Here is a 72089-nt window from a genome sequence, read left to right as displayed (position 1 = left end):
ATATTTGACTAGATATTTTTCAAGACACTTCTATACAGCTTAAAGTGACATTTAAAGGCTTGACTAGGTTAATTAGGTTAACAAAAAATATATAGCTTAAAGGGGCTAATAATTTTGTCCTTAAAATGGTTCTTAAAAATTAAAAACTGCTTTTATTCTAGCCGAATTAAAACAAATAAGAAAAAATCTATCTCCAGAAGAAAAAATTATTATCAGACATACTGTGAAAATTTCCTTGCTCTGTTGAACATAATTTGAGAAATATTTAAAAAGAAAAAAATTCAAAATTCAAAAGGGGCTAATAATTCTGACTTCAACTATATGCACTGAACTTCATGCTGGTCAGCTAAATTATGTCTGCTGTTAGCCACTGGCTAATAAAAACTGTTACATTTCACTTGCCTGTGATTGAGTAAGCTATAGGCTTAAATAAGTTTTAGTACATATTGATTCACTATTAAACAAAGTCCCTTGAAAACTACATATTTAAAAGTCAACATTATATCCTATAACATTATATTAAATTCCTTATTCCATTATTCCAAAACACAGAAAACACTCATAGGATGGAATAATACACATTAAATTGCATTCATTGGCTCTACATGTTCATATATTGCCATCTGTATTTTGATTTTAAAACATTATATTTATTTTGATTTAATTTATTTTTGCTTTCTTTCTACACTGTAAAACCCAATAAGTTAAGGTAACTAACCATTTGAGAAAACCGATTGCAACAAACCATTTAATTTCAAAAACAAATCCTAATAATGAGTACTGTGAACTATATCCATTTGAGTAAACGAAGCAATTTGAGCACAGTAAAACTCAATAGATAAAGAGAACTCAAACCAACTGAGTCTGTAAAACCCAATAAGTTAAAGCAACTTAAAATGTTTGAGGAAACCGATTGCTGCAAACCATTTGATTTAAAAACGAATCTATTGGAATACTGTGAACTTACTCCTAAGCTGAAGTAAGGAGGTATTTAATTAACTCATTACCTTCAACACTAAGTTCAAAACTATTTTCAAATGAGTAGAATTAACTTTCAGTAAATTTTGAGTTAACTACACTTATTTAATTTGATATAGTTGACTGTTTTACAGTGTATATATAATTAAAGACTATGTTTAGACACATTAAACATAGTACATTAAAATGGTAGGGCAAATCTAAAAGTCAATTATCTTTCGTTTTTGCATATATTAAGTTCCAAATAAAAGAAAAAAGCTTAAATATGATGAAATACTTTTGATATCTAATGTATTAACGTACATATGATGTATAAAGCCCATTTTGCAGGATTTATTAAATGGACAGTTCATCCAAGAATGAAACATTTCCTCACATTACAAGTGGTTATAAACTTTATGAATTTCTCTCTTCTTTTAGGCACAAAACAAAATATTGGAAGGATGCTGAAATCATTAGCCACTGACGTCCGTAAAAGAAACTAAAAACACTATGAAAATCAGTGTCTCTTTTTTCCAACATTTATCAGAAAATCCTACTTTCTATTCAACACCTAATATTTCAGGAGGGCAAATAATTCTAACTTCAACCATATATTGTTACCATGAAATACTCAGTTACTCAAACCATGACAGAAAATTACTCAAAGATTACTTAAAGCATGACAGATATTTGATCATATCGCTCACCCCTAGCCTCGGGTATCTTTGAAGTTTCAGCTGAAAATTCCCCACAAATCATTACTTACCAATATACCAAACTGTAAATGCCTTTTTGCTCCTTTCGTGTCTCTTTAAATTGAAGTCAACATGTGCCCTCAGCCTCCTTTCCAAAAGTGGGTGAAGCCTCAGAGATTTTGGCCAAAATCAAACATCTGTTTGGTGTTATTGTGCCCATCACACTCACGTGAAATTGCAGTTCTTCATCATCATGAAAGTTTATTTTCTTCATGCGTTTTGAAGCCCTGTCAGTGTAAACTCTGATGTATGGTTTTTAATGTCTATTCTGCCAATTGTCAAATGCACACAAGATTGTATAAAAGCATACAAAGATCACATTCAATTTCTCTTATGTGAAAATTATGTGCAGTCATGTAAATCAAAAAGTTACAAATTGCCATGAAATTAAATTATACGATCACACTGGTGTGATTAGTGCATCACGTGATCAGCTGCTAAATTCAAATTTGCTTTCCCTCCATGACTCTGATAAAGACAAGCAGTGCTTGTCATAAATCAATTTATCAGTGTTTTAAACAGGCAATGTTTATTTTAGGTTTCAATACATTTGAATACACATAAGTACTAGCAAAGTATAATATTTATGGTTTGTAAAATACATGCTGATATTTATGGAGATGCAATATTAACTATTTTTAAACCTAAATGGACAATATATTTTATTTGCATAATTTTAATGCTTAATACACACTGTTTAGGGAACTATAATATTTACCTCCCCCAGTTAAACAGCCACTTACTTTCATATATTCTTGGAGAAAATAATAAAGTAACATGTAGTAAATCCACAGACTAACATGACATCACCCATCACACAGATCAAATATGATCATTATAAGCAGTTTAAATTATGCAATACTATATATGCTTAAATATTGGGTACATTTAAAAGGGTTAAAGGGTTGCGTCATTTAACTCATCACTCCTCTGGTTTTATATATATATATATATATATATATATATATATATATATATATATATATATATATATATATATATATATATATATATATATATATATATATATATATATACACTGTTTTATAAATGCAATATCGCACTTATAGCATATCGTCATCCATTGGGACACTAAGGTAACACACTCCTCCCACCAGTGCCATAATACAGCCATATCACACTGCTACTCGTGTGATATTGCTTATTGCATGTACAATGTAACTGATTTAACTGGGATTTTACACTCAATGCATTTACATGAGAACAAGGAAACAATGGTGTTTGAGGCTCACAGTATGGTCATTTCCATGTACTGAACTCTACCTAGCTATATCCAGATTTTTATTATACAGCACGTTTAACATATTGAATCAATGCACCTTAAAGTGAATGCAAGACTGATATGTCCATCCCTTATTGTATACTTAATAAAAAAGTCTATCTATCTATCTATCTATCTATCTATCTATCTATCTATCTATCTATCTATCTATCTATCTATCTATCTATCTATCTATCTATCTATCTATCTATCTATCTATCTATCTATCTATCTATATATATATATATATATATATATAGTTATTATTTGTTTTTCACAGTGCCCATTGTCTCTTTTTGACATTAGATATTTTATTGTTTCCTTCCAGATATAAATTCTTAGTTATAATTCCTAATATTTTATTTATCTGTCTTTATTTTATTTTAATTATATTATAAAGGGCAAATTCTCATAGGTTACAGTGCATTTCTAAAATAAATGGCTTGGTTTAGCATCCTAATTAAAATATACAGCCTGTGGTTTTATATGCTTTACATGCACGTCAACATTGCACTGTGCTTGTGCCCCAGAGACGTCTGAATGTGATTGAGAAAGTAGTAGGTTTCAAGCTTTTACACAGAGTACACAATTTTGTGTTTAATAGACGTCTAATAGACATCTAAAGACAGTGTGGCTAAAATAAAGCTAATCTTGGGCTATCAGTGAAAATCAAATAGACATCTAAGAATAGCCCAAAACCAGACTAGTCGTCAAATAGACAGATTAGACAGACTTTATACTGTATGTGTAGTCGTTCATTTCTGTTTATTTGAGGAATAGTCTATTTTGGCCTATTCTTAGACGTCTATTAGATTTTCACTGAGAGCCCAAATTTAGCCTTGTTTTAGCCAAGACGACTATCTATTAGACATCTATTAGACATCTATTAAAAACAAAAAAATGCTTGCTGGTCATGGTCATTATTTTTGCTGTTGGGTCAGATTAGAAAACAAATAAACTAACACTTTCACACTGATGAAAATTTAGTTCAGATCGAGCTGTTTTATACTTGCTATGTATGTTGGAGTCTTATTCTGAAAACAATACATCCTTTAATAAAGAGGAAAGAAGCAATTTTGTGAGTGTGAAGCAAGCGGCCATGATCAGAATGCATAATTCAGGAAAGACGGTTTTTACATTTATTCAGCAAAGACACATAAGATCTGTTTAATTGTTTATATTTATATATTGTGAAATTGTGCAGCATGTGTTTGTAAGGAGGCAACAAACACATGTAAACTGTATTACACTGCCAGTTAAATGTGACCCAACTCCGATTTTTTTGCTCATATGTGACAGATCTGATCTGTTCTATGACTGTGTAAACACGAAAAAAAAAATCCATGCATTCGGATATTCAGAGATCAGTTTCAGGCCTCCTTCATATGTGGAAATAAATCAGATATAAATCATATATATATATATATATATATATATATATATATATATATATATATATATATATTATAATATATTAATATATATATTAATATAATATATATATATTAACTCTTCATTAATAAATTACACTACTTAATGCAGTATCATTAGTAACTAAACACACGCACACGCACACACACACACACACACACACACACACACACACAATATAATGCTTATTCCTAAATATTTCTATTTACTATAGATTACTATATTACTATATAATATACTATATTTTAAAAGTAAAACACCTGGTTTTATTGGATTTTTTGTTTTTGCTGTTATATAATATTTTTTTCTGTTTAGTCCAGCATATTATTTACAGTAAATAATTCAACTGAACAATTATGCCTCATATGTTTCATTGGCAGTTTTATTGATCACTAAGATATGATTGACTTGGATTTAAGTTGATTCGATTTAAAAATGAAAATTGCAAAAATAGCTTAGAGGTATTTTTTATTGAAAATGCTGCAATAATCACCCTGCACAACTAACTAAAATTAGTTTTTTAGCGACAGTAAACATGTTTTTGTTAAAAGGTCTGGTTTTGTAGTGGCTGTAATCATAAAAGTTAAAGGTGGTTTAAATGCCTGAAAATGATTTAGTTGAAAATGTCCATTAGAAACTTAAAAGTAACCAAAGGGCATTGATTGGGCATTAAGACCTGACAATGTATACGTGGCCTAAGAGTTAAATGCAGGTTTATGCATCATGTCATATCATGCAGCTCTTACTGTGGTTTTTCTGGAGTGAAAGGATGCCAATAATCTTCACAATCAGCTCGATTAAGGTGTTTACATGAACATTTTTAAATCTGATTGAACTTTTAATCCCATACAAACAGATTATTTGGGCTCATGCAAATGTAGCCAGTGTGCTACTAATAATGAGACATCTGAATTCAATAGAAGTGAATTTTGCACATGGTGTTGGTCATGATATTAAATTGACTTATTGAACGAAGAAGTGTTTCCAACCAATCACATCCCAGAGTTCCGTTATTTGTTTTCTTTTTGTAATTTTGACCCTGGTGGGCTCTGTCATTATATGACTGATTGTTAACCGACTCGACGCATCTCCAAGCCTGTACATGTTGACCACAGTGGATGGATAATGCGCAGCAGATGTGAACCTCTCCGTTTATAAAATCATCTGCTCGTTCTCTACATGGACCATTATCTATAAAAACCAATCTGCCATCCCTTCAAAGCAAAGTAAAGCTCGGGGGATGTCTTGTACTTCATCTGTGGATCAGCGGAATCCTTCAGCACACAGAGAAAGGATTACCTGTATGGATCCAGCCGCGAGCGGGTACATTTCGCCCCTTCATCTCTCTTTGGGAGAAATGTGAAGCAAACACAAAGTTCGTCCTTGTTCCGTGGCGGCAGTCCAGAGTCCTCGGCAGAGATCTTCCCTAAGCATTGTTGGATTGGAGGAGGAATGTTGGCGTGGAGGGTAATTGTCTCTGAGTGGGACGGTAGTGTTTGGCCAGGATATGGCGTGCAGTTTTTATCCTGACAGCTCAGCCCCAAATAGGGCAAGATCCCAGCAGGAATGAACTTCTCATGCTGTCCTGTCCAGGTTTGAGGTTGTGGTTTTGGGTGCTTTGGTCAGGGAAAATGTGAGAAAAACAACCTGCTTGTCCTCTGGAGTTCAATTTTCTGCTTAGGAATATCGAATCAACCTCCAAATGCTCCTGTGAAGGATTTTTCCATTACTACTGCAGTGTTATCAAACACTATGGCTCCAGACTCTGGTATGTGTGGCCAAAACCATCCGACCAGACTTAATGCAATTGGACTCTTTGTCTTTGGTGGTTGGATGGGACATCTCCAGGTTTGGAGCCAGGCTTTCTCCTTGAGACAGAAACACTTTCCAACTAATAATCAAAATGAACTTACGAGCAGCAATGTTTAGCAGTGTGAATGTTGAACGTGCATACTGTTGTTTTGTATTTAGATTAATGCACAACTGACCCTTTGAAGATCAGTTTGGTCATCAGTCACAAGAGGTTTTGTCTGGAGTGGTTTCCATAACCGGAACCAGTCTGACCAACAAAAAAAGGTCTTTGCTTTCTTAATACTATGGTTGGGTAAATTTCATAATTGAAGAACTGGCTCTCTTTTGATTTATAATAATCAATTTGAATTTCAATATATATAAATAATCAATATATTTAAGAATACATTAAGAATGCAATATATAAAATGTACATTTGAATAAAATAAAAAAAGAAATGAATTAACTAAAAAAAAGAAATATATAATATATTGTAGATACTTTTCTTTTTTTTTTTTTTTTTAGGAATGCTGATATTTTTAATTTTCCATTGATGAAAGAATCCTGAAAATATCACAGATTCCACAATAATGGCCATGTTCAAAACTGCTTTTGGAAACAAACTTCTTCTAGTGAAAAGTTTACTATGCTCTCAAAATAATAATAATAAAAACAAAATATTTTTGTTTTGTTTTATATATTAGTATTTTGGTGCCTTTTCACAGAGATGTATAAAGTACTAGAGACCCAGACTTATGTAGAAGTACAAATATTCTATCAAAAAAAGTGACTTCAGTAGAAGTTGAAGTGCTCTTTAAGCACCATACTTAAGTGGAAGTACTAAAGTATTCAACATATTTTGTACTTAAGCATTGCAAGTAGTTTATTCTAAAATTGACTTCTCTCCTTATTAAAAAAGCAGTCAAAACACATCATATTGTTTTGTTTATCTTAAATATCTTTTTTGGGGCATGTGATTAAGTAGAATGAAAAGAACCATGGTTTACAATTTATAATATATATATATATTGGACACCAACAGGACACCAACAATAGTCATAATAATGCCCTCTTCAAGAGCAAGCTCCTGATTGATTAATGCAGCGCGAATGTCTGCTGAATTTCAGATTTTCCAACGTGAGCAATTAGCGCAAAATGCTCAACTCGCGCCGATTCATTCGCGCAAATTATCCTTTCCCGCCTTATTCGCCCATAACGCGCCACAGGATGCCTATTCACATCTATGCATTGTTTTAACATGTAAATCACACGCGTTTGATGCTTCTTCCACGTCTGGTGTGCACGCAGCATTATAGAACATAATTCGATTAACGTCATTGTGTCAGCACGCTATCCACATTTCCTCTGCAGTTTTATGTAACTTCTGGTGTTTCATTTTTAATTTGTTGACTTTAACTGCAGTTTGGCACTTTCAGTTTCACAACATTTTATGCACATCCCCATGACAAACAAGATATTAGCGTGTATGGACTGCTGGAAGAGCACGCCGTATGAGGAAAACCTCCGCATTTTGCGATGCAGGTGTCTGTGGTCCTTCACTGACTCTGACTGTAGGTGCAGAGAATAGTGTCAATCAGCCGTGTGTGTATAGACTATCCTGTTGCAAAATGTGGCGAAAATCCTTCACGGTAATAGTTTACAGTTTTATTTAATAGTTATATGTCTGTACTGCACTTCAATAAAACGACTAAATCGGCATACTCCACATGTCTTAATATGATTTCTTTTTAGTTAGATTATGACCTTAATCAGAATAAATAAATTTTAAAAAGTTGCTGTTTACATGGTAGACTATTAATGTCACGGATTGGCCAGGCTCTTCCACCAACATCACGCATCGAGCACCTTCACCTGAGTATTAACCACGCACAGCTGCACCCAATCACTCCCATTCACTATATAAGCACACACCTCACTTCACTCATTGTCCGGTCTCGTTCCTACGAAGCGGACTCTGAGTGAACCACTTCCTAGGTTTCACTCCCCTGCGATCTCAGCATATGTACTTACCTTACTCTGTTTTCATTCCAGTCTGTCCAGTGTTCCAGTTGTCCTGTCAAGCGTTGTGTGTCTCGTCAGTCTGTCTTCCACTCAAGTCCTCTGGTGTGTGCATTCGGTCATCCTTCTGTGTCTGTCATCCCACCTGGCAAAGAGGATCATCAGTTCATCCAAACTCCATTTCAACTCTCAATCATTATCCACATTGCTCTACTGTTGTAATAAACCTCATTTATACTTACTCCCCTTGTTTGTCCGTCTGCTTCCGTAACAGAAGACCGGACCATCAACTATCAACAGCATGAGCACTCACGATCCCCTTCAGGAGTTGGTGGATGCTTTGAAGAGAGTGCTACTACCATCTGCTCCACTTCCCGAAGCACCACCAGCACCGAGCACTTCTTCACCGTCCACCCACTCATCCAGTCCCATGGCTCGACCAGCGCCCTACTCTGGCGGGGCGGAGGAGTGCAATGGATTTCTCTTACAATGTTCTCTGGTATTCACTATGCAACCCGAGTTATACCCTACAGATCGGTCCAAAATTGCTTTCATCATTTCCCTTCTCTCTGGATCGGCTCTTCGGTGGGCTGAAACCATCTGGCAACAGTCTGGGCCGGTAACAAATTCCATTCAGTCATTCACCCAGTATTTCAAGGAGGTTTTTGGTCGCGCGGATGCTGAAGTAGCAGCCGGAGAAAAGTTATACCATCTCAAACAGGGAGCCATGTCCACTCAGGAGTATGCTCTCAGATTCCGAACTCTGGCTGCTGCGAGCGGATGGAATGAGCGATCCCTCCTCACAACCTACCGGCTCGGACTAGAGCCCAGCCTCCGGTTACAGTTGGCCGCCCTAGACGACACGATGGGGTTGGAGAAGTTCATCCAACACTCTCTGCGCTGTTCCGATCGTCTGAGGGTCTACCAGCATGATACTCCACCAGTATCCCAAGCACTCCTCCGTTCGCCAGAGCCAGCCGTCCCTCCAGAACCAGAACCAATGATCATAGAATCTGGTAGACTCACGATCACTGAGCGACAGAGGAGGCTGACCCGGGGTCTGTGCATGTACTGTGGTGCCGAAGGACATGTCAGGCTGGACTGTCCCATTCGTCCAGCACGCTCTGTGGTGAGTTTGTTCAGTTCTCCCATTGAAAAGATGCATCCTCTCACCACTAATGTCCAGTTAACTACCCCTTCTGTCTCAGTTTCAGTCACGGCCCTCATCGACTCCGGGTCAGCTGGAAATTTCATCTCGCACGCCCTCTGTCGCCGACTCCAGCTTAACACCGAAGCCTCAACGCACGTCTACCAGATTCAACCCATAACCAACGATATCCATTCTCAGGCACGTATCCATCGAAAATGTGAATCCGTCAATCTCCAAGTAGGACTGCTCCACAAAGAGGAGATTCAATTTCTGGTTCTGGAGGGTGCATCGATGGACATCATCTTAGGGCGCCCGTGGCTGGTGAAGCACGATCCCATCCTCTCTTGGGGCACAGGAGAAATAAGGAGATGGGGTGAAGAATGCAGATCCAGCTGTTTTCCCGATCTACCCTTACAAATTCAAAGACCCCTTACTGTCTACGTCACGTCTGTCGAAAGTCCAGTCGAGAAACGATCCATTCAGATCCCGAAGATCTACTCCTCATACGAGGACGTATTTTGCCCCAAGAGAGCTTCCCAGCTACCTCCACATCGGCCATGGGACTGCGCCATTGACCTGCTTCCAGATGCTCCTATGCCCAGAGGTAGGATCTACCCGTTGTCCCTTCCGGAAACAAAGGCCATGGAGGAGTACATTCAGGAGGCTCTGAGTCAGGGGTATATCCGCCCTTCCACGTCACCCGCTGCCTCAAGTTTCTTCTTCGTGGCTAAGAAGGATGGAGGGCTGCGGCCATGTATCGACTACCGAATCCTAAACCAAGGTACCGTCAAATTCCGCTATCCCCTTCCTCTCGTCCCGGCGGCCCTGGAACAGCTCAGATCCGCCAAAATTTTCACCAAGTTGGACCTCCGCAGCGCCTACAACCTGGTGAGAATACGTGAGGGGGACGAGTGGAAGACTGGGTTTGTGACCCCTACTGGACACTACGAGTATCTGGTCATGCCCTATGGTCTGGTTAACGCCCCCTCCGTATTCCAAAATTTCATCCACGAAGTCCTCCGGGAGTTCCTCCATCTCTTCGTCATAGTCTACATCGATGATATCCTGATTTACTCCCGGAGTGAGGCCGAACATCGCCACCACGTTGCGGAGGTCCTGAAAACCCTCAGGAGACATCATTTGTATCTCAAGGCTGAAAAATGCTCCTTCCACTTACCATCTGTTCAGTTCTTGGGGTACATCATAGATCAGAGAGGGGTTCGTATGGACGAGGGGAAGGTTACCTCTGTCATCTCCTGGCCAGAACCCAAAACCATAAAGGAACTCCAACGTTTCCTAGGATTTGCCAATTTCTATCGACGTTTCATCCATAATTACAGTCTCATCACCGCTCCGCTCACCACTCTGTTAAAAAACAAACCCAAAACACTACCCTGGCCTCCCGAAGCCGCCGCAGCCTTCCAAAACCTCAAAGACTCCTTCACTCAAGCTCCACTCCTGACTCATCCTGATCCTGACTTGCCTTTTGTGGTCGAAGTAGATGCATCGACCACCGGAGTGGGAGCCATCCTATCCCAGTACCACGGTACTCCCTCATTACTCCATCCGTGTGCCTATTTCTCCCGGAAGCTCAGCCCGGCGGAAAGGAACTATGACATCGGAAATCGAGAACTTCTTGCCATCAAGCTCGCCCTGGAGGAGTGGCGACACTGGTTGGAGGGGGCCAAACATTCGTTCCAGGTAATCACAGATCATAAAAACCTACAGTACTTAAAAGATGCTAAAAGACTCTGTCCTCGTCAGGCCCGTTGGTCATTGTTCTTCTCCAGATTCCAGTTCTCTATATCATATCGACCAGGATCAAAAAATATCCGAGCAGACGCACTTTCTAGAATTCACGACCAGCATGAAACCATTGAGACACCGGCCAAGATCCTTCCCGATCAGATCACTATCTGTCCCATCCAATGGTCCGCTCCAACAGTAGTTGCCACTCCAGAATCCAGAACTCCGCCGGGCTGTCCCCCCAATCGACGCTTCATCCCTGAAAATCAACGGGTAGATCTCATTCATTCCAGCCATACATCTCTGGGCACAGGGCATCCTGGGGCCAACAACACCCTCTCGCTGCTATCCCAACGCTTTTGGTGGCCGAACATGGCGAGGGATGTGAGGAGATTCGTCCAAGGCTGCAGAGAATGCGCTATGTCGAAGAGTCCCCGACATCTACCTGCTGGTAAACTCCATCCCTTGCCCATCCCAAACCGCCCCTGGTCACACCTAGGAGTTGACTTCATGACAGACCTCCCATTGTCTGAAGGTAACACCTGCATTCTAGTCATCGTAGATCGATTCTCAAAATTCTGTCGATTGATTCCTTTGAAAGGTCTACCCACAGCCCTAGAGACCGCCGAAAACCTGTTCAACCACGTCTTTCGAAATTTTGGGTTACCAGAAGATATAGTCTCGGACCGAGGACCCCAATTTATCTCCAGACTATGGAAAGCATTCTTCAGACTCCTAGGTGTGACCGTAAGCCTCTCGTCTGGCTATCACCCTCAAACCAACGGCCAGACAGAGAGGAAAATTCAGGAAGTGGGGCGGTTCCTCAGGACCTTCTGTCACGGTCACCAAAACTCCTGGAGCCAGTTTCTGGGCTGGGCGGAATACGCCCAGAATTCCCTGCGGCAACCTACCACCGGACTTACGCCATTCCAATGTATCCTAGGGTTCCAACCTCCACTCTTTCCATGGGATGGCGCACCATCTGATGTCCCCGCAGTGGATTACTGGTTCCGGGAGAGCGAGAGAGTCTGGGACGATGCTCATCACCATCTTCAGAGGGCAGTACGCAGAACAAAGGAGGTATCCGATAAGAGGAGGATTCCAGGTCCCATCTATACTCCAGGGCAGAAGGTCTGGCTTTCCACTCGAGATATCCGTTTGCGACTGCCCTCCCGAAAACTAAGTCCCAGATTTGTTGGTCCCTTCACCATCCTGGAACAGGTCAACCCCGTCACATATAAGTTACAGTTACCTCCACAGTACAGAATCCACCCCACATTCCACGTGTCCCTTCTAAAACCCTTTCACGATCCTCTGATTCCCTCCACAGAGCCTGGTCATGAAGAGGAACCTCCTCCCCCACTGATGTTAGAAGAAGGGGCCATCTACCAAGTCAAGGACATCCTACGGTCCCGGCGTCGTGGTGGTCAGCTTGAATACCTCGTCGACTGGGAAGGATACGGTCCCGAAGAAAGGTCATGGGTCCCCAGATCCGATATATTAGATCCCGCACTTATGGAAGAGTTCCACTCCAATCACCCAGAATTTCCAGCACCTCGAGGACGAGGTAGACCACCACGACGTCGGAGGTTCAGGCCCTCAGGAGCGGGCCCTGGGGAGGGGGGTAATGTCACGGATTGGCCAGGCTCTTCCACCAACATCACGCATCGAGCACCTTCACCTGAGTATTAACCACGCACAGCTGCACCCAATCACTCCCATTCACTATATAAGCACACACCTCACTTCACTCATTGTCCGGTCTCGTTCCTACGAAGCGGACTCTGAGTGAACCACTTCCTAGGTTTCACTCCCCTGCGATCTCAGCATATGTACTTACCTTACTCTGTTTTCATTCCAGTCTGTCCAGTGTTCCAGTTGTCCTGTCAAGCGTTGTGTGTCTCGTCAGTCTGTCTTCCACTCAAGTCCTCTGGTGTGTGCATTCGGTCATCCTTCTGTGTCTGTCATCCCACCTGGCAAAGAGGATCATCAGTTCATCCAAACTCCATTTCAACTCTCAATCATTATCCACATTGCTCTACTGTTGTAATAAACCTCATTTATACTTACTCCCCTTGTTTGTCCGTCTGCTTCCGTAACAATTAATCAGTGATGAATTTAGGCATGGGCAATATGGGCGATCGCCTAGGGCGGCATCTTGCTGGGGTCGGCACAAGGAGAAGGTAAAAAAAGTGGCCCAGTAAAAGCTTTGAGATACGATTTACTTTATGCAAATGTTTTAATTTAGAGTGGTAATCCCAGAATAAAGACGTAAGGGGTTATTCACATTTGGTGTCTTTTGCACACGCAACATTGTTATTCTATACGCAACTGAAACAACGCTGGTCAAAACAAATTGATGCACGAGGGATTGCGAGCAGAATACCATTCCTGTGCGCCTCACACGTGCTGCTCCTACTCTTGGTGTAAATCCTGGTTGTTTACATTCGCGTCGATAAAATACACGCCGCTCATGCGCTGTGAAACTGGAGTAAAAGCTTTTTATGTTGAGGTGTCGGCGCGCATCGAGTTTTGCAAGTCGACAAAACTAAAGTTTTTATAATATTATGACGATCTTATATTGAGCATGGCTATGAAGCAGAAAGGAGAGATGATGAGTCAGAGAGGTAAAGACTTAATAACATTAATTCTTGGCCAGAGTCGGCTCTAAGACAACAGATAATGCAATAAATTTTTTTTTTTTTATTCTATAGAACTGTCATAATTAATCTTCATGCAGAATATTTCTGAAGTGATCCGAGCATATCACTCCAGTTGTGTCTGTACATTGTTTTCCAGTTACATTTAGGATTGATTTCTGTTATTTATTTAGAATAATAATTGTATAATACTAATAATAATGATAATTGTATTTATTTATAATAATATAAATAAATTGTTACATTTATTATATTTAAGTATTTAAATAAATGTATATATTTTAAATTCATTCATTCATTCATTTTCGGCGTAGTCCCTTTATTAATCTGGGGTCGCCACAGCGGAATGAACCGCCAACTTATCCAGCATATGTTTTTACGTAGCGGATGCCCTACCAGCTGCAACCCATCTCTGGGAAATATTTAAAATTTATATATATACATTATATATATATATATATATATATATATATAAAATGTATATAAAGTTAACCACATAGTGTCTTTAATTCTCCAGTGATGGGGGAGGGGGGTGCCATTTAAACTAGAACTGCCACTGCTCTTGCTCAGAGTATTGTCTTAATCATTTTAAATTGGATAATTGGTGTTCATGTTGTTATGGGAAGCAGACGGACAAGGAAGGTGAGTGAATTATTAACAATGTTTATTTTCAACACATGAGCACATAAGGAGAACGGAGGAGAAGTGAGTGTAGTCCGGTTGTGTGGATGATCCTTGGTGGCAGGCTGGATGACTGATACTGAGGGAGACCGAATGCACACACCAGAGGGCTTGCGGGGAAGACAGACTGATGACAAACACAAGGCAGACAGGACACCGGGAACACTGGACAAACTAGGAGAGACAGAGAGCAGATAAGTACAATATACTGAGATTTGAAATGCTAGTGATTACCAGGAGGTGTTCACTCAGAGTCCGCTTCGTAGGAACGAGACCGGACAATGAGTGAAGTGAGGTGTGTGCTTATATAGTGAATGGGAGTGATTGGGTGCAGCTGTGCGTGGTTAATACTCAGGTGATGGTGATCTTTGCGTGATGCTGGTGGAAGAGCCTGGCCAATCCGTGACATTACCCCCCTCCCCAGGGCCCGCTCCTGAGGGCCTATACCTCCGACGCCGTGGTGGTCTACCACGTCCACGAGGTGCTGGAAACTCGGGGTGATTGGAGTGGAACTCTTCCATAAGTGCAGGATCTAATATATCTGATCTGGGGACCCAAGATCTCTCCTCCGGACCGTATCCCTCCCAGTCGACAAGATATTCCAGCTGACCACCACGACGTCGGGACCCTAGAAGGTCCTTGATCTTGTAGATGGATCCGACTTCCGACATCAGTGGGGGAGGAGGTTCCTCTTCATGGCCAGGCTCTGTGGAGGGAATCAAAGGGTCGTGAAAGGGTTTGAGGAGTGAAACGTGGAATGTGGGGTGGATCCTATATTGTGGTGGTAACTGTAATTTAAACGTGACGGGGTTGACCTGCTCCAGGATGGTGAAGGGACCAACAAATCTGGGACTAAGTTTTCGGGAGGGCAGTCGCAAGCGGATGTCTCTGGTGGAGAGCCAAACTTTCTGCCCCGGCGCATAGCTTGGACCTGGGATCCTCCTCTTGTCGGAGACCTCCTTGGCTCTGCGAACTGCCCTCTGGAGATGGTGATGAGCATCGTCCCAGACCCTCTCGCTCTCCCGGAACCAGTAATCCACTGCGGGGACATCAGAAGGTTCGCCATCCCAGGGAAATAGTGGAGGTTGGAAGCCCAGAATACACTGGAATGGCGTAAGTCCGGTGGTAGGTTGCCGCAGGGAATTCTGGGCGTATTCCGCCCAGCCCAGAAACTGGCTCCAGGAGTTTTGATGACCGTGACAGAATGTTCTGAGGAACCGCCCCACTTCTTGGATCTTCCTCTCTGTCTGGCCGTTGGTCTGTGGATGATAGCCAGACGAGAGGCTGACGGTCACACCTAGGAGTCTGAAGAAGGCTTTCCATAGTCTGGAGATGAACTGGGGTCCTCGGTCCGAGACTATGTCTTCAGGTAACCCAAAGCATCGGAAGACATGGTTGAATAGGGTTTCGGCGGTTTCTAGGGCTGTGGGCAGACCCTTCAAGGGAATCAGACGGCAGAATTTGGAAAAACGGTCGACAATGACTAAAATGCAGGTATTACCTTCAGATGATGGTAGATCTGTCATGAAGTCAACTCCTAGGTGTGACCAGGGGCGGTTTGGGATGGGCAAGGGATGGAGTTTACCTGCAGGTAGATGGCGAGGACTCTTTGACATAGCGCACTCTCTACAGCCTTTAACGTATCTCCTCACATCCCTCGCCATGTGCGGCCACCAAAAGCGTTGGGATAGCAACGAGAGGGTGTTGTTGGTCCCGGGATGCCCTGTGCCCAAAGATGTATGGGTGGAATGAATCAGATCTACCCGTTGGTTTTCAGGAATGAAGCGACGATTGGGGGGACAGCCCGGCGGAGTCCTGGATTCGGGAGTGGCGATGACTGTAGGAGCGGACCAGGTGATTGGACAGACCGTGATCTGTTCTGGGAGGATTCTGGCTGGGGTCTCCATGATTTCCGGCTGATCATATATACGGGAAAGTGCGTCCGCTCGGATGTTCTTTGACCCAGGTCGGTAAGATATGGAGAATTGGAATCGGGAGAAGAACAGGGACCATCGGGCCTGACGAGGACAGAGTCTTTTGGCTTCCTTGAGGTACTGGAGATTCTTATGGTCTGTAGTCACCTGGAAAGGATGTTTGGCTCCCTCCAGCCAGTGTCGCCATTCTTCCAGGGCAAGCTTGATAGCCAATAGCTCTCGGTTTCCGATGTCATAGTTTCTCTCCGCCGGGCTGAGCTTCCTCGAGAAATAGGCGCATGGATGGAGTAATGATGGTGTACCTTGATGTTGAGACAGGATGGCTCCCACTCCAGTTGTCGAGGCATCTACCTCGACCACGAACGGGATTTCAGGATCGGGGTGAGTCAGGAGTGGAGCTTGAGTGAAGGATTGTTTGAGGGTTTGGAAGGCTGCATCGGCTTCGGGAGGCCAGGAGAGTTTCTTGGGGTGGTTTTTGAGTAGGTTGGTCAGCGGAGCGGTAATGAGACTGTAGTTGTGGATGAATCGTCTATAGAAATTGGCAAATCCTAGAAATCGCTGGAGTTCTTTAATGGTTGTTGGTTTTGGCCAGGAGACAACGGCAGTCACCTTCCCCTCGTCCATGCGAACCCCTTTCTGATCAATAATGTACCCCAAGAACTGAACAGACGGTAGGTGGAAGGAGCATTTTTCAGCCTTGAGGTACAATTGATGGTCTCTGAGGGTTTGTAGGACCTCCGCAACGTGGTGGCAGTGTTCGGCCTCACTCCGGGAGTAAATCAGGATGTCATCAATATAGACTATGACGGAGATATGGAGGAACTCCCGGAGGACTTCGTGAATGAAGTTCTGGAATACGGAGGGGGCGTTGACCAGACCATAGGGCATGACCAGGTATTCGTAGTGTCCTGTAGGGGTCACAAACGCCGTCTTCCACTCGTCCCCCTCACGTATTCTGACCAGATTGTAGGCGCTGCGGAGGTCCAACTTCGTGAAAATCTTGGCGGATCGTAGTTGTTCCAGGGCCGCAGGGACGAGAGGAAGGGGATACCGGAACTTAATTGTTCCTTGATTCAGAACTCGGTAATCGATGCAAGGACGCAGCCCTCCATCCTTCTTGGCCACAAAGAAAACGCTTGAGGCAGCGGGTGACGTGGACTGGCGGATATACCCCTGACTCAGTGCTTCCTGAATATACTCCTCCATGGCCTTATTTTCCGGAAGGGACAACGGGTAGATCCTACCTTTGGGCATAGGAGCGTCTGGCAGCAGGTCTATGGCGCAGTCCCATGGCCGATGTGGAGGTAGCTGGGAAGCTCTCTTGGGGCAAAAAACGTCTTCAAATGCGGAGTAGATCTTCGGGATTTGAATGGATCGTTTATTGACTGGGCTTTCGACAGACGTGACATAGATGGTAAGTGGTTTCTGAAGTTGAACAGGTAGGTCGGGAAAACATCTGGTTTTGCAGTCTTCACCCCATTTCTTTATTTCTCCTGTGCCCCAAGAGAGGATGGGATCGTGCTTCACCAGCCACGGGCGCCCTAAAATGATGTCCATGGATGCACCCTCCAGAACCAGAAATTGGATCTCCTCCTTGTGGAGCAATCCCACTTGGAGATAGATAGGCTCACATTTGCGATGGATACGTGCCTGGGAATGGATTGCGTTGGTTATGGGTTGGATCTGGTAGACGTGCGTCGAGGCTTCGGTGTTAAGATGGAGCTGGCGACAGAGGGCGTACGAGATGAAATTTCCAGCTGACCCGGAGTCGATGAGGGCCGTGACTGAAACAGATATAGAAGGGGTAGTTAACTGGACATTGGTGGTGAGAGGATGCATTTTTTCAATGGGAGAACTGAATACACTCACCAAAGGACGTGCTGGACGAATGGGACAGTCCAGCCTGACATGTCCTTCGGCACCACAGTACATACATAGACCCCGGGTCAGCCTCCTCTGTCGCTCAGTGATGGTGAGTCTACCAGATTCCACGATCATTGGTTCAGGTTCTGGAGGGACTGCTGGCTCTGGCGAACGGAGGAGTGCTTGGGGAACAGGTGGAAGATCGTGCTGGTAGGCCCTCAGACGATCGGAACAGCGGAGGGATTGTTGGATGAATTTCTCCAACCCCAAGGTATCGTTGAGGGCTGCTAGCTGTAGTCGGAGGCTGGGCTCCAGTCCGAGCCGGTAGGTGGTGAGGAGAGATCGCTCATTCCATCCGCTAGCAGCAGCCAGAGTACGGAACCGGAGCGCATAATCCTGAGTGGACATGGCTCCCTGTTTGAGATGGTATAACTGTTCTCCAGCTGCTACTTCTGCATCTGCGCGACCAAAAACCTCCTTAAAGTACTTGGTGAAAGCTTGAATGGAGCTGGTTACCGGCCCAGACTGTTGCCAAATGGTTTCTGCCCACCGAAGAGCTGATCCAGAGAGAAGGGAGATGATGAATGCTATTTTGGACCGATCTGTGGGATATAACTCAGGTTGCATGGTGAATATGAGAGAACATTGCAAAAGAAATCCATTGCACTCCTCCGCCCCGCCAGAGTAGGGCGCTGGTCGAGCCATGGGACTGGATGAGTGGGTGGACTGTGAAGTGCTCGGTGCTGGTGGTGCTTCGGGAAGTGGAGTAGATGACAATAACACTCTCTTCAGTGAGTCCACCAACTCTTGAATGGGATCGTGAGTGCTCATGCTGTTGATTGTAGTGGTCCGGTCTTCTGTTATGGGAAGCAGACGGACAAGGAAGGTGAGTGAATTATTAACAATGTTTATTTTCAACACATGAGCACATAAGGAGAACGGAGGAGAAGTGAGTGTAGTCCGGTTGTGCGGATGATCCTTGGTGGCAGGCTGGATGACTGATACTGAGGGAGACCGAATGCACACACCAGAGGGCTTGCGGGGAAGACAGACTGATGACAAACACAAGGCAGACAGGACACCGGGAACACTGGACAAACTAGGAGAGACAGAGAGCAGATAAGTACAATATACTGAGATTTGAAATGCTAGTGATTACCAGGAGGTGTTCACTCAGAGTCCGCTTCGTAGGAACGAGACCGGACAATGAGTGAAGTGAGGTGTGTGCTTATATAGTGAATGGGAGTGATTGGGTGCAGCTGTGCGTGGTTAATACTCAGGTGATGGTGATCTTTGCGTGATGCTGGTGGAAGAGCCTGGCCAATCCGTGACACATGTAAAGGTGCTTATTATTTTGCCTCATAATGTACCTGCACATCAATTGACTCCATTATGGTGCATAACATCTATTTCTCAAATCAAATCAGACTCTGTCCTACAGTACATTTGCCATCTTTAAACCTGTTTCCCACATTAATACATCACATACTGACGTTTAATGGTAGCAAATATTGTTTTACTTTAACACAGTGATCTCTGGTTAGCACCAGAGGGAACAATAATTCATTACTGTCACATCTCACTTCAGTTTCTCACAGTAAACATATTGTTTACACCATTAACACTGCAGTGCATATAGATTATGGCTGCATAATCCACACCTCAGCATCATATACTGCGTTTAAGAATGTCTCATTAAACAAAGATTATCAATCATATAAAAGCTTGCAGATGCATCTGAGCACCGGAGACTTGTTATGAAATTGCTCCAGTCAGCTGCTTCTGGAACAAATAGAAGAAGCTTCTGCCGTAGAAGCTGTCGATCATCAAGACAACATGCTTAATTGTCTGTGAAACATTGCACAAGGGGATCAAAAACTCCCTTTATGCCTAAAAAGCAATTATGTTGGCCTTGTTTTTAAAATGCTCCACTTGTGCACCAGCGCATGGATGAAAATAAGCCTCATGCTGCGTACAGGCAGCTGCAAGATGACTGTGATTGAGCTCTGTTCAACAAATCAATATATTATTGTCCACTTCCTGTACGTGAAACATTGGCACATGGTTGATAAGTTTATGCAAATGACTACAGGTGTGGTGTTTTTCTTAGATATGGTATTATAACTGGATCCAGTTTATAGGGAAAGTTAGATGCCAAAGAATTAAAATCTGGATATACTCATAGGCATAGCTGAATAATAAGAGCTCAGTATATGGAAATGTTATGTAGTCTCATACACCATTACACAAGTGAGTGTAAAATCCTGGTCAATCAGAACAAAACAGATCCTGATGATCAACATGGGACCATTAGGATGCACAAGCTGCATTTGATTGGCCACAACATTTGCTAGTGAGATTACAACAATTATATTTTCCCCTTATTTTTAAGTTTGTCTTAGATTGTGTTATACAGACTATAGTAAGTATAATACAAGCTAAGAAGTACCAGTAGTGATTTCAAAATAAGAGTCAACCATACATACATGTGTGTTGGACTCTTATTTTGAAATCGTTACCAAGGTTATAATAGTTTTGGATTTTTCATTAGTTTTATTTTTTTTTTCATTTTGACTTTTTGTTTTCAAATTCAGTTCGTTTTATTTAGTTTTAGAGGTAGATTTACTGTTTTTTAATACTTTCTATATTTTGAAGTTGCTTTATTTTTTATTTTTTATTAGTTTCAGTATCAGTTTTATCTTATTTTTTTTATAAATTAGGATATTTGTTAAGTGCAAGATTCAAACTTATCAGAATAAATATTGTATAATAAAAAGATGGGCTACATTTTTTTTTTGACACATAAACACTACCATCTGCCACTACCATCTACCCATCCTCAAATTCAAATACAACAGCCCATATGACAGCAGCCTTAAGTAAAATATGAGTGCAGGGCTGCTTCTGAGGTTAAACACACAGTAGTGATGGGAAATTCGGATATTTAACGCGAACCGGATCTTTTGTGTCTGCAATCATAATTTCAGTCAATGAAAACATCACCATGATCTGAAAAGTTTCCTACAATTACGTTTTGCAACCCAACTGAAGCACTTATTTAAATTCCATTACGATTTTCTGTTTCAGTAACAGTAGTTTCAGTTAGTCTTGCATGTATATAATACAGTTTCAGTTAGTTCCAGTTTTAAAAAAAAATTATTTTTATTTTTATTTCAGTTAATGTTTTTCAATTATAGTTTAGCTTTTTTCGCTCATTTTTGTTAACTATAATAACCTGGATCGGTACTGGTTTTAAGAAACAGTAAAAGAGCAATTTTGTGAATGTGAAGCAAGCAGCCATGCATGATCACATCAGAATGTAAAATTTGGGAAAGACGAATTATACATTTATTTAGCGCCACCCCAAATAGGCATGAGGTCTGTTTAATTGTATCACTTGCTTAATGTGTATATTGTGCATAAATTGCAGAATATGTTTGTAATGAGGCAACAAATACACGTAAATTGTAGAGTGTAATTGTTTAAAGCACATTTATGCATTGTGTCATATCACTCAGCTCTAACTAGGATTTTTCTGGAGTGAAAGGATGGCAATAATTACAAAAGTTTTCTGTTTATGCAGTTGTTGATATTATTTCCTGCAGAGCTCATTTATTTTACATTGCTCTTCCAAATATGGTCAAAACCAACCATCTCATATTATGGCCCATTTCCAAGGTAGAAAACTGACAAGTAAAATTATCTGGAGAATGTTTGCAATTACCTAAGCCTAATACCTTCTATGTGTACATAAGAGAACAATTAATCATGTATCAATGCATTTTATGGCACCTTTCATACGACCACAATATATTGTCATGGCTATTAATAGCTATTTTTCTACCCAAAGATTCAAATTAAATTTATGCAAAACTGAAATAACGCATGAACAATTAAAAAAAAAGAAGCAATTTTTCCATCCAATGAGCCAAGAGAGCAAAATCGTCACTTCCTGATTAACTGCCACTAAATATAAGTAAAAACAGAATTTGCTGAAGTACACTGTAAAAAATTGCTGTTAAAAACAGTCAGATTCTACAGTAAAATAATGTTTTTTCACTAAAACAGTAATATTCTGTTAAAACAGTGCATTCTGAGTAACTTTTTTGTTTTTGAGAAAGTAACCAACAGCAGAAAACTGAGTTAACAGAGTTCAGATTCGACGTTTCAAGTCTGTGTTTGAAATCACACTTTGTGCCCTTTTTCACTATTTCATAGACTAGTTCACTAATTTAGTTCACCTGACAGTTAATGAACACAAATGAGGGAATTCAGACACTGATAAACACCTGCTGTTAATAATCACAATCACTGAAGGAAAGAGAAACAAGAAACGCAAACAGTGACGTCAGTTACAACGTTAAATAAGATCAACTAAAATAAAACACCTTCAGTCTCAGCAGAGGATCATTAAACAACTCCACAAACAGATACACTTATTACTGACTGCTTTGACTTCCATACCATTCTTATTGAGAACCAACTGAAACGTAGGTCTTTTTTTTTAGTGTGTGTCACCGTAAAGCTGCGATCACACTGGGCTTTGTGTTTGCGAAATTCTGTCGTACTGCGCTGCAAAAAGGAGCGGGATTAAACAAGATGATTAGACATTAAAAAAGGCGAGCGATTGGTCCATGTTTTACATTTCAATTGGTCTCACGCAGTCAAGTGATGCGTTTGACCCTGCGTTTCCAGTCTGACGCATTGCGTGCGTATGAATGGAAGTCTATGGGAGGAAAAGCCCAGTGTGACCGCAGCTTAATGGAGTGAGGGGCTGGTTTAGTTAGGCTCTTCACCCTTGAACTCATAAATTTAGACTCTGCAGCTGCTGTAATACAGAGTTTATAAAACAGTTGTATTATAACAATAAAGCTTGAAAGTCAATAGTTAGATATGCCTAGTTCTGTTCTGATAAATGTTTTAATAAAGGTCTGAATGAATAACCACATGCAATAATTTGTATACTTAGCTGCAGGTATTATTTTATTAAAGAGAAGTGGAAACAGGAAAGATCCCTCATTTCTCCACAGAGTTAAGAAATAACATCCAAACACAGTTTAGTTATTACAAAGACACACTCAGACCTCATGAATCAGACCTTGTACCTCAACAATGGTAACAATTAAAATGTTCCATGCCGCATTGCATGCTGGGAGTGGCACAGTACAACTATCCCAGCATGCATTGGGGCATGAATAAATGATGTAATAAAATGGTCTTACAGTTTTCTTTATTTGCATTTGTTTCTGCTGTTGTTTATATTTAGACTTTCAGTAGCCTGTTTGTTAAACTGTTAATTCTGTTACTTGTCACCATTGTTGAGGTTCATACATTGATTCTTGATGTCTCTTTTAGTGCAACTTACACTATAGAGCGAAGTGTTTTTGTTCAAGATATTCTTAAAAACTTCCAGAATTCAATGCCACATACAGGCATGCTGTTACATTTAACAATAAATTTAACATTGGAGAGGAGCAGTGAATTATATGGTATTAAATTAGTACAGGTTATGCCTCACTGAAAACAATATGACCATCAGCAGATCTTATTTAGTTTTTTGGCTTGTTTGACATATCAAAAGAGCTTTTTAAACAAAAGTTGCAGCAGCTAATGTTAAAAATGTCAGGGTTAAGAGCCCAACTAAAACTCTAACCCAACCCAAACTCTATTCACCATGATGGTGACATAAAATGATAACCTTTATCCCAGAAGAACTTTAGTAGCCGTTATACAAAAATAAATGTTTTAGTAATAAGTGTAGCTGGTGATGATGTTTGTGGAGTTGTTGAATCATCTGCTGATAATTTTAATGATTTAATCATTTGTTGCACTTCAGGTTATATCATTACAAAGCTGTGACTGCAGTTGAAGTTTTTTTATATGTTCAGTTCATGTTTTTTCCCTTTAGTATTTCGTCATTTGTTCATCGCTAATCCTAATTTATTATTTATTAGTCATTTAATTAATTCATTTATTTCAGCTTTGCTCCATGTTTCTTGAACACTCAGTAGTGTGGACACTCGGAAGTGTTCATTTATAACTGAGGTATTTGCTCTGGGGTTTAAAGGGTTAAAGGTGTGAAAGGTAAAAACAGTGTAAAAATGTATTTAACAGTAATATACTGTTAATTTAAACTCTGGAAGTAGACTGTAAAAAAACAGTAGAAGGCTGGCAACCACAGCTGCCAGTAGTTTACCGTAAAATCAAGGAAAAAACAGTATCTTACTGTAAAACCTGAAGCATTTTTTTTTCTGTGTGTCACTGTTGTGGAGGAGAGTAGAGCCAGTGTTTGACAGAGGCTGTTTAGTTGCTGATGCAGTAAGAAATCTCTCTGGTAATTCCAGCTTTACATGTATGTGTGCTGCTGGGAAATTTAAGACATTTGAGTTAAATGGAACTTTTCTAATTAACTAAAATAAGTTATTATTATAAAGATGCTTGTAAACATAAATAGCACATTACTTTATAAATTCATATTGGCTAATTTGAGGCAGTCGCTTTCAGTGAACAAAATGAGTTTTCTTGAGCATTGTGTATCAATGTGGTCCATGCATTTTTACAGCAACATACTGTAAAATAACAGCATTTAACTGTTAATTTACAGAGCAACAGCAAGATGCTGTTAATTTAACAGTAACTTGCTGGCAATCATGCTGCCAGTCACTTACTGTTTTTTAACGGGTTTTTTAACAGTGTAGAAGAAGCTGTGTGAATCTTTTCTTTATTTAATAAATGACATTCACCTCAGAAGACAATTCCTGCATGCAATGATCACTTGGTGGCGTTTGAAGGCGTGCGAGGCAGAGCACAAGATGTTCTTGACAGTTCTGGAGGTAATTAATAACATAATAACACTAATACTGAAATGGTTAATGCATTTTAGAATGACCAAAACAACATTTCAGATGTTTTACAATGTAGTCAGCCTGCTTGTTTGTCCATTTTTATCACCACATGATCTCTTATAACAAAAATCACATGATTTCTTTTAATGCGCATGTGGAATTTGTTTGGTACAAGTGTTTCCATCGTAGTTTATGCACATTTTTCGAATAAAAAGTTTATCCTGCTCAGTTATGTGCATATGTTTTTTATGCACATTTTCAAAATTTATGTGCGTCTTGGCATTTCCATCAACTATTTTTTTTTTTTTGTGCAAATGCAAAATACACATAAAAATAGAATAATAATGCTTTTTTGACTCTTACAGTGCTGGTAGCCATTGACAAAGTTTTTATAAATCACCAGGGACAATGGTTTCAGCAAAAAAAAAAAAAAAATATATATATATATACATATATATATATATATATATATATATATATATATATATATATATATATATATATATATATATATATATATATATATATATGGATGACCTAAGGGTGAGGAAATTAGTCACTTCAAACCTTTTTATTTTCATTTTAGGTTGAACTGCTGAATAAGTACCAGTATTTTAGAAAGTCAACCTCAGAACAGAATGCTATTGTGTTATTAACCAGTTTTACTAATATATTTTATTTAAGAAAAAATCTATCTCTCTTGTATTATAACAAATTTTATCATGTTATTATATATCTGTCCTTACAGCTTTATTGACCTGAAAAACCCAATTAAACCAACGCTATCCCATGTCAATTTGTAACTTTTTAATTTAAAGGCTTTTTTGTGTGAATTTTAATTTATATGATTTCTTTTGTGAGCGTCATTTGCATAATCCACCTGAGGACGCTGTCGACTGACCAATCGACTGCTTCCCTAAACCCAACCAATAGTTTTCATAAGCACCGACAGTTTTAAAAAGTAATCGAGAAAAAGAAAAGCCCCCACCTGATTTATACCACATTTTATTGGCTTTTGTTTTTGTCTTACCCACTTTCTGGAACCATTTTTTTGCCAGACTCGAACCCCGTCATCATGGTCAACCCCTCTCTGCTTCTCAAATCCACTGACGCACATGGCGAGCTACTGGACAAACTGGTAACAGCGGGAAAGCCGTCCATCTGGAGGTAAGCGGTCAGCTGGTAAGCGCAAATAAGAACGGTCCCGTAGCGTAAGTTTTAAAGAGGAAATGCAGCCATACATACTTCTGGCTACATAATTCACGATCTCCAGAAATGTAAATAGGGCTACATTTACAGAATAACCCTATATCATGGTTTCCGCTATATTCTTCCATGGCTGGGCGCCATACCAAAATTCATCCCGCCACGGCTACATTACAGCTTCTCATTCAAAACATTCAGTTGTGTTTTGAATAGCGGGTTATAATCTCATCAAAACATATTAAAAGGTAAGTGAATTATAACAGCATGAACTGTTCTGTAGTCGCAGTAGTGCTGTGCGTTATTTGTTTAAACTTTTAAGGTGACGTGCTGACTGACTGACTGACTGACTGACTGACAGGTGCGAGATGCCTGAGGCCAGCAAACACAACATAGCTTTCAGTTAAGATGAACATGTTTCCATGATTAAACTTTATATATAAAGGTCTATGGTTTTGCACACAATGACTTTATTTTGCTGGAGTTTATAGCCGTTTCACTTTACTTCAGTACGCATTAATGCTGCTCTGTAGGTCTATTGGAGACATTCATAAATATTCCTAGCAAATCAATTAATGTTAGAGACATACTTGTTGCATAAACGCACTAAGGCCCAATCCCAATTCAACCCCTTAGCCCTTCCCCCTACCCCTCGTTTTGCGCGTTCACGTCAAAGGGTAGGGGTGTCCCATTTCTCTTTAACTTGAAGGCAGGGACAGCAGGATAGTTACACCCGGAAGTAAGGAGATCCACAAATTAGTATTTTTGTCATTATTACAAATTTTTACAACAAACAAACATATGTTTTAATATATTCATAAACGTGTACGTGTTTTACGATCTATAATCCATAATCATAACTCCTGTATAGCAGCCCCACAACCTTCTGTCACTCAATTACACTAGAATACCCTGTCAGAAAAGTCTAGTGGCTCTGAAGAAGCTTTTTACAGTGTCTGCTATAATGTTAATGTTATTTTCGTGTGTATACATAGATGAATATGGCCACTGTATTAAATGCACAGTATTACGATCTTATTGCCACATTAGATCATTATGACAACATGATATTGTTGCCTTCAGTGATTTCCTGAAGATAAAACCAAAAAATAACACAACTGGAATAACTACAGCAGTTGTGATCGTCTGATCTCAAATGAAGCATGAGATGGTGATGACATACGATGACGTGTGCAGGTGCTGTAGTGCTGTTCCAATTCTTAGGGGTACATTTTAAAGCCCTTCCCCTTTACACTTGGTTTTAAGGGCCAAGGGGAAGGGGTAGGGGTACAAAAATATAATTGGGATTGGGCCTAAATCGCACTTCAGTAGCGTTTATTTAAGAGTGCATAAGAAAATCTGCACTTGAGCAGCATATATTTGAGGGTGTGCAAGAAGTTTTGAGCACAAACGGAGGATATCGGCGCTCGAGCACTGAAATTCACATGCTCATATTACAAAAATGCGCTCTTGACTTATAATACTGCGCTTACCACATTTGTCATTGAAATAACGCCACAGGTAGTTGGTAGATCTGTGTAAAAGGCCCACGAGTCTGGAAAAAATCCTAGCGGAAACACTGTATGTTGTTAAATTAAATACATGGTGCGAAATAAATGAAAAATGTAAACATTTATTTATTTATTTTATTCAATATATAAGTTGTTTATTTAGGTGTATACTGCCATTGTATGTTTTTCATTTATACAAACTAAGGGACATTTTTTATTCGACCCAAAAACATTAACTTAGTAAAGCCACAACAGCCCATAGCAGCTGGCCTCAAACACTGAACTAGACAATAAACAAAGATGAAATGTTATGCACAATCTTACATCTGCACACAAGCAGATGTTTTTGTTCATGAATAAAATGTCAACAGAATGTCACAGGAAACCATCAGTACATTCTTTTCTATGATTATAATTGATCAGGAAAAAAACTATATTTCATCCAGCATCTCTAAGAATCGTAGCGGTTGAAACGTTTTGGTTTTGGTGGCTTGTTGTAAGAACGTCTGTGAGGTCTCCATTACTGACACACTGTGACAATCTGATGTTTGTCGGAAGATGCTTAATGCAAAACACACAATTTCTGAAACTAAACGACGTGGCATATTGAGAATGATTTGGAACAGAAAGTCCAATTGCTTTGTGGAAACACTATGTACAAAAGTGGCACATGGAAAACAGAAGAGTGGAAGGTGAAATCACCAGTTAATATAAAAAGAAATCTGTTGAACAAGCCAGTGCTGAAACTAAAATAACAACTGAAATAAATAACACTTTAAATAAAAAATGGCATATATATGATACATTTTATAAAATAAAGGATCATCAAAAACTGTTCATAACATTAAATCATACAGGCGATTGTGTCACGCCATGTAATGTACCTTACAAAGAGGATTCTACATTTATATTATGCACAAACAGAAATAAAATGTATGTTCCTTTTACTAAGAACATATATGTATACAGAAAATTTTCATTTACATTCACATTTTAGCAAACATTATTAATTTGAGGACAGCTCTTAGTAATCCAGTTTATAAATACAATGTACTGTAAAATTATTTACACTTTTTGCACAAAAGTGGTTAAACAGTTAAAAATGTATTTAAAATTAATATTTCATCACTGCAAAATTTGGAAAACTGAAAACGATTTACTTAAATGTTAAAGGAAAAATATGTGAGAAAATGGTTTGAATGGGAAGCAGTGGTTATTGTCAATAATAGTGTTCAGAATGACCATGTTTCAATTAAAAGCTTTTGCTAATGCAATTAACACCAGAGCAAATTAAATAGCTTAAATATAACAAATTATAAGTGATAATCAGCTGCAATGGTGTTCAATGCAAGTCTCTCTTAAGGCAAGACACTACAGGTAAAAAAAAATTTCATGCCAGATGCACTTTAAGTTTTTTCAACCCAGGCTCATTAGAAACATACACCCAGCACTACATTTTTGATAACCGACAAACGTTCCCTGAACTACGTTTTCTTGCAGTTTTTGTTTCCACAAATCCACTAGAGGGCGCCAAGTACATTTTTGACAATCTCAAATATGTTACCGAAGCGTGCTTTCTCATATGTGCTATTTCTTACCTCCAGTTTAAACATTTATGAACATATTGGGCTCTATTTTAACAATCTAGGTGCAAAGTCTAAAGCACATGGCACAAAAGCATTAAGGGCGTGTCCAAATCCACTTTTGCTATTTTAAGGACATAAAAATATGGCTTGTGCCACGGTGCATGGTCTAACTGCATTGTGCTTATTCTCTTAACAAGTTCTGGGTGTGTTTTGAGCATAACATGCATTAAACCAATCAGAGTCTCATCTCCCGTTCCCTTTAAGAGTCAGTTGCATCTCGCCATGGTGCATTTGCTATTTACATGGCAGATTTTGTAAGTGGAAAAACTGAATGCTTCACTAGCCAGGAAACAGTTAAACAGACCATCTGCGCAAGGATAAAGAATGAACCTCCTTCATTCGGTCTCTTTACTTTCTCTTTACTTTTACTCTTTACTTTACTTTTACTCTTTACATGGATGAGGAAACTGTTGTACGCACTCCGGTGAAGACATCCATTAGCCTACATATTTAATTTAGTTTAAGCACAAAGATTTGTTTCAAAACTATTTCTATATTCACTTCTAATTTCCTGCAAATGAATAAATGAACAATAATAATGATGTGTGGTCAAAAAACTTATAAAAGTTATATCCAAACACATGCCCTATACCCCATATGGTCCAAAACCCAACAGCTGGACAAATATAAACTTGTTTTTAATAAAACAAATATAAATATGACTATAATAAATAACACTGCTAATAATAATGACATTACACAAATGCAAATTGTCATGAATAAACTGAAAAAAGCCCCCGGAGGTGAAGAAGGCATGGAGGCAGTGGTTTTTATATTTATGTAGAAAATATTACTTGTTGTAACATTTTAATCCTTTAATTCTTTTTCATGTGTAAAGATATTTGTGTGTTGCTGTACATACTGTGTATTAAGTAATGTGTATGCGTTTAGAAGCACAACTAACGCGCTCTGGCCTGGACTTCAGATCTGCTTTCAGCTGGTCTATTGCAAAGACTTTTTCAGTTTCTCAAAATAGCAATGTGCCAACAATGCGCCTTAACATACCTCCTTTCTAGACCGGCACACCCATGAGTCCCAAAACTGGTGCAAATGGATTTGCTCTATTTAAACAACGTGGCAGAAAGTGGGAAAATTAGGGTTGCGCTGGTCTGAAAATAGCAACAATTCGCACGTTTTACACCTTTTTGCGCCGGATGTATGATAGGGCCCATTACCTTCCTCCTTGTGCACGTCTGTGAGATAAGCCGGTTGGCTTGTTGTCATGCATAATAGCATTATTTATTAGCTTGATATCGACTGACCCACATACCCCCTTCTCTAACCCAAACTGATAGTATTTGAAAAGCAAACCAGAAGAGAAAAGCCATCACAGCCACGTTACCGCGACCTTATAGGGTTTTGTTTTTTGGGTTTTGTTTTTTATGGTTTGTGGAACCATCCTTCAACAGAACCCCGGTCTGCTCTGCTCCACCTCCCACGTTTAGCGCCTTTCAATGCTACTGAGCTAACTAATAACATCGGAAAATTCAGCCACATGGAGGTAAGCAGTCAGTGGTATCGCCCTGTAGTGTTGGTATTAGGGCTGCACAATATTGGAGAAATCTAATAGTGAGATTTTTTTTTTATTCTGCAATATTAATTGCGATATGAATATATCTATGAATATATTTCATCAGATGAGTTAATAACTATTTGGAAAGAATTTATAATTTTAGATTGATTGGGACAATTCTGTGGGGGAGTGCATAAAATATATCAGACAATCCACAAGCATAAACAAATTCAATAAAGAAAAAGATACAAATTAAAATAAACAGCGTCTTATTGTTTTCAGAAGAAGTCAAAATGTGTTCAGGTATGCAGTAATTGAATAATTAAATATAAAATAATACTGCATAGTCTTCATTTTCTGAAGAATTGGTAACACTTTACAATAAGGTTTCATTAGTTAATGTTAGTTAATGCATTTACCAACATAAACAAACAATGAACAATACATTTATTACAGTATTTGATCATGTTTATTAGCGTTAGTTAATAAAAAAACACAGTTGTTCATTGTTACTTCATGTTAAGCACGCATTTGGATGTTGCTAATACATTAGTAAATGTTGAACTATGATTAATAAATGCTGTACAAGCACTGTTTATAACTAGTTCACTTTAGTAAATACATTAACCAATGAAACCTTATTTTAAAGTGTGACTAAACACTTCAATAAAATGAACCATTGTTAATTTTTCAGTTACAAAGTTACATCTTCTTAAGCCTGAATGCTTTTAAAACCCTCACTCAGTCACAGGCCTCAAAAAACACTTGAGTAATGATAAATTGAAATCCAGACTCAACATTGCGTATATTCACGATGTGACTATTGCGAATAATCACATTGTGATATCGATGCAGAAATGATATATTGTGCAGCCCTAGTTGGTTTTACACATAAAATGCAGCAATACAGTATGTACCCACAAGCCCATATTTGCCGGTTCTCAAAAATGTACCAGGGTACAGGATTCACAATGAGTCTCCCAATGGGTTCCCATCTCTACATTCTACAGTTTCATTTAAGGGCTGTTTACTCAAATATTTGTTTTGCACTCTCACAGTAACTCCAAATTTTCTATTTTTTTCCCATATTCTTAAAGTTTTTACAGAGGGGTTTCCTCTGTAAAAATTATTATTTTCACTGCCTTCCTTGTGAATGTAATGATGGAAGGTAGAAGATAGGCTCACTACAATGAGCTGCTCCTTTACTGCCGAGAACTCTTGGAAAGAAACTTAAGGCTTGGGCAGTAAAAGATGCCCTACATGTCTATGTGAACTCGTTGTGCACCTCTAGCAGAAAAGAGGATTTAAAGGTTTGCCCCCCCCCTTCTGTTTTTTGCTCCACAAAGCCCAGAATTTTTATTTCCCGCAGTCGCGGTGGGATCCCTGGAAATCACAACTATCATGCCCAAAGCAAGAGGTACATGGTGTTATGCCCAGTGGATTAGCTTCAGCTGTAGTCCTCAGATCTCTCTGAGTGTTAACCATTTTGTGGGTAACAACAGAAGGGACTTGTAATAGCATGTGCAATCATAGTACAGCCTAAGAGATGCCCCCGCAATGAGGGAATGTGCTACTTACAGTACAAGCTCTGCACCACATGCAGGACCCCCAGACATGTAGCACAGAGATTGTGACAGTCAACCCGATGTAGGAAACCAACACATCTAGGAACACATGGCCTGCATGATCTGAAGCTTTTTCAGAGAAAATGTGCTATATTGGACTGCTTTTTGATGGGTATGTGTGGAGATTATGCTCAGTGAAGTGCAAAGGGTCTTCTCTTTCTCTACTGCTCACAGGAACACAATTTTCAGAGATTGCATCTCGCAGGTGTGCCTTATATACTAATAATTAAAGTAGTGGGTGCCCTAACCAATTTCATTGGCCTCCCTTTTTTATACAACTGCATCCAAACTCGCATAGTTCCATACTATGTAGTGTGCTAAAAACAGTGTGCGAGCTTAGTATGTCCGAATTCATAGTATTTGAAAAACGGTATGTGAGAAGTACCCAGGATGACCTACTACTTCCAGTGAGATTCCGAAGAGTGCATCTGATGGATGCTATGCTATCCCATGATGCCACATGAGAGCATTCATGAATGCGAGTGAAGTGATGCAACTGACATCGGTAGGTCACGTAATAATGACTAATGGCGGATGTAGTACGTCCGAGTTCCATTCAAAGTACTCACATTGATACTTTACAAAACGCACTGGAGTGGAGAGCATGATTCCTGTAAGACCCCAGTGACAGACGAGTCTTCGCATTAATCCAGAAGGGCCAGCCTGTACACCAGCTGGTGACCTCTCCCACCTGCAGCTTCTCCATGATGGACGTCCAGCATTCTTCAGCCTCTGGCGCTTAGACTGCAGCTCTGCACAAAAAGTTTGGCCAGAGGAGAAATGGTTGTGCCCAACTGAGTCTGGTTTCTCTCGAGGTTTTTTTTCCTTCACTTTCGTCAATTGGTGAAGTTTATTCCTTGACGCTGTCGAGACTTGTGGAGCTGCGCATCGATGGATTTGCTCTTCAGTGTTTGGACTTTCAGCAGTGAAAATTAAACCACACTGAACTGAGCTAAACTGAACTGTACTGACACAGTTTCAATTCAACTATAAGCTTCTATGTTAAGCTGCTTTGACACAATCTACATAGTAAAAGCGCTATAGAAATAAAGATGAATTGAATGGTCGTGTAGTAAATTCAAATTCAAATGTACTACCTACTGAGTAGTTCGGATGCTGCCAGAGTTATTGATCTTCAAAGTGTGCTTGTCCTCTTAAGTGTTTTTGCAGTGCAGAATCATGAGCGCTGCTTTTTAAAATTTGTTGTCAATGGAAGTGCTACATTTTTAAAATGCTGGAAGCATTGCACAGAACTAGCACTTTAAGCTCACAGCTGAGTGTTTTAAGAATAGTATTTGCATTTGTGCAGTTCAAAAAAACTATTCGGTGGACACGCGCCCTTAGAAAATCCCTATTTGTTGGTTCCTGACACAACTCAGAAAGACCTCTTAAAGTGAACTGAAATGTTCACTTGTGGTCATGCAGCCCCTTAGTTTACTTATGCCTTGGGTCGCTCTGCATCTGAACATTTGCACTGTCTGTCTTGATTATCCACGATGAGCTCTGGCTCAGAGAATATGCTGAACTCACTGCGCAGACCTGACATATCTTTCTCCATGGGTAACAAAGATTTAAGATGCATTTCTATATGCAGTGGCAGACTGTGTTAATTGAAAGAAGTCTTCTGAAGAACTCTTGAGACCATTAACTTTATTTAACACCACAGACTCTTTTCCTTATGCAGTACCATCTGAGGGAGTAAATGTCTTGCACATTCAGACTGAGCTTTCTTTAGATTCCCTAATGCTTTTCACAATATTACATTTGGTAGTTGGTGGAAAAAACCCTGAAATACTTTGCAATGATTTTTGGCAGTAGTGTTGTAGAGGATATAGCCATTTAATATTCGCCATTGCATATACCCACTTCTAAACACCCTCTGGTGCATGCTTCAGTTGTGTTTTGGGGACATTCTAATGTTTTTATTTTGCAGTGTTGGATGCTGAATTGACTGAAGTGATTAAATGCTGTTTATGCTCCCCATGTGCCTCTGTTTTGAGCAGCTGAATTAAAATAATTAAATAAAAAGTAAATTCTGAGCATTGTTCAATCAAATGAATGTAGAGAATGTAGACAACTTCAGTTTTCACAGTCTATGGGCCATAACTGATTGCAAAATCTGCAACTTGTTATCAGTTTGCCTGCTTTTGTGAATTTTGTTCAGAAACAGTTTAGTTTTGATATTCTACAGTAAAAACCTTTTCACTTTTATTTTGCCTGTGTACCACCATCAAAGTCAAAGTTTTTTACATTTGCAAAATACATGTCAATGCATATTCTGGAAATATTTTCTTTGTACTTTGTCAAAAAATTAAGGTTCCAGTGAGTACTAATTCCTATTTTATCCCTTTTTTCAAAGTGTCTCAATCTTTTCAGAACTGGGGTGGTACAAATCTCCTTTGATGTAACCAATAAACTGGCATGAGTTTGGGATTATCTATAAATCTAAACTTTTAACCTATTACCTGGGGTGTCTTGCCTTAAAAATGGGGATTTAACTAAATGCTGTAACCTCTCAGGTCTGTTTAGTATAGCATTTGGTATATTATTATGATGTTAGACCATGTAGTGTAGTACTCAGCTTTTAGTACTTGTCTCAAAGGACCCATTATTTCATGCATGAATAATCACATTTAAGCTCTGGAGAAAATAAAACGTCAAAACTTGTTGTGCAGAGGGAAAACATTTTGCTTGAGTGAGCAAAACTAGGAAGGATATGTTTAAGAGGTTAAAAGAAATTGCAGCGGTTAATCTGGCTCGAGTCTTTTTTTCTCAGTTCATTCACAATAAAAACGTTGAACATATTATTTTCCGCTATCAGGCAAAGTGAAGAATTCAAGACTCACTTCATCCGTCTGAAAATCTGCCCACAAAGTGGAGATAATGCAGAGTGTACTTTAAAGATCAGATTCCAGTCCTGCAAGGCTCCCGAATCCAAGGACGTCCACTGAGTATTTGCATTTGTTAAAATGTCAGTGTAAAGTCAACTGGACGTAACCCTTGAAGCAAGGACGTGCGTCCCACATAGATATGCTTCCGAAATCTGCAAAGAGTTTACTAAGGAATTCACTTGTTACCGTGGACCAGATGAGTCAAGGACGTTCCAGGAAATATAACACGCCGAGGAATGTGGGGTAGCTTTTGCTCCAAATCTGTAAAAATCCAAAACCTGTACCTATTTAGATGCCCGGTTTGATGCTGATCATCAGTCCTGATTTCTAAGGCTGGAGATGTGACAAGAAGCCAGCGGTCTTACCAAGGTGAACGTCCTCTCAATCTTCCGTCTGACACATTCTCGGAGCTTTGTGATTCAAAACAGAACCATGAAATATTACTCACAGATTAATGATGGAACCAGAAAACTAAGATGTTCATTATGTACCACTCAGTCCATCACATCATCATTATAATTGACTAGATTTGGTTCATATTGTTGTTTTTGAGGTGAAAATTTAATTTATGACCAAGGACAACAAAGTCTTACTGTATGTTGCATAGGTAAAATTTTCGCTATTTTATGGGTCAAAAGCATTATAATAGTAAGTTACAATCATATTCCATAAATATATTTTGTAAATCTTAAACTAATTACATAAAAATTTAATTTTTGATTAACAATTTGCATCGCTAAAAACTTTATTTGGACAATTTTAAAGGTGATTTTCTCAATATTTAGCCAATTATTATCCTGTCCTAAAAATTGTATATAATGGAAAGCTTATTTATTTAGTTTTATTATTCAGTTTAATTAAAAAGACCCCAGTGAACTGTTTGCTATGAGTGAGAGATGACAATCTCAAAAATAAAACCTTAATTTTAATGTTCAGATTCAGCAAGATATCTGTCACAATAACTGAAGTCAAATCTTTCACACTTCAGTCTGAAACTGGTCCAGAGTTTGATATACTTAAGATTATACATTTAATCTGTGAAATTATTGATTATGTTTTAATACTGTATCATTAAACTGTTATTTGTGTAATGTGTATAATAGTTTTAAGGAAATTATTTTTGTTATACTCTCAAATAGACTCTTGTAATATCTATTTGAGAATATAATAACAACCAAAAAAGTTATTTGGTTAAAAAAATGTCAAGACATCAATGACATACAGTAGTTTAGTTTTTTCAGCTGAACTTTACAGAGGATTTTTAGCTAAAACTGTGGTTCATGGCGATTAATTTAGTTTTGTCTATATGTGTGTTTTAGACTCTTAAAGTAATCAAACCATGGTCCCTGATAATTCATAAATGCAAGTCAACATCACTTTAAAAGTCTACACTACCTGTCCTGTCTACACTACCTGTCTAGATAGTCTTGTCGCCTATCTATATGTTTTAGGAACAACAAATAATAACTTGATTTCTAATTGATCATTTGGTATCAGAAGTGGCTTAAATGAAAGGCAAAGGCATCTAGATTACTCTTATTTTACTAAATTAAAACATGATCATGACTTGATTTTTAATGATTTAATTAGGACAGTAAGGTCTGACTTTGCTTAGTCAAAAGTCTTGTTACTTAACAGAAATAATGTACAGTATAGAATATGAAGTCATGATGCAGTGGAAAAAGAATTAACAGTGTGTATGACTCTATGAGCTTGGAGGACTGCATCCATACATCTCTGCAATGACTCAAATCACTTATTAATAAAGTCATCTGGAATGGCAAAGGAAGCGTTCTTGCAGGACTCCCAGAGTTCATCAAGTTTCTTTGTATTTATCTCTTCATCTCACCCCAAACATGCTCAATAATGTTCATGTCTGGTGACTGGGCGGGCCAATCCTAAGGCACCTTGACCCCTCCAAACTTAACTGATTTCTGTGAGAATCTTCGGTCTATGCAGGTTCCAATAGGTCTTCTGCTGTATTTGTGATGATTGGGATGCAGTTCAACAGATGATTCATAGGAAAAATCTACCTTCTGCCACTTTTCCAAATGATCTACTAAAAGTCAAGGTATTATATGTTGCTCATACAACTGGGATCCATGTCAAGACTTTTGTCAGGTAGTGTAAAACACAGTTTAAGAGTATACAACACAAGAGTAAATTAACCTTTTTTGGTGAACTATGCAATTAATTATTCTAAACGTATAATTGGTAGTTAGTTTTTTATGACTTGGCTCATAAAATAAATACAGTAAATAAATATACATTAATATACTTATTAGTTTGTGTACCTTGCATCACAGAAGTTGTAGCACTTTGCATCATTTTGGTCTGTGCATGTGCAGCGATGAAGAACCACTGCTGTTGTCCCGCTGGAGCGTCTTAATCTCTGAGGGCTGCGGTAACTTGACATGCCGTATGGAACTGTACGTCTGCAGACAAGACAACAGAACACACCTGTCAATTGCCATTTTGTGCATTTCATGATTTATTTCATCATTTTATGAAATATGCCATACTGTTTAAATATTTCTCTGCACATTTGACCCTGGATCACAAAACCAGTCTTATGTTGCACGGTTGTAATTGTTGCAAATTGTTGTAAATAGCCAAAATACATTGTATTAGTCAAAACTAGAGATTTTTATTTTGTGCTAAAAATCATAAGAATATTAAACAAAGCTCATCTTCTATACAGACATTTTCCTCCCATAAATATATCGAAACTTTTCTGTCAGCATTGCTAAGAGCTCGATCTGGAGATGATTTTCTCAATATTTAGATTTTTTTGAAGCCCCAGCTTCCAGATTTTCTAATAGTATATTAATATAAATTGTTTTCCATGGTCACATTTAGTTCTGAAAAACAATGCAAAACAATGCAGGTGGCCTTATGCAATTTTAAAGATTGTTGATTTTATTTTGGAGGTCTCCTATAATTTGTTAAAAAGCCCCTATTATGGGTTTTTGAAAATGACCTTCCATGCAGTGTGTAACACAGTTCTAAGTGAAGTGAAATATCCAGCTAAGGCTTAAATTTGAAAGTGCACCATTTTTAAAACTATTGATTTATCTACAGTGTGTATGAGTCGACTCATTGTAGTTTGAATAAATCGTTGCGGTAAAGAGCCTTTAGCTGTGCTGGCGTCACGTCTGTACGCAACTCAAGTCCCTTCCATTTGCTGCATGCACAGACCTGGGAAAATTAAACCTTTGGCCCTGCCAACAAACACTGTAGAAAGAAATAGAAGACAAACACTGTAGCAGATCCTGGTTGAATCAAGTCGCGAAGACACTGTGCTCTGAAGTGTGAGGAAAAGTTAGTGTTATTTTCCCTACTCAAACATGTGAAGAGGCTGTGAAGAGACAGTGGTTGAAGTTTATTTTTGCAAAAATACCTCATCATTATAGACCCAGCCTTGTGCTGGGTTCCCATCATTTTTTTGACGAGTGCTTCAGCAGTCTACATGCTGACAACGAGGCATTCGTCGGCCGTTAGTTAAGGGAAGGACCAGAAAAGACTATTGATGTGTGGGACTTTGTCAGAGCTTGAGAGGAACTTTACAGTAAATGGTTCATGGATCAGTTCCTTCCTCCATTTCACAAGTGTAAGTAAATGTGATTAAAATGGTTGCCTCCTTGTATACTCTGGCTCTGTATTTAATTGTGTTTTGTTTGAAGCTACTGTATCTGGTTAACTCTTTATATTCTTATATAGTGTCTAAAACCACATTGAAAATGTGACGCATGCTGCTTTGTTTACGGATTTAAACGCGTTTGTGAGCTCGCGATCCACTGTCGTTTGTCATTGCTATGGCAACCGACAGTTGTTCCTAAACACTTGCAGCGGTCAAGTTTCAAAATAGTTCAGCTTTTGAAATTGTATGGATTAATACTGAATGTGTGTCACTGTTGTTACTTATGGTTAACAATAGAGCAATATGCTGGTGTTAAACTGCATTCCTTAAATGCACTCCTGCATTGGGCTCACACATACTTTCTTCACTCTGACTACTTCAAAACTGGTTTGGGAACAAGTGAATCTCTGAACCGCTTGTAATATATCTGGTTAACTCTTTATATTTTCATATTGTGTCTAAAACCATGTTAAAAACGCGACGCATGCTGATTTGTTTACTGATTTAAAGGCATTTGTGAGCTCGCGACCCTCTGCTGATTGTCGTAGCTATGGCAACCAACAGCTGTTCCTACACACTTGTGGCGGTCAAGTTTCAGAATAGTTCAACTTTTGTCATTGTGTGGATTAATACTAAATGTGTGTAACTGTTTTTACTTGTGGTTAAGAACAGAGTAATATGCTGGTGTTTACCTGCATTGCTTTAAAGCACTCTTGCATTGAGTTCACACTTAATCTCTGCACTCTTAAGTTACCTCAAAATTGTTGATAAGCCGTGTTGGGCATTTCTCTTTGTCTCGCACTGAACGCAGTTGACCAATCGCAATAGACTGGGTCATCGGACCAATCAGTGCAGATTAGCATCGTGCTAAGGAGGGTTTGGGAACAAATGAATCGCTGAACTTATCATATTGGAGTCATTGGGATAATTAGGTAAAAATAATTGCATATTATAAGACTATGAAAGTGTTTTTTTGACCTTCAATTCACCTTTAGTTGTATAGCGCTTATACAATGTAGATTGTGTCAAAGCAGCTTCACATAAAAGGTCATAGTAAATTGGAACAGTGTAGTTCAGTTTTTAGTGTTTAAGTTCAGTTCAGTTTAGCTCAGTTCAGTGTGGTTAAAAAATTACTACTGAGAGTCAAAACACTGATTAGCTAAGTTGCTGGGGTCCAGTTGTGGTTTCTTAATAATAGGATTAATAACAGCTAACTTGTTAGGATTTGGAACATGGCCTAAGATAAAGAAGAGTTGATAACGTTAAGAAGAGGTTCTCCTATAACAGGTAGCAATTCTTTCAGTAATTTTGTTGGAATTGGATCCAACATACACGTAGCTGGATTAGAACTATTTATAATTTTATCTAGCTCTTCCTGTTCTATGATTTGCATGACCTTGCATGCATATCAAACTGTTGTTGGAGACCCTCAAAACCAAAATATGACCTTTTATAATACATAATAGGGGCTTTTTAATATCCATCCAAGGTAAAAGGAAAAACCTTTATAAAGCATATTACAGAATCAGCTCTTTTTTCACGATGTCTAATATGGTTGGTTCAAGGATCCAGTCTCTCTGAACCCTACATTTCAGAGTTTACTCTGCTCTGATTGGTCAGATCATTGGAACATGCATTGCCATATCTGAATTTCTGCTTACCTTCACTTGTAAACAGTGATATTACCAGTAAAAATGTTGTTTTGTCATATCAAATAAACCCAAAAGTACAATTAATCATTTGGAAGTTCATGAAAAGTTGATTTCCTTCCTTGTAGCCCAGAAAACAGTGTCTTCTTGAAATGTCAATAACACAACTAAAATCATCCAGGTCTAAACTACAAATAGAAAATCTTTTTTCTTTAAGAGACAATAACTTCATCATGCATGACAATTGCTTCCCCTTTGCATTCAGAAACAGTTACATTACACAACATGAAAAGTAAAATCTGGAAAAGAACAATAAAGGAACTTTAACAATTGTTGAGAAATAGCTAGCGACATAACCATTAAAATGATTTAAGGCATTTATTATGGCATTAAAATGTTTAATGTGCTGTCTTTTCCTTCCAGGTTTTGCTTAAAAATCAGATGCAATAAAAAACTTTTTTCTTTGTTTAATAAAAAAGAGTGATATCATGACAGCAAGTTTTCTTATGACTGTAATATTTTAAGCCTTTGTTCCATTGTATCTTGTGCACACATTTTCAGAGCAGTCTCGCTCCACTGGAGTAAAGCTGAAGAGGTATGGCATTGTTTTTGAGACAACAGGTGGGCTGGTAAATCGTGCTGAAATGTAGCTTTGATAGTGTATAAGTATTACAAAGAAAAATCCATAAAAGATGAGCCAGAACATTCACAATAACGCCGAACAGACTATTACAATCTAAATCAGACATCGCACATGTTAGGTTGAACTCATCCACCCTAGCATAAAACAGAGATAAACACCGTCCAGTCACATGTTGCAGCTGTTTTGCACCAATACTTTAATGGGTTATCAACACAGACTATTTTCCAGAAAAAAAATAAAGGGATTGTTCACCCTAAAATTTTTAATTTGTTAATTTACTTGCTATCCAAGATGTTGATGACTGTTTTAAGTCGAAAATGAAATTATTTAAATCGGTGGTCCTTAGTGATTCATAAAACAAACAGACAAACAAACAACAAAAAAAAAAAGAATTAAACAATTTAATCGTGATTTTTACTTTTATTCTTGTTGTACCATGTATATGCTGGCACAAACATCTCTAGCTTGCTACACTTGCGCACACTGAGAATTGCTAGGCTGTGGATTAAAGCTAATAATATTGTAAATAATTTCAATTTCCTTGACAGGGAAATCTTTTAACTTCAATATGCAGTTCCTTTTCAAACTTCACTCCACATTGTGAACTAGTTTCTCACTTCCTTGAAATACTCTCCTGAAGCCTTATTGGTTCATGTCAGTCCAATTGACTGAGAAATTGTCAATCAAAACAAGCAAATGACATGCAAATACTGCTAACTTGGCAGTATATAAAGTGATTTGAGTGACAATTACCTCTGGATTTTCTACTTCATGACAAACTTCTGTAACAAGAAGAATTATAGCTTCAATTTGCATACTCTGCATGAGACCAATAGAGCCATTTCACAACCACAATCATAGCCACTGCATTACCTACCTGGGCCTGGCACATGTTGAAACAGAGTTGGAAGCGCATTGTGTAGACCAAGGACCTCCTAGCATGTGTGATATGGGCTTGAAGGAACATGGCTTGTAGTCTCTATGTGATTGATTCAATCTAAGTGACTAAATGACAATGGCAAAATGGTGTGAAGCCAACCTCTGCAGTCTCCCCACTCCCTAATTACCCCCTCTGTCATCTGCTTAAGACCACTTCCACAGATCGTGGACTTCATTACTTTCAGACAAGGAAGGATCTGTGTCCATGTTGGCTTTGGAAAGGGAGGACTGCATGGATTAAGAGTGGGATCACCTTGACAGTGAGGCCCACAGACCTCCACGCGGCGTTCATTATGGTTGGACCTCATGTGGAGCCCTGCAGAAAAGACTGTCAAGCACAAGTTGGATTCCTGGTATCGATGCTTTTCATCCTCGTTGTCCATGAGCCGAGTATGAAGGATGGTCTGCACCCCAATTGGCTTGTGTCCACAGATCTATACAGGTTGTGTTTTTGCACATTGGCAGAGTGGCCGTCCACAGATAAAGATGCTAGCCTTATTGAAGAAGCTGTAACTACCTGTGCCATGCATCAACCAAAAGCCTCGGCAGCAACATAGATCTGATGTAAAAGCCATGCAAGATAACTGCTCTCTAGCCAGCAAGACGTTTGCTTCAAGTGGTCAAGGGATGTAACATTGCAGGCCATGGTGGTGCTGCAGATTTGTCAAGGTAAGCTCCAGCAGTCTCTCGATGCTGGAGACATGCCGGTGCACACCTGATAGACATTGTGCTCATGGTAGGTAAGTATGCCACACAAGCAATAAGTGGCTCGACAGGCTTTATGATCATTCTCAGGAATGCAGACTGTGACACAGTAGATACTGACATTGTGTGGTTGTCTGAGCCATAGTTTATGCCCAGATGCTCATTCCAGCAGCCTTCGAGATCATAAGTTTCATCTGCAACTGGTTTGTCCCAGAGGATTGAACCAAGACCTCCCATGGCCCCACAATGAGGGCCAGATGTATAGAAGACCTGTCCAGGAGTAAGGAAGAGACACAACAGACAACTGAGAAACCCTCGCCTTTACTCCAGTACACCTTTTGCTGCCAAGTCTTGGGTTAGTCTGATGGCCCAAGAAGGAAAGAAGTGTGCATATCCAGGAGCTGAATCAGTCCATATGTGTGTGGGTGACTATTCTGGGAATCTTGTGCACTAGGTATACAGCAATATAGTGTAGTTATTCTCTTCAGTTCAAATGCAGACCACCATGTTTCAATTGTGTAGTGCAGTCACTACCCCCCCCCCCCCCCCCCCCAAACACCATAGTCCTGAGATGTATCCCTCTGAACAAGTTAGAGACCTGTATTTATATCCACTATTTTGTGGTGCCCAAACAAGATGGGGTCTTATTTGGATTTGAGACATATCAACAGAGTGCTGTAAAATTAGGGACTACACAGAATTTGTGATATTGATTATACAAAACTGTACAAATCAGTCCTGGTTCTCTGGTCTGAAGAAGCTGCTGTTGTCCGCTTCCTTGGGTAGGACTTGCTATCATAGGCAAGCAACATGATTTGTCATCCCAACGCAGAGTTGTGGGTTATGCATGTGTGGCTGCTCCAGGGTAAGTGAATGAGTGGTTGCGCTACATTGCCATGTGCTTTAAGTGCTGGCATCCTCCACAAGGTCCTTGTATACTCTCAATTGGGGTGCATTTTTGTGGACTGGTGCCACAGAACTAAAAAATCTGGTAGAGTGTTTGAAATTTTACTTTTCTTAGAGTTAAAATTGTTTAGTTTAACATCGAAGTTCTATGCAGCTGCGATTGCGTCTTTTAATTCCCCATTTGTTGGGTACCAGCTGAAATTTCCCATAGGAGTGTGAAATATATCCTTCGTACCCACTGTCAGTTCCACCCTGGAACCTAAAGAGGTGCTGAGGGCTTTTTCTCAGCCCCCTATTAAGTCTTTAGCATCAGTTGCTTGCCTCAGCAATGCTTTTGTATTTCTTTTGCACAGGGCAATCACAGTTTTACTTTCAAACCCAGACCGTGCTATCTTCTTCCTTCAGATCTCAGGTTGTCTCTTTGTCTGCTTGTCTATATTGACTGCAAATGCTGATGCTCAGAACACAATATGTACTGTTTTCTTTATCAAGCTTTGAGATTTACATCTACCAGCAGTCCTAAGTTCTTTGTATGATTGTTGTTGTATGAGAGGTCGGGCCATTTTTAAATAGAGGCTCTCACATTGGATTGTGAATGCTATAGCAGCAGCTTAATCAGGTCAAGTTTCAGAATTCCTCATTCATATTGCCTTTTCCTGGGCATGGTTTAAAGCAGGGGTGCTCAACCTTGTTCCCGGTCTACCTTCCTGCACAGTTCTGCAAGTATGTAGGATCTGAAGAAGCACTTGGTAATTAAAGACAATTGTGTTTGATGAAATTTGCAGCAAAACTCTGCAGTAAGGTAGATCTCCAGGAACAAGGTTGGGCACATCTGGTGAGAACAAGGGGTGTCTATTCAGGATATATGCTGTCCAGCTGCTTGGTCTTCCCAGAATAACTTCACTAGGTTATTAAAGCTCTATGTACAATAACTGGCATCTCATATGGTCTTGGTGAAAGATTACATACTTTCTTTGTATTAGTTGTGTAATTATTTGTATCTATTCTGTTTCGTATAGATTACGGCTCTGCCAGACAGAGTCATTGAGATAATACTCATTAGACTCCCACTGTAGACAACCACTGTATATACCAGTGTTGAGTCTGTGTAGTCATTTAAAAGAAAGCATTGTGTGTAATTCAATTACACAATCCAATACGCATACGCAATACGCACCCCCCCCCCCCCCCCCCAAAAAAAAATCATATTATCTTAATCATTTATCAAGAGACATTAATATCACACCAAACTTTTTGGATGACCTGAGTAAATTAAAATTATATTTTCATTTTTGGGGAAAACAATGCCTTCAAACATTTCACATAAATACACAAATACATTAAACATGTATCTCACAAGGCATCACTAGCCTCTCACAGACCTACCTAGCCGCTCACAGATATCACTAGTCTATTGCAGACATCACTATTCTATTAAAGACATCACTAGTCTCTCACAGTACATCTCTAGTCATCTGTCATTAGGAGAGTATATAACCAGCCCGTGCAGGAGAGTGCTTCAGATTTTATCCGTTGAGTAAGCTGAACACTAAGTTATTAGCTGAAGAACCAACTGTTGTGGCGGAGGAGAAACACATCTCCCTTCCCTCCTACAGGGAACTTGGGTTATAGACATAAACCAGGATGTTCCCTTTCAGGTTGGGAGCCTCAACGTGTGTCTAGGAGAGACACTATGGGAGAGTATATGAAAAAGGCCATAGCAGCTGAGCCCCTCATGCATTTGTTGAGAATGTTGCCAAGCACAGCGTGAGCGCAAAACATCACCAAAAGTGCAACCTTCCAATGTCTCCAGGCCCTTTAATTACCAGAATATGGAAATAATTTAGAATTTAGGGGGTTTTACATTACCTTTTTACCTAGCTAACTGTAGTCTAGGGATTTTAGAAATACAACAGCTTGCATAAATACAGAAGCACGTCAGTATCAAAGGAAAAGGGCAGACCTGGTGACAGTATAAGCATATTGGCTAGCCCTATCTAGCGGGAGTGCTAGATATGATAAGCTAGTTAGCTTAGGTAGGTCCCCAACATGCAGGTAGACTGAGTGGGCATACCAGACATCATACTGGGTCAGGCACTTGGCTCCTTTGCTGAGCCGGGTGCTGGAGACCTCAGAGGAACTCTCCAGATTTCACCAGATGGGGAACTCACTAAACAGAGCAAGATAAGTGCACATCTCTGTGTTAGGGAGAGTGGCAAAGCAAGCATTTTTGGACACTGACCCTATTTACCTTCTGATTGACTGGAATTACCTAGTAATCAAGAAAAAAACGGCTCCACCCGAAGATTATAGAATCTTGCAAAATCTGTGTCACGCAGCTTTACAGAATTTGTTAGAGAGGCGCTGCGTACTAATGCCCAAAATGAGGCAATGATCTTTGTTAAGTGTACTCTCACTCCTGGAGAACGCGGCTTGCCCTGAAACTGATAAGCGAGGGCATTGGCATCAATCAGTTAGTGGGCCAACCTCTGCTTTGATACGGCACTTCTTTTCTGTCGATCATAACCAAAAACAGCTGCTTAGAGGCAAATGCTTTAAGTGCGGTCACATTAAAAGCACTGTGTGCGAACAAGACACAGCAGTGAAGGGTGGGCAGCAATGCAAAACCTTCAGTGTGGAGAGTGACAGCATCCGCCCCAGCATATCCTGAAGGAAGGATAAGATAATGCTGATCTGGCATGTCCAGGGTTCTTCTCAGTGAAAAGCACATCACTTAGCAAATAGACTCCACTTCAGGATGTAGGCATACCTCGTAGAGGGTGCTTTAGCCTGATTGATGTTTTTAACCACTGAACTGTCACCTAAGTTTTCTGCGCTGTCTTGAAACTACCCATGGAGATTCCAGAAACCCGCATGGTTGCCAGAGGGTGCCTCGTCCCTAAAAAAGGAAGTGCTACATTAGAGGAATTCATCAAGGAGGGGCTCGAGGTTGCTCCTCGTCCTACCTGACCTTGCACCGGGTCTGTGCGAGCAGGCTCACTGGGTAAAAACACACGTACGTAAACCCCGGGGCCAGCTGAGAGCCAGCGCATCCATGCAGAGCTGGAAAAAAGCAACTGGCTAAGGGCAGACCCGCGAGAAGCAACAGGATGAACTGGGTTTCTCTGAAGAGCGCCTGTATCAGCTGGACTGTGCTTTGGTGGAATCTCCATTCCACCAGGAGTGTGAGCTTCCATGAGAGCGTCTGGGCTGGCACAGTTGAACTTGCTCGAGGTATAAATGGGGTGCAGCAATTTTCAGCTGTGTGACTCCTGAGAAGCAATTGGTGAGCGAGCTGAGACATGGGGTGGGAGAGCATACTGCCCAAACAATTGATATATGCTACCGCAGCCATGCCCATGCACCTGCAGGAACAGGTGGAGAGCAAGAAACACTGCTAAAAGCTCTAGGCAATCGATTTGTAATGCAACTAAGGTCTGGTTTATGAACCTGCAGCTGCATGGTTGATACACACAGCCCCCAGCCCATACTGGAAGCATCTGTGAGAGTAATAGTATGACTGGACGCTTGTTCTAAGGGCACCCAGGCCTGTAGAAGGTCAGTCCAGGGACTGAAGGTGCGGTGACACAGCAGGGTAATGGTCACCCGGTGCATCTACACATGCCATCTCAGCTGGAGGGACCGGCTCGATTGCGTCCTTCACCAGATAGAGAGTGCTCACCCTGGAAAGTGGTGCATTATGAGGAAGAGCTGAAAATAAAAGATTGGCTTTTTGAGAGAAAAGAGCCCATCCTCTGACACCTTTGGAGTCTGGGGCGAAGTGCACTAAGATTGTGAGCTGGAAGGCATCGCGTCCCATGCTGGCAGCATTTGGGCTTTCACACCTGCAGGGGCAATTCCTGGTCCTTTACAGGGAAAAGAACTGGTCTCCTCCTGTCCAGTCAGCCCCACCTCAGGGTTGCTGGACCTAACGATGACCGGGGATGGGAGTGTCAACTTCCTCTGGGGGACTTGGCGCAATCACTATCCAGTCGAATGGGCTGTGGTGGCAGAGTGGATCTTGGAGCCACGGGAAGGACATTCTCGGCAAGGAGCAGTCAGTGAAGATGGGCCGGGCAGGGTAGCAGTTTTCCAAGCCCAACAGAAGATGATCTGCCCCATCGCACACAGCTGATCTCTCACCACCGAGGACTCATGGGTAAAGTCCCCAACAGTGTCGCAGAATAAGCCTGCCTGGCAATTGCACCCCTCTAGTCGGTCTGGCATCTCCATCCCTACCACTAAGCAGCCAAGAAAAGCACAGTCATCATGTCCATCTCCAGATGCACGGTCGTTCTTGCACCTTGAAGGGTGGTAGCGTTCTTGCTCTGTCATCTGAACATGACACCTCCGATGTCACGATGGGCATCTGATCTCAGGTGTCATTGAGCGGAAGCACTGGCATCCCGGGGGATGAACCGCCACAAATGCTCGAAGCTTGGATAGGGCGCACTCTGAGAGGATCCGGAGGTGATGGATAGGGCCCCACTATAATCCTCAGATCTGTCCAAGTGCTCAGCACTTTCATGGGGAACAACAGGGGTTGTCAGCTGCGTAATAGACATGCCCTTGCAGTGAGGGCATGAGCTGTCTGCAAGTATCGCCTCAACATGCTGGACCCTCAGACCTGTGATGCAGTACCCATGCCCATCATCTGGAGATACGAACCACCTCATCCAGAAACGCATGGTCAGAACAGCATTCTAAAAATGACGTGTTGCCTGACTGTGTTGCTATCTTAGGGAAATTTGCTTTTTTATTAGACTGCTCTTTTACAAGTACCCAGTGAAATACCTAGGTACTGGAGAATCACCCAGCTTGACTGCTGCTGTCTGCATCATTACCCACACTGGATACACGAAGCTTGATATCTCTTGATACAACCTAGTTTTCTCATGTGGTCTACCATTTAGATACTAACCATGCACAGCCCACAACCACGTGAGAGCTGCAGAAAGTTAGGTGCCATATCACTAGTCTATAACAGATATCTCTAGTCTCTCACAGACATCACTAGTCTCTGACAGGTTATAACTAGTCTCTAGTGTAGTCCGATAAATTAACTGTACCTTTAATTTTATCTGCTTAAAGAAAACACACTTTTTGAATGTATTAAACAAAACTCAAGTACATGCACAGAAGACAACAGGAGCATTTAGAGCAAATACACAAAAGCAACTTATTAATAATCCTGCTTGGTTTGAGTGCAGTCAAGTCAGTTCTTGCACACATATGATTGGCCATTGTGTTCACAAGCTCAACACAAATGGCTGTGATTGGCTTTAACTATCACTGCTGTTCACTGAGCAGTGACACAGTAATAGACACTAAAGAAGAATCAGTCTATCTATCCATGATAGATGCAGTGGAAAAAACTTGCTCTGCAGACTCACTTGTGTCTGGATTCAAAAGTATTAATGTAACAATCGAAAGAAGGGAGGAAACGTTACTTTACGAAGACACCACCAGGTCAAAGGGTCCACAGTAGGCTTGGGCGGTATACAAATTTTGATACTGTCAAACCTCCTCCCTATTTTACCTTGGCATATGGTATTACCATGCATAAAAAAATTTAAATAATGTAAAGCTCAGACAGCGTCACCAAACTGTTGGCTTGTGCCTAAACTGTTCAGAAACTGAATACCATATATGTGACCTTAGGTTCACGGTCACCTTTTGGTTGCACAATTTGCAAATTGTCTCATCCATATTTACCGCATCTCCTTTCTTGTTTGGTTGAAACCCCAAATACTGCCAAACTGCAGAGATTGTGTTCTTTTTTTGAGACCAGGTCACTTGGTGCGTGACTCACCATCTTTCCTCACCTCTCTCTTTCTCTCCCACGCTATCCTGTGATGGCAACTCTGCATACACATTTTAGGCATTAAATAAATTATATCTAATATTTAATCCTTGTCTATCATGTAAGAGCATTGTTTTTTATGATGGTATATCGGTATTGAAACTTATACCGTTGCTATTTTTAGATCCCGCGGTATACAATATTACTGTATTACCACCCAAGCCTAGTCCACAATCTGAGATAGATAAAGCTTTACAGCTTTCATTTTCTCCCTAGCAGTGAAATAGAGGGTTTGGGTTTTACTGTACTTTCAGTGTCAGTGAAAGGCTGTTCCAGTAAAAAAAGAGTCAATTTTGGTTTTTAAGTAGTTGGAACATCGCAAGTAATAGCGCTCACCTCCATCGACACAGTATGCTACCATATGCTACGTAGCATGTGCTGGCTGTAGCACCACACATGAACAAAATATGTAAATACATAACCATTGAACAATACAGATTTTTAAGCCCATTTTCAGCAGTTATAAAGTGTGGGTAATGAAAATATATCAGATTTCAGATTTTGTTATTCTTCTTGTAGCTTCACAGTTGTCACCTGCAGATGTCCTTAGTGTGCCTCATCATCTAAACAGTACATGTAGATAGAGTAATTTATCTTTTCTAACTGCAAATTTAGCAGCCATATTGGAATAAAAACAGCACAAACTATTTTGGCTCTGCAACTTCATGGGAGGTAAGGCAAGTATTTCAAAATTAGCTGGATATTTAAGGTAACTTTTGTTTTATACTACAATATTTCACTATTGTGTCCCCAAAAAGTGACTTTTCTTTTTCTTTTCCTTTTTTTTCAACACCCAAATGGTAGCTTTGCTTGATTTTTAGCTCTGTGTACTTTGTACACTCTGTCATTCAATCAATTATCAATTCAGAGGTGGTGGATACTCAGGGCCCAAGGCAATCATATGTCTTCCTAATGCCTAAAGGCTAAGTCTGACACTGCACAGCTAATGAGGATCACTCACGTCCCTTTGTTTAAAAATTAAATGCAGTTACAATCAGGTTTTTGACCAGCTTACGTGTGCAGACATGCAATTGTCTGTCATTAAAAAAAAAACATCACATTATGTCTATATAATATTTATACATTTGTTTGTAAAAAAAAAAGGACAGACATAAAACTTGTCAAATATCACAGATTTATTCAATAAAGAAAAAAGGTACCTCTAAACAATGGTACATCATAGTTTAAAGATGCCCTATAATAATATATCTGGGTATACTTAGTTATAGTTGAATAATAAGAGATCACTATATAGAAATGGCCACACCATAAACCTCAGACACCATTGTTTCCTCATCATCATGTAAATTGCAAAACCCTGGTGGACAACAGGTCAATTAGAACACAAAAAAGACTAGCTAGTCAGAAAAAAAATGCAGGACATAGCCTACAGATAATGCCTAATACAGTCCATGCATTATACATTAATTCAGCACCACCCTGAAGAGGCATAAGGTATCTAATTGTACATTTTGTTAATTTATTTAGTTTATTGTGAAATTTGAAATTTGTAATTTAAGGTAACACATGTAGACTTCTGAGTACTGTGTTTAATGCATGTTTAAGCCTTGTGTATCACTCAGCTCTTACTGTGATTTTTTTTAATTTTTTTTATTTATTGTTAACAAAATGTACAGGCTGAAAAAACTATATAATGTAATATATCAATTCAATTACCCCCTCCCCTGCGGTCTCTTGAAACTGGGGTTTCCAAACAATGAATAGAAGTTAACATAAAAACAAAATACAGTATCAAGTATCAATTATACAAAGTAAGGAAATCATTCTGGATCCTGATCATTGCTTTGTGCAATAAACAAGGAGAATTTGTCAGCAGCTGATGTCCAGATCTTTAATGTACTCATTTGTACCAAGTTCACTTGAGCTGTGGATAATTCCAACATTATAATGTCCTGAAGTTGTACCAACTACTTGTACGTGTCCAAATTATGTGGAGGCAGCCAATGTTGGGCCAGTAGTTTTTTTTGCTGAAGCCAGCCAGCCAAACAGCTTTTTGTAGCTTGGTGAGGTTCAACATAGAATCATCGCTCAGTAATAGATTGGAAGGATTCACTGGTACAGGATATTCAATAATTTTAGATAAGATAACACAGACCTCATTCCAAAACTTTTGTATTTTTGCACATTCCCACATCATTTGAAAAAATATCCAAGTTCCTGGCCAGGACATTTATCACAGAAAGGACTAAAGGAGGCATTGATACGATGTCTTTTCAGTGGGGTCCAGTAGGTTCTATGACAAAAGTTAATAGTGAATGAGTTGGTGATTGGGATTTTTAGATGAAGTAAAAATGTTCTGCCATACTCTTTCCCAGTCTGTGACACCCTCTTCTAGTTGACAAACAGTTTCCCAACTGTGCTGTATAGCTTAATACTTTGCTGTACCCTCTAAGGCCTTTCTGTACATCCATGAGGTAACATGATTAGTAGAGGACAGATCAAACCAAGTGATTTTTGTTATAGTAACAGAATAGCAACACTTTCCTAAACATCATCTGTTTATGCAAAAGGTTGATATTAATTCCTAACTTTACATTATAGCTTCAAATACAACCAAACAAACAAACAAAAAAAAAAACATGCAATACCTTTGTCACAACTCGGGAGAAGAATATTTACTCTGTATGGTGGTTTATATTAGACAGTTCACTCGCTCCATGCTAAAATAAACCTCCCCACCACTTTATATTTATATTTTAACTCAGTTTGTGAACAAATGAAGTATAATTATTTTGCATGTTTAGAGTACATCATGTTCTGTGTGTTAGTGTGCATATAGGACAGAGAGAGAACGGATCCTTACGAATATGGTCAATAAGGACCTAATGAGTCTAGGGGTTTTTTATTTTAGGGGTTATTTTATGGAGTAATAAATTAGCATATTAAAACATTTGGTAACACTTTATTTTGATGGCCCATTTGAGTATTAGTAGACTCTCTGCTTAATATCTGTTGATATGTTCCTGAAACAGACATTTAACTGACTATAAGAAACTTTGCAATTACTGTACATGTCAACTTGCACTAACCCTAACTCCAATCCTAACCCCAATTTAACAGTCTACTTATTATCTAATGAGAATTTTTTGGCATGTAGATGCAATGTAACTTAAATTCAGTAAATGGACTATCAAAACAATACTAATACGCAAATTGAATCAATGCAATATATGGCACCTTTAAAAAGGGGGTTCTGATGTAGATCTACTTGTGAATGTGCCTGGTGCCAGACCAAGATGGTAGACCTGAAAGTCTGTCTAATTTAGATCTTTTTTTTTTCAGTGCTTTTTTAACCATTAGGCATAGGTAGGGGATTGCCTAGGAACACCAAAAAAATCTTGTACCTTTTTTCTCTTTCACATTATTAGAAATAATATGTTTTCTGGAAAGGAATTAGACTATTGGACTATTCCATTATTTGCTTCACTGCACATCTGAAAACCTCTGAATGTATTAACAGACAGCGTGTAAAGAAGAGTAACCCTTGGGGTACTGAAAGAGGGAGGAAATGGGTGCAAAGCAAAACTACCAAAGCTAAGAAACTTTTTTGTCACACCATAGTGAAATAGTGTAGCAGGAAACATAAAAGTCCCTCACATATCCAGCCAGTATTGACATCTTTGACTTGTCTCCCTTGAAGATGCAGAGAAAAAAATACTTTGTGCTGTTTATTTCACTATGACTGCTAAACTCGCAGTTAGAATAGTCGCTCTAGATGGATTCACTCTTTAGATGCTCTACAAATGGAGCATGCTGAGTACAACCTGCTGGTACAACGGTGAAGATATAAAAAGAATAGCAAAAACTGAAACCTGGTATATTTTCACTTCCCGTACTTTATAATGGTTGAACGTGGGTTTAGGAAATCAATAGGTAAAGTTCACTGGTTATGTTTTATATATTTTGTTAATGTGTAGTGTTACTGCCCACATAACAAACTAACAAACAAACATATATAAGTATATATACAGTTGAAGTCAGAATTATTAGCCCCCTTTGAATTTTTTGTCTTTTTTATACATTTCTTAAAGGATGTTTAACAGAGCAAGGAAATTTTCACAGTATGTCTGATACCATTTTCTTCTGGAGAAAGTCTTATTTGTTTTATTTCAGCTAGAATAAAAGCAGTTAACAGTTAATAAAAAACAAAAACATTTTAAGGTCAATATTATTGGCCCCTTTTAGCTATTTATTTATTTTTTCGATAGTCTACAGAACAAACCATCATTATACAACCTAGTTAAGCCTTTAAATGTCACTTTGAGCTGAATACTAGTGTCTTGAAAAATATCTAGTAAAATATTATGTACTGTCATTGTCACGATCACCAGCGATCTAACAACCAGAGATCAAGGTTTTAATCAAAAAAAGTCAAGGTTTTAATACCGCCAAATTTTTCTGTAATACCATCCCTAAGGTATGTGTAAGTCTTTTTATTTACATTTGTTTTTTAGTTTTTTTAGAACAGTATCTCCAGCAGAAAAAAAAAACCAAAGATGCCATTATAAATTGTAAAGAAATCTGTGTTTTTGAAACTAATGATGGCAGCAGAAGTAAATGATTCATTTGAATTATATAGGTTGACTTTTGCTGAAGTTTTTGTTTTTTTCACAGACATTTAAAAAGAATATATTTTAGAGCAATGAGCACAATACCGTGAAACAGTGATATTTTTATTCAAGGTTATTATCATACCGTCAGAATCTTATACCGGCTCATGCCTACAGCAGAATGGCCACAACCACCTGAGTTGCCAGAGCTGCTGCCACCACCAGAGCTGTTACTGCCAGAGCTACCACCACCACCTCCAGATCTGCCAGAATCGAGATCACCGCCGCTGCCAGAGTCGCCGCCGCTGCCAGAGCTGCCAGAACCAGAACCATTGACGCCGCCAGAACCCTCTGTATTCTCCAAATAGCGGGCACCAGATATATCTGAATCCCTCGAATGGTGGGCGCCAGAAACCTCTGAATCCCTCGAATGGCGGGCGGCAGATATCTCTGAATCCCCCGAATGGCGGACGCCAGATACCTCTGAATCCATCAAATGGCAGGCGCCAGGCCCTTTGAATCTCCCGAATGGCAGGTGCCAGACCCTCTTGAATCCCCTGAATGGCCGGCGCCAGACCCTCTTGAATTGCCCGAATGAAGGCGCCAGATCCTCCTGAATTCCTCGAATTGTGGGTACCAGATCCTCTCGAATAACCCAAATGGCCAGGGGCGCCAGATCCTCTAGAATTACCTGAATGGCCAGGGGTGCCAGATTCTCTAGAGTTCCCCAAATGGCCAGAGACGCCAGATTCTCCTGAATCCTTCAAATGGCCAGAGCCATAGCCTGAGTCCTACGAATGACTTGCTAGACTTCTCAATGCCTCCTGGGCCAAAGCCTCCTGACCCACTGGGGTTGAATGAACTGCCAGTGTCTCCTGAACCTAAGCCTCCTGACCCACTGGGGTTAAATGAACTGCCAGTTCCTCTTGAACCAAAGCCTTGTGACCCACTGAGGTTAAATGAACTGCTAGTGCCTCCGGAACCTAAGCTTCCTGACCCACTGGGGTTAAATGAACTGCCAGTGCCTCCTGAACCTAAGCCTCCTGACCCACTGGGGTTAAATGAACTGCCAGTTCCTCTTGAACCAAAGCCTTGTGACCCACTGAGGTTAAATGAACTGCTAGTGCCTCCGGAACCTAAGCTTCCTGACCCACTGGGGTTAAATAAACTGCTAGTGCCTCCTGAACCTAAGCCTCCTCATCCACTGGGGTTAAATGAACTGCTAGTGCCCCTGAACCTAAGCCTCCTGACCCACTGGGGTTAAATGAATTGCTAGTGCCTCCTGAACCTAAGCCTCCTGATCCACTGGGGATAAATGAACTTCCAGTGCCTCTTGAACCAAAGCCCCCTGACCCACTGGGGTTAAATGAACTGCCAGTGCCTCTTGAACCAAAGCCTCCTGACCCACTGGGGTTAAATGAACTGCTAGTGCCTCCTGAACCTAAGCCTCCTGACCCACTGGGGTTAAATGAACTGCCAGTGCCTCCAGAACGTAAGCCTCTTGACCCACTGGGGTTAAATGAACTGCCAATGCCTCCTGAACCTAAGCCTCCTGACCCACTGTGGGTGTGTGACCCGTTTATGCCTGCTGAATCAAAGCCCCCAGACATAACCCAGCTCCACACTCCAGGCCCTCCGCAGCTCCATGCTCCAGGCCCTCTGCAGTCCCACACTCCAGCCCCTCAGCAGTTCCACGCTCCAGGTACACCTCCACTGCATGGTCCTGGATCTCCATCCCTCCCCCTGTTCCGCCTCCGCTCCACCTCTTGCTTGATCTCTGTTTGGAGCGTCTGGAACCCGCTCCTTAGACGGGGGTGGGGGGGTGTCTGTCACGATCACCACGACTCTGGATTGCCCTTATACATCTGTTTGCTCATGTGTTGGTTGTTGCTTAGAGATTCATTAGAGATGAATGATTAAAACTATTATGTTCAGAAATGTGTTGAATAAATCTTCTCTCCGTTAAACAGAAATTGGGGGGAAAACAGGGGGGCTAATAATTAATACATCAAATAATAATATAAAAATACTATATCAAATGTCTCTGCACAGCCCTGAAGTAGTGACCTCAAAATACAGCTGATTGTTGTCCAAGTTGGATTTTAAATCTAAAAGAACCTAAATGGAAAGAAACCTGTTGCATTTAAGGCAAAGCTGAAATCACCCTGACACAAGTTGGATGTAAACCATAAGAGGCTGCCTCTAGTGATGGAGGTGACGGCTTGGACCACCAGCCAAAAATCTTTCTGCAGCCTCATCTGGGAAAGCTTCCATGCACTTTATATGAGCTCCTCTGATCTCCAGCCACTCTCTTTAGTACTCTTCTTCTGAACGCATGCCTCTCACTTCAGAAGTGTTTGCTCTGATGTTCACCATTTGGATCGAATGTGGAGCCAAAGGTCCGAGCAGAATTCCTGAAGGCCCACCTGTCAGTTTCCATGGTGAGTGATGTGCCCCAACAGATCGTAATTCATAGTTTTAAAAGCCCAGTATCAGTCGGAATCCCTCTCCTAAATGTCCTGTGGCGAAAGCCCTTGTTTTTGGCTAAGTAACAAGAAGTCATTTATGACTACACGCTGTCATACTTGTACTAGGACTGAATGGATGAAATATGTCTATATTACCTCTTGTTTTTGCTGACTATTGAATGACATTGAATTGAGAGCTTTAAGTAGTGTTTCGTGAATGACCTCATTTTAATCCTTTTAGATATTTTACTATTCTGGCTAATGTCCATGTGAGCATGGAAATGAGGTTTATTTTTAATTGAATGTTTGTGCTGGCTGTCAAAAGTAATCTTATTCTAACTCTCATTTTTGAGAGTACTTTGCTTCGATTGCATCAGCACCATGGACAGTAACGGTCACCATGGAAACACAGTTGTATCTAAATACAAAATATCCTTTTGTACAACCCAAAAGAGCAGAAAGCATTCCATTCTGGCCAGATCAAATGAAAATATTTTTGTAAATACCAAGACATGGGTTATATAATATAATATAATATAATATAATATAATATAATATAATATAATATAATATAATATAATATAATATAATATACAGTAATCTTATGTAATATAATATAATATAATATAATATAATATAATATAATATACAGTAATATAATATAATATACAGTAATCTTATGTAATATAATATAATATACAGTAATATAATATTATACACAGTAATTTTATGTAATATAATATAATATAATATAATATACAGTAATTTTATGTAATATAATATAATATAATATAATATAATATAATATAATATAATATAATATAATATAATATACAGTAATCTTATGTAATATAATATATAATATAATATAATATAATATAATATTATACACAGTAATTTTATGTAATATAATATAATATAATATAATATAATATAATATAATATAATATAATATAATATACAGTAATCTTATGTAATATAATATAATATAATATAATATAATATACAGTAATATAATATAGTATAATATACAGTAATCTTATGTAATATAATATAATATACAGTAATATAATATTATACACAGTAATTTTATATAATATAATATAATATAATATAATATACAGTAATCTTATGTAATATAATATAATATAATATAATATAATATAATATACAGTAATATAATATAATATACAGTAATATAATATAACATACAGTAATCTTATGTAATATAATATAATATAATATACAGTAATATAATATACAGTCATGTAATATTATATACAGTAATTTACAGTATCATAATATAATATACAGTAAAGTAACATAATGTAATGTAATATATAGTAATATACAGGAATATAATATAATATAACATACAGTAATGTAATATAATATACAGTATCATATTATAATATAAAGTAATAACAATGTATTATAATATAATATACAGTAATATAATATAATTTAATATAATATACAGCAATGTAATATAGTACAAAATACTATACAGTAATATAATATAATATACAGTAATATACAGTATCATAATATAATATACAGTAATGTAACATAATGTAATGTAATATAATATAATATAATATACAGTAATATAATATAATATACAGTAATAGAATATACAGTAATGTTATATAGTATATTATAATATACAGTAATATAATATAATATAATATAAAATACAGTAATAGAATATACAGTGATGTTATATAGTATATTATAATATACAGTAATATAATATAATATAATATACAGTAATAGAATATACAGTAATGTTATATAGTATATTATAATATACAGTAATATAATATAATATAATATAATATAATATAATATAATATAATATAATATAATATAATATAATATAATATATAAAACCATCTTTTAAATAATTAAGCTTAAGGATTGGAATTTCTTGTTATTTTTATTTTTTAAATAAGTAATTCGAATGACATACTAACATAATAACTTTACTACAACCTTGTCTTACATGATGTTCAACAAATCTGTTTAAAATTCTTTTTTAATGCTCAAGCTAACATTATTTCTAACAGTGTTGAATACATTTGTGATTACTTTTTCCAATATTTAGATTAAATAAAGTCAGCCTTGCATTATGGGATATTCAAAATCTTTCTTAATAATTCTAAACTTTTCACTAGCTGTGTAAATTAAATGTGAATGTCTTAAATATTAAAACAGATTTTAAAAGTAAAAACTACATCTAATTAGCTTGTATTGTATTTGTGTTATTCATAGCCAAAGCTGAACTGCAACACATTCAATTTTCTATTACTCTTTAGTGAAAAAAAAATAACATTGTTTCAAAAAAAAGAAAGAAAAAAAAGACAGAACGGATAACCTTATCCAATTATCTTTAAGCACCTCTCAGTGCTCCTGTCCTGAATATAAAGGTCACTGGGCCTGAAACTTTCAAAATGGGTTCTTCAGCATGACTGAGAATCCTTGCCTCAATGATGAAATGTTTTAGTCCCAGGGGTTCATTTTATCGCTCTGTCTGGAGACATTAAAAATACTATAATAATAATAATAATAATAATAATAATAATAATAATAATTAAGTAATTATAATATGATTAAATAATTTATTACTATTTTCTATATATTTTTAATATACTAAAAAATTATTAAAAGGATTTTCAAAAAAGCACTTTTAGTAACCTGTATCATCCGTATGTGGGTAGTTAACAAATAGGCAGTAAAAATGATTTTTAAGAAAAACATAAGAGGTCATTAATAATTTATTTCACACATAATTTATTTCACAGATTTTTAAAATATTTTTTACTGAACTGTACCTTAAATATGTCCTCTGGTGTATAGCAAACATAAAGAAAACAATTCTTTATGAGATCGCATGAGAACAATTTATCTTCATCTTCATACACCTGACAAAAGTCTTGTCGTCGATCCCAGTTGTATGAGCAGCAAATAACAACTTGACTTCTAGTTGATCATTTGGAAAAGTGGCAGAAGGTTGATTTTTCTGATGAATCATCTGTTGAACTGCATCCCAATCATCACAAACACTGCAGAAGACCTTTTGGAACCCGCATACACCCAAGATTCTCACAGAAATCAGTCAAGTTTGTTGAAGGAAAAATCATGGTTTGGGGTTTCATTCAGTATGGGGACATGCTAGAGATCTGAAGTGTGGATGGCAACATCAAACAGCCTGAGGTATCAAGATTTGTGCGGCCCATTACATTACAAACCACAGGAGAGGGCAAATTCTTCAGCAGGATAGCGCTCCTTCTCATACTTCAGCCTCCACATCAAAGTTCCTGAAAGCTGTTGGCGTTTCTGTGTGGAGTTTGCATGTTCTCCCTGAATTCCCGTGGGTTTCCTCCGGGTGCTCCGGTTTCCCCCACAGTCCAAAGACATGAGGTATAGGTGAATTGGGTAAGCTAAATTTTCCGTAGTGTATGAGTGTGAATGAGTGTGTATAGATGTTTTCCAGAGATGGGTTGCAGCTGGAAGGGCATCCGCTGCGTAAAACGTGTGCTGGATAAGTTGCCGGTTCATTCTGCTGTGGCGACCCCGGATTAATAAAGGGACGAGCCGAAAAGAAAATGAATGAATGAATGTTTTCAGTGACAAAGTGTAAAAAGTTACTGTGTCTTTAGAAATATATGTATTCAAAATGTTTTCCATTTACTAAAATAGCCACTTGTACAATTATGTCTCAGGATTTTACTATTTTCTTTTTCATTTATAAGAGCTGTAATTTATTGAATGTTTCTTCAGACAGTCACACCATAGGACAGTTTTAAGATTATTCTCAAGAATGTTAAAAATGTAAAAGCAATGTAGGGTTGCATGGTTTACCGGTACTTCAGTAGCACCGCAACACTATGGCTCCAAAATACTGCCGGTGCCACTGTAGTTTGTAAACAGTAGTATCGTCATTAACGGTTCTACTATATGTTGGTGGAAAAGTCACTAAAATGCTTAAACACTTGTGCCAGCAAATCATTAATAGACCACTTTTTACTTTCATTTTAACTGTCTGCATACGGGTCGTAGTTTGCTGCAGTCATGACAGATCATATGGTGTGAGCAATAATTATTCATTTATTTATTTATTTTGTTATTATTATTATTAATAATAATATTGCAATAACAACAAAAGAGTCACGGTATATACAAAAAAGGAGAGAAAGTCTGTACAAATGATGTTTTCAATAATAAGGGAATTCTAAATTGAATTAAAGTATTATGACATAAAACAACCTGTATATTGTATATGACTTTATCATACTTTTATCAGCCTGAGAATGAGGATAAATGTACTCACTGTGGGGTGTTGATCCAGATGATGCCCAGATGACAGTAATAAACACATTCTCTGTCTTTGAAAGAGTAGCAAGTGCAGCGCTTGGATCTTGTGCGAGCGTGTGATGCTGGAACGAGCTCTGCTTCTTTCTGCTGATTTCCAACACTGCTGGAACCACCAGAGAAGACTGGAGATGAGTGCAAGTCTCCTGCACTGGAAAACGACGTATCTGGAATTTAATTCATAATTATCAAAAGTCAAAGCGCACAACCTTACAAAACATTCCAGGGATGTTTCACCCCCAAATCAAAAGAAAATCAATGCAAGAGTTTTAAGTTACACCTGGAAGTTTGGATTTTAATAACGTGTTAAATGTTGAAATCAGCATTATGTCAGGATTTTGTCACGTAATTAATTAATTATTACCACAGATATACATTGTTAGATCATTTTAATAGTGTCAGCAAGTGTTACTGTTTTTGGTATTGTCGTTATTATTGCATTAAATAAGGGAATAATTAAATCTCTAAAGAAAACTTGCATTATCTTCATAACAGCAATGTCATACTGCAAAAATGATCCAAAATGAGTACTAAAATAAGCAATCAAGCTAATTTTAATTTTAAATATTTAAATTCAACCCATTATCATGAAGTTATACGGTATTAAATGTTCAATAATTATTTAGATTCACACACTAATCCGCATAACAGCCAGTGATCATGAAGATAATGAATGCCAAAAAATTTGCAGGCTAACTACGTCAAAATGCCAACTGTTTAAATAACCTTAATGACTCACAGCAATTACAATTATCAGAAACTCACAGAAATAAATGTAGAGTGTTCAGTCAGCAAAAGCACTTACCCACGGTGAAAATGTTTACCAAACTCACAATTAGCAAAAGAGCATCAGGAAACAGTTTAGCCATTTTAATAGTGTCCTTATGTGCGCGAGATCAATTTGTGGGGGGAAAAAGTTGTCAGACGCGGTGTCCGGGCTTCTAAATGAAAAATGTTTTCCAAAACAAATCCATTTCAGTCCAAAGAATAGTTCTGAGCATCCTCATCATCATCTGAAAGCAGCCCTGGTGGAAAAGACTTTTTTTTTTACACACGTTTAGATGAAATGTATATTTATAGGACGCGCTGACACCACCCACCGGTGACCGCAGGCGCGTGCAAACATATTCATAGTTTAAGAGGAGCTCTGAAAGATGACAGCTCGTGTCAGCGTGATTATGCTAAAAACGCACTTAGGGATTCCGAAAAAGCTCTTTAAAACCTATTCTTTTGGTATAGGTATTATACTAAATGCCGTTACATTCCTTGTCTTCCACTTCAAGAATTTGACCAAATCTTTTCTCATCGTTGAGGAATTCGCTTGTGTTACTACCTAGTCATTATTTATTATTTTTCCTTCAGAGCTGGAAGATATTAAGGTTGGCCTCTTTGGAAAGCCAAGCACGGTTTATTTGTGGCATTTGTGGCATTTAACAACATTAGGTTTCCACCAAAAACAACACTTGTATTATAGCAATAATATTTTGTGACCTTTTGGGTAATTTTAATCATAATGTGTCCACATATGAGGCGTTTCATATGATATGAAAAATTTTTTTGCGAACAGAAACTGTTCATTACTCTGATGTAGTTTCCTTTCTGTGAATTTAGAAGAACTTATAAATGCAGGAATCCGCCTTTTTACATGGCTTTTGAAAGTCTCCCTTTGACCTAAACTAGTAATTTCTAGTAGGATAATAAGACGTGAAATACTTGTTCTGTACCACAAGCCATGCTATTAAATTGCATTTTGAAAGTCTTCCTTTCACTAGAAACCTAAACTTGTAGTTTCTATGCAGGATGCTAAAAAATAAAAGCCTTGTTCTGCACCACAAGCTGTGTTATTGCATTGCATTTGAAAGTCTTCCTTTGAACTAAACTAGAGTTTCTGTGCAGGATGCGATAAAGCAAAAACCTTCCTCTGCACCATAAAGTCAGTTTAAAGCAAATAAACGTTCAATGCCCACCTCAGTGGTCCCGGTGACCTCAATTTCCTCTTTAGTGTTAAGTTTGATGGTCAGTCAGAGAATCTCAAGCACTTATTAAATCTCTTCAGGGTCTAGCTGTGTTTTTTATTACTAAAACTTGTGTCATTTAGGTCAAATTATCAAAATAAGGCTTTTCTGTGATATTTAGCTAGAGGTAAACACAATGTTTTTTTTTTCTTTTCTTGTTGTATCTAATGGTTTAATCTATAAAATAAATTTTTTCTAACAAAATGATTTTTAAAATAAAGATGTGTATAGCTACTTCAATATTTCGCATTTAATTCAGTGTCACTTTTGATTATTTTAAATTTAGCTAATTAATTGAGTGCAAATTGTTTTTACACTGTAAAAAAATATATGTTTAGGTAAAACTAAGATTAGTAGAAAGATTTCTGTTTATAAGAAGGGCCTATATAGGGCACATTTACATGGTATATTTACAGTTGTAGTCAGAATTATTAGCCCCCCTTTAATTTTTTTCCCAAATTATGTTTAACAGAGCGAGGAATTTTTCACAGTATGTCTGATAATATTTTTTGTTCTGGAAAAAGTTTTATTTATTTTATTTCAGCTAGAACAAAAGCAGTTTTAATTTTTCCTGTCTAGCTAACCTAATTAACCTAGTTAAGCCTTTAAATGTCACTTTAAGCTGTATAGAAGTGTCTTGAAAAATATCTAGTCAAATATTATTTACTGTCATCATGGCAAAGATAAAATAAATCAGTTATTAGAAACGAGTTATTAAAACTATTATGTTATTAAAGTGTATTTTTTACACACAAAATCATAAAACTGATTTTGTAATTTGGTCATTCATTTTGGAAACCTGAAAATGCAAATCTTCAAAAGGTTTTCATTAATGTTCTTTAATGTAAACAACAAAAGTTTACAGAGACAAGTCCATGGCTTCATCTGAAAAGTACTTTTAAAAGTAAAACTTTTTACTCATATCTTGAGTAATATTTAAAACAGATACTTTTACTCGCAGCACATTTTGGGCTTTTACTTGAGTATTGTTTTTTAGTACTCTTTCCACCACAGGTGTGTATGGATATTTCCCAGTGATGGGTTGCAGCTGGGAAGGGCATTCGCTGCGTAAAACACATGCTGGATAAGTTGGTGGTTCATTCCGCTGTGGTGACCCCGAAATAATAAAGGGACTAATCCAAAAAGAAAATGATTGAATGAATGAATGAATGAATGAATAAGCTAAAGCAACATAAAAGTATTTGTTATTTTTTTGGCATACTTTCTGTCATTACATTTTTTTTTTACAGTGTAGACACATACACATTCATACAGAATGTACATTTTAGTGGTTGCAAACAAAATATTTATTCAGAATAATCACCTTTACTCAAGAGGGTATACAATTTCAACCAAAACAACAATGTTGGATTATGGGGAAACAGTGTTTCTTTCATAAGCACTGAAAGAAAATAAAGGAAGAAAAAGTAGGATAGGTCCTCTCCTAACACAATTTTACTAGACCTCAAGCAGGGAATTGAACTTGGTCTTTAGGTAGCGCAGTTAGCACAGTGGACTAAATACATGGCTGTTGGTGCCAAAAATGTAACAATAACTGAATGCTGTATTAAAATCTACATGGTGCCCGTGTCAAGCAAATCAACATTTATGCAGCATGCACAAATAGTGAAAACACAGATAACAAAGTATGAACCCTGCTGTTTACACAAAAATAAAAATGTACTCATTATTTAATTTCTCTCAAGTTATTCCAAACCTTTATTTTTTTCTGTAAAAAAATAAAATAAAAATAATATATATATATATATATATATATATTGAAGAATGTTGAAAATGTAATCACTGAAACCCTAGTAGGAAAAACAAATACTATGCAAACCCATGGCTTTTGTGTTCAACAGAAGAAAGGAACTCAAACTTTTTACTCAAATCAGCTAATCAAGCTCTTTAAGGCATACAATAACAACTAATAAGTGTCTTACAGCAAATTGGAGTTAAACTCTCCAGGACACTGTCCCTCCAGGACCGAGTTTGGGCACCCCTGCTCTATTGAGTGCATGTGTCTGAGCTTGCATCTGCAAGTCTGCAGCCAGACATTATTGGAATAAACAGTGTAATATTGAACCATTCGGTATGACCTCCATGGTTCAACATGCATTTCAACATGGATAGTGACATGCGCGGTGTGCTCCAAATTATATATTGCCCTCCGAGGGAAACTTTGGAGTGAAAACAAACATGATCACCATATTGAAGAGTCGTTTCAAAATAAAGTGCTCAACCCTTTAAAATGTAAAAATAAAAAGTATTTTAAAGGATACAACTGATGGACACTACTGGCCATGATGCTTTATGCAGGTGTCATAGCATGTGTTCAATTTGGGCTCATCTCTATGTTCTAATCTCTTCAAAGGGACCCTATAAAGAGATTAGGGCATAGGGATGAGCCCTTCTGAATGAAACTCAGTGAGTGGCCACTTCCGTTCCCACACGTGTGCTCGCGCACTTTCAAAAGCAATGAAATAATGATGACATGAATGACATGCGGCACACGTCACTTTCATGTGAAAGCCTCCTTAACATTAGCGCTCTCTTATTGGACATTGCACATGTATGGACTTACATTCAAACATGCACAGAGCAAGTTCAGAGAGTAATTATAGGACTGGGAATGCTAAATGCTATTTTTATATTTAAATGCAAAACTGAAAAAATGTAATATACATACAATACTAAATGCATTGAACCTCAAGGCGTGAAGAGAGCTTGTATTTAAATATTAGGAAGTGCCCTTATCTGAACAGCTAAATGATTGCTACAATGCGCAATTAAGGTAAAAAAAGTTATGTTCAATAATCAGTGGTGTAAAATAACTAATTACAAATGCTCAAATTACTGTAATTGAGTGGTTTTTCTCAGGAATTGTAATTTACTAAGTAGTTTTATTAATGTGTACTTTTACTTTCCCTTGAGTCCATTTTTAGTGCAGTATCGGTACTTTTCTTCACTACTCTTCTTCAACCTGCTACTACTTTATTTTTTCTTGTCTATGGAGATTAGAAAAATCAGTCCTGCTAGTAAAATCAAATCACACATAGGAGGTAAATCACATCATAATGAACTACCTCAAGACATGGGTGATTTATAATTGCAGCAAACTGTTTGGAAGTATTCAAAGTGTCCTAGAAGATGTGCAAAATCTTTACACGCACTGACCCAGAGATTGTTTAGATGCATGTCACTGATGACAAGATGAAGGATGTTTACTGCATGATGACTGAAATGGCCTTTAACACCGAGCAGGGACAAGACGTCTACATCACATCAGATTGATGTTGTACCCCAACGTCATGGGGACGTTGCATTTTGTTTGGAAATGAAAATCAAGTTAACGTCAGAACTCAACATCAGGCCAACGTCAATGTTCAACGTCCAACCTAAAACCAACCAAATATCAACGTCTAATAATGTAACAGCTTGACGTTGTGTGGACGTTACCACTATTGACATTTATCAGACGTTGGATTTTAGTTGCCATACCTGATGTCAGTATTTGACGTCAATATGATGTTGATTTTAGATGTTGGGTCGACGTTGGATCTTGGTCACTTTCTAACAACCTAAAATTGACGAAATATCAACGTCATTTGACGTCATCATTGCACATCAAAATAACATTGAAACATCCATACACACTCATTCACACTCACATACTATGGACAATTTAACCAACCCAATTCACCTGTACCGCATGTCTTTGGACTGTGGGAGAAACCGGAGCACCCGGAGGAAACCCACATGAACGCAGTGAGAACATGCATACTCCGCACAGAAACGCCAACTGACCCAGCTGAGGCTCGAACCAGCAACCTTCTTGCTGTGAGACGACAGCACTACCTACTGCGGTGGTAGTGTGGTTTATTTATAAATTAATTACGAGAGGATCATGTGCTTATGATTAAACACAGCTGGTACCGCATTAGCTCTGCATATTTGCACCAATCAGACGAATTCTGACGCACTATAAATTACCCGAGCTTTCTACTCCAGTCATCTTTGTCTTGAAGAATTCCCCTTCCACCCCAACTCCTCCCCTTCTATAAGGTTATATTTACTCTTTTGCACAATGCTGTGAATAAATTAGAATTGCAAAGAGCAAATGCAGTAAAAATGTGAAACAAATTCAGTGTCTTGTACTCAGATACCTCACTAAATGCAGTGATGTCTAACTTTACTGTAGTTTTCAAATGGCTGTGCAAATGGATTATAGTGCTGTCTTGAGCATTTTCAGGAAGTGTCACCGACTTTTTACATTGGTAAAAAAAAGTACAGAATAAACTGTCATAAAGAAAACATGACAAAGCCATTTGACTATCTTGTTTATAAACAATGGTGTCAGGACTTTCATCTTGATGACACTGACACTTTTATTGACATGAATACTTGCTTTTGAGGAATGAGCTATCCATTTTGAGCAAGTGACAAACATTTGCCGGTTTTCAACTAAGTTTTGCAGTTTGTACTAATTGTTTTGACAAATGCATTAACTGTTGTGCAAATGTAAATAGTGTTGTGAGAGATAATTTTTCTCTTTTTTTATTTGACAGTGTTCTGATTTTTTTACTGATCATATCATATACAGAACGGCACCAAAACTGTGATACAAACCAAAGTGGCAGCAATCTGTGCACCCCTAGTTTTTAGGACATTGTTCAATTCTAAACGTATCCTTTTATCATTTGAAACATTTCAACTTTAATTCAATGTGTTCTACTTCAGTATGTCTAAGCAAAACATGTTTCAGAGATCCTATAACTTTTGTTGTGTAATCATGACAGTATTGTCTGATAATTGAATATCTTAATCAGTTTACTCATCTGATTTTCATAAGGATCCTTGCAGAGGTCATGTTTGGGCATTACTAACCCTGAATCAAACCCACAAACATCAGGAAAGTTCTCATCCAGCGCTGGGTTAGCTGTGGTGGAGGAGGAGGAATACCACACCAATTTTACAGGCAAAAAAAGGGAAAAGAAACTATTTACTCGAAAGGATCTTTCATTTTTGTGGACAGTGGAGAACAAGGACTGTTTCATATCAGCAGCTGTGTTTCTGCAATAATTGTAAAGCAAATGTAATTTGGATTCATTTGAATGACTACGCATTAATTCGGATATCAAATATTATAAAACCCCCTTCATATTGTAGTCCAGTTGAAACCCGAAGTTTGATATTATGCACCTTTGCTAAATCCTTATCTGGATGTAATTTCCAATCGTGCTTATCTAACAACAAATAGGGATTTCATGAGCACTTTCAGTTATTATGATGAAAAACAGTTTGGGAACTAAACTCCTTGGGACATTTATACACTCGCCGCCTGGAGGCTTGAGAATTTAAGGAGCTCTACCTCAAAAGCCACTAATACGTGAAAAGAAAACATATTTAACATCAGTATTCGAACATATATGCGCAAAGGAAAACACAGTTTGATTGTAGAGCCAAGTAAAACAACACACACTTGAAGCCTTGCCCAAATCCAGCTGTGAAACTGTACAGAAAATCTTTTGTTTAATCACTCTCCTTGCCATGGGTATGACTTGAAATAAATACAGGCTGGTAAAAGAAACCATTTCACAAACTAAACTTCCACTCGGACAAACAAAAATAACTTAAAATGAATGGCTAATATGAAAGAAAGAAAAAAACTGAAATAAATAAATGCTGATGAGCAAAGTGAAGATTGTTTTATACTCTTTATAACAGTAGTTTATTCTGGTAGCTTTTATATTAAAAAAATTCTGAAGTTTTAGTCTTAGTGATTCAGTCTCCAAGGAACGAACTGGATATTTTCATCCAAAATAATTCCACAGATTCTTCTACTTGTCAAATAAATATCCCATGCCATTATATCAGAACAAACAGACCTATAGAGAAAAGAATGTGTCCATTAGTCCATTAGTCCATTAACAAACAAACAAAAAACATACTGAATATCTGAGAAATTCTGAAAACTTCTGCATAATTTTTATTAACATTTTAGAGGACTACTTAAGATGCTTGTAAAGTGTTACGTAGTTATAAATAATAAAAAAAAGGCGAATTGCAACAAGAATCATTTTATGACACGGTTTAGTCCATTAATCTATATTTTTATTTAATTTTAAATTCTTTATAATTTTCCACCAATGTTCAGGTTTTACCCATTTGTCAGCATAACATTTTTCAACACAGGTTCAATCTGAAAACATAGCCCTATATACCTTTCTGGAGATCTTGAATTATGTAGCCAGAAGTACGTATGGCTTCATTTAATTTTTAAAACAAACGATACGGGGCGGTATGATGCTGTTTCTTTTTGCACTACCAGCTGACTGCTTAACTCTGTATGGACGGCTTTCCCACTGTTATCAGTTTGTCCAGTTAGCTCGCCATGTACGTCCATGGACTTGAGACACAGAGAAGAGTTGACTACAACGACGGCGTTCGAGTCTGGTGAGGAACGCTTCCAGAAAGCAGGTAAGACAAAAACAGAAGCCAAATAACAGGGTTAGAAAATCTGAAAACATGGTAAAAATCATGCGAGAGCTTTTCTCTTTCTGGATTGCTTTTTAAAATTGTCAGTTGGGTTTAGGGATGTGGGTGGCCGCTGGTCATTCGGTGCTTTTGAAAATACTATTGGTTTGGTTTTGGGAATGTTTGGGTTGATCAGTCAGTCAGTCATTAAGTTAGTCATAAAGTTAGTCAACAGCGACCTCTGGTGGATTTACGTGAGAACAGCAGGCGTGAATAGCACTTGAGAGAGGAATTTTGGCCCGTTTCCACTGAATGGTACGATACGGTACGGTTCGGTTTGGTATGCTTTTATGGCCTTTCGAAAGGGTACCAAACATAAAAAAGGGTACCAAAAGGTGGAGCTAGACGCGCTGAACGCTATTGGTTTACAGAGATACGTCATTCGCTTACCCAACGCAACAAGCCAGAATGAAAACAAAAAACCCGTAATGTTTGAAATACACAGCGAGAGATTACAGTGGATTTATATATACATATAATAATGAGCCATGGTCGATCCAGGCTCAAACAAACCTTGTCGTCGTCTTGATGAACCACAAAGCCATGGAGTAGAGCAGAATCTACCCTGTACCTCGTAGTTTTTGTCTAACATTATATCTGAAATAACAAACTTCTTGAGCTGATGATAATAATGTGCGCTTGATTATTGACGTGCTTTTGAAACCGGATCCTGTCAGACACTGACAAACGCGAGAGTGAAGCGCGAAAAAGCAAAGGAGAAGCCGGAAAAAAAGGAGCACATTATTTTTCAGCAAACATGAACAAAATGCCATGTATAACTAACTTATTATCTTCACCTTTTGGACTAATATGAACCGGGAATGATGGAATTACTGTCTAACAGAGGCTACATGTGCTGCTGAAGGCTAAACTGTAGGCCAAATTTTGTGTTGTCTTTGAACCTAATTATGGACGAAATGTCTGCTGTGTGTAGTTCTTCTGTAGTTGATAACATATCGGAGACTGTAAGGGTCTGAATGTGTTTATATATGTTCATTTGTTTATTTATTTATATATGTTCATTTGTATATTTATTTAATATAATTACAGACGTTACAGTAGGCTATTTCGCACTGTCATTGATCTGCAGTTATAATCAACTCATGTTCATAAAAAACTTAGTAATAAACATTTCTACACAAGTATTTATGTGTATGAAGCATCTATTTTGTGAGAAGCGCTTCTCATGATATGTGAGCAACCAGTATAGCTTTATTGTAGACATTTCCTCGAGCGAGAATGATGAATGATGAAACTTTCTGTCATACACCACGTCCAACAAAAGTGTACCCTTGGTAGTGAAAACGCAAGCCTGATAAAGGTGACCCGTACCGACCCGAACTGTACCGTACCATACCAGTCAGTGGAAACGAGCTTTTTGAGATCTCAAAAAGCGTACACAGAAAAACACTGTGTGGGTCCTAATGCCCCAGTATATTGATAGGGACTCTATTTTGCTCAGTGAGTACTGTTTGTCAGATGAGACGTTAAACCGGATCAGTTGTATTTGCCCACTAGCCTCTTAACCATCCCTGTATCGTAATTGGCTTCATCACTCTTTTTCTTCTCCACCAATCAGCTGGTGTGCGGTTTGGCACAAAATGGCTGACGTCACGTCATCCAGGTGGATGCTGCAAACTGGTGGTGGATGAGGAGATTCCCCCCAAAAATATGTAAAGTGCTTTAAGTGTCCAGAAAAGCGCCAGGGATGGGCAGTATTTATGATACATGTATTTCAAATACCTATTTAAAATAAAAAAAACAGTACTTAGTTATATGTAGTTGATTGAGTTTATGAAGATAGGTTAATATTTTGTATCAAAATACTTTAGTGTCTTGTACATGTCCACAGTACATGACATCATAAAAATGAGGCCTCTGATTGCTTTCTCAGTTGACTAAACTTGAGATCAGAATAGAAAACTAATTTATTTGATTTCAATTGATTAGAGTATGGATGGAAAATGTGCTTAAAGAAAGTAACAGACAAATGGTGAGGGTATATTCAGAAGCAAGTCAACAATCATTGATATAAATTTTTTAAGTATTTTGTAGTATTTTTAAAATGCAAAATACAGTATTTTATTTTGCTATATTTGTGGCTGCTGGATTTTTTCGTTTATTTTTATACAATTAAAATTGATGTATTTGGTATTTTCTTTTAAAATGCATTTCACTGTATTTTTGCCCATCCCTGAAAAGTGCTGTATAAATGTAAGGAATTATGAAAAATTGAAGTTGACGGATTACTTGCATTCAATGTGCTCCAGATA

General features: G+C 38.4%; 1 protein-coding gene across 1 annotated transcript; it reads right to left on the bottom strand.

The window, feature by feature from the left end:
- Positions 1–33581: 33581 nt before the first annotated feature.
- Positions 33582–62297, bottom strand: edn3b (endothelin 3b). Its single transcript, XM_056448629.1, has 4 exons — positions 62070–62297; positions 61224–61431; positions 37801–37941; positions 33582–35916 (listed from the first exon to the last, which is right to left on the bottom strand). The coding sequence occupies exons 1-4, from the start codon at positions 62131–62133 to the stop codon at positions 35868–35870; spliced, it is 462 nt and encodes a 153-aa protein (XP_056304604.1). The 5' UTR covers positions 62134–62297; the 3' UTR covers positions 33582–35867.
- Positions 62298–72089: the final 9792 nt, after the last annotated feature.

The sequence above is a fragment of the Danio aesculapii genome, chromosome 23, assembly GCF_903798145.1.
Source record: "Danio aesculapii chromosome 23, fDanAes4.1, whole genome shotgun sequence".
Classification (NCBI taxonomy): Eukaryota; Metazoa; Chordata; class Actinopteri; order Cypriniformes; family Danionidae; genus Danio; species Danio aesculapii.
This window is presented reverse-complemented; position numbering and strand designations above follow the sequence as displayed.

Coding starts and splice junctions, on each gene's coding strand:
- edn3b (XM_056448629.1), bottom strand. CDS start 62,133: ATGGCTAAACTGTTTCCTGATGCTCTTTTGCTAATTGTGAGTTTGGTA. Junction 61,432..62,069: donor GGTAAACATTTTCACCGTGG/GTAAGTGCTTTT, acceptor ATTAAATTCCAG/ATACGTCGTTTTCCAGTGCA. Junction 37,942..61,223: donor ATCTGGATCAACACCCCACA/GTGAGTACATTT, acceptor TCTTGTCTGCAG/ACGTACAGTTCCATACGGCA.